Genomic DNA, 72,089 nt, shown 5'->3' on the forward strand with positions numbered 1-72,089 from the left:
TGATCCCTCTTATTGACCCAATTAGTAATGAAGCTCTTTTGTTTTCTAAACTCACTTCCTTCCTATTCTTTTTTAAAATATATTTTTATTTTGAAATTTTTAAGTATGTGGTACAATTTCATATAGACTGGGATTTCCCCCCAAACTCCCAACTCCTGACAGATTTTCCTCATTTTACTACACTGGTATAGTCCTTCATAAGAAATCATAATTCCAGCAGTCTCTTATTTAAGAGACTGATACAGACAATGTCAGACAGTCCAGCATCCCATTGTCTACACATGTCCGAGAGTTTCATTGGGAATCCATCTTTCATCTGGAAGCAGGGATGCATGTTGCATTCTACCCCCACATCTGGATATGGTAGACCCGGTACTTCATCACTATACATTTCCATAATTGAGAAGCCATGAAACAAGGTCAACAACTGGTATGAGTTAGAACAACAGCAACAAATTACAGCACCATGAATACACGTGCCACTGAGTAACCAACACATGGGTGACAAAAAGGAAACACAAAAGTCTCTTGGGAAAAATGGTGCCAACGTGTAACCCATGAGCCATTTCCTTCCTATTCTTAAAACTGGAAAAAGTATTCCTTCAAAGGCTTTCATGTTTCATGTACATTATTCATGTATCATAGAATTAATCCTTTTGCACTTCTCAGTTCTGATGAAAATTGTGCGGGTTGACTTTTCTGGCATTGTGTGCCCTACGGTGCTTTGCTTCCATTCTTCCCTGACTGCGCTGTCAGACCAGTCCTGCGGCCACTGAGGCCACTGCCTCCCACACCGAGGATCACACTTCCCAACCCGGCACTGGGGATGCCGACCCAAGGTCCTGAGGCCACTGTCTCCCACACTGAGGATCACACTTCCCAACCCGGCACTGGGGATGCCGACCCAAGGTCCTGAGGCCGCTGTCTCCCACACCGAGGATCACACTTCCCAACCCGGCACTGGGGATGCCGACCCAAGGTCCTGAGGCCACTGTCTCCCACACTGAGGATCACACTTCCCAACCCGGCACTGGGGATGCCGACCCAAGGTCCTGAATTTGCCCAGACAGTTCAAATACTACGTAGTTCGTTCTTTTCAAAACTAGGAGTTTTTAAATGAAACTGAATACTGTTTAATTACTATAGCATTCATCTCTGATTGGGGCTAAGATACTATATTATTTTTCTGATGTGTAAATTTATTCCTAGTAGAGTCTTACAGGGGTATAAAATTGGATAATGATTACTTGACACTTAATGTATCTCCCCTATTGAAAGGAATAAAACTACATAAAATCTGAACTGTCTGGGGCACAGAAAGTCTGGGGCACATGGTCATAATCACCATAGTAGTTTTTTGGGTTTTTTTCCCCCTTCGGGGATGACGAAGCAATCATTGTAACTCTCTTACATTAACTGAAGAAACTCATTGGGAGAGAAATTGCTGTATGACTGCATTGTGCAGGGAAGTTCCTCCCAGCAGACATCAACCAGAGATTAATCACAAAAGTGATCTAGGCTCAATGGTATGAGCATTTAAATCAATTAATCCCTCACTCAAATGACTCATAGCTCCTAAGAAGATTGCCTGCAGTAAAGGCTGCCCATAGCGCTCATTGTTTAAGGTGCTGGGTAATACAGATCAACAAAACTGTGAATCTAATAACATTGTGCACTCAAGACAGAAAGTGCTTTGAGGCTAAAAGTTTCAGAGGACGGGAACCTAGACGGACTCAGACTGGTTCAGAAACTTTGTGCTCCAACATCATCACTGGCTGTACTTCTGCCAAGAGTGAAGTTCAGGAGTCATCTCCTTTAGGGGGAGAATTTTTTTAATTATGTATTCACTTGGGAAGGCAGGGAGAGATAATGAGACACCAAGAAAGAAAGAGAGCTGCCAACCACTGGTGTAATCTCCGAATGCCCACAAGAGCTAGGCACCAAAGCCTGGAGTTGGGAATTCAACCAGATCTCCTATGTGGAGAAGGCAGGAATCCAATTACTTGTTGTCACTGCTATTCCACTCCTACCCCAGCGGGTACATTAGCAGGAAGCCGAGCCAGGAGCAGATACTGCACACGGGACATGTGCAGGCTTCCCAAGCAGCAAACAGGCTTTCTTCCACCATTCTCCTTTTCAATAAGCCCATGCTAAGTACCGTTTATTCTTTGTCAATCCATGCACACTGTTTGCCCAGGGACACTGTGTGTGCCGAATGCCAACACCTCTGAATTACTTTAGGCAGGCACTGTGTTCTGGTGCTTTCCATCCACAGCTGTTCTGGGAAGTGGTCTGGGTGAGGGATGATGCTCAATTGCCAATGCCTGACATGAAGATTTGCCCACCATCACCAACTTCAGGCAAGCAGCAGTTTAACCACTGACTGGATCTTAGCACACACTATTTCCAGCTTACCATAGTTGCATGATTTACTCCTTGAAATAACCGGTTGGGTGACTACTCATTCCCCCCTTTTTGTGGATGAAGAAATTAAGGCTTTGGGTAATGAATGAAATTGTTCCAAAATTCCACAGCTGCTACATAGCCAAGCTGGAATCAGAGTACAGATATGCCTAACTCAACTGTCTACTCAACAGATCATTGTAAGAGAAAAGCACTACCTTATACAGTAAAAGACAAACAAGAAATCCTTATACCACTTATAGGCTGCAGCCAATCAGTCTGTGTTCTCACACACTGAAATGGAGGACCTCCAGGGTCTGTGCAACGGAACAAACAGCCGTGCCCTGTGTTGCCAACTTTGTATTGCAAGGCTTCCTATGTTCTTTTCTTGTCTCTGGTGTCGCTGATTGGTGGCACATGGCCCGTGGGTTATATAGTAAAAATGCAAGTGGAACTCTTGTCCAGCTGAATATGTAACGATAGAAATTTCAGCCAACAGGTCAACTCATCACTGTATGGGTAAAACAATGGAGACCGAGGCCTCCTGCTCTGCCCAGTGGCATCACAGGTCAAACAGCTGGCAACCTCATCCAGGAGGCTTTTAAATCATCTTCATTGGCCCTACTGGGAAGATTCACCTGTGCTGGCTCCTCAGTTAGCTGCGCATCCTCCCTGCCACTCCTCCTCTCAGAACTTACACAAGAAATATCTCCCTGAGCCTTGTGTACCTGCCTCGTCTAACTTTCACCCTAAACCACACGGCAGCACTAATCCTAACCTAAACCTAATACTAACCCTGCAGAAATCCTTCTCCCATGTTTCCAGCTCATCTCTTTTCATGTCACAGTCCAACCTCCATTACCTTGTTGCTAGGCGGGTCCACTTCTCTAGGCTCCCAAAATACAGTCAGGTCAAGGCGCTGCCTGCTCTGTCTAGCTCTAGTGCAAATACTATGTGTGTCATGTTGGCTTTGGGAATGTCTGGATTACGAACATATTGGGGAAAAAAAGCATGTGGAAGAGTGACTTCAACTAAAATTGTCTGAATTACTTAACTGTGAAATGGGACCTTTAAAAACAAGTTGTAAGAGAATTTGCAAACAGTGTAAACCATTATTTATATTTTACAGGATAAGCTTGCTGTAGTTCTGTGGCCTAAATAGCTACGGAGAATGTGTGAGAGTATTTCAAACTGCTCATGGAAAAGGAAAGAAGTTTATTCTTTCGCAAAAATTATTTGAAATGCATGAACAGTGTTTTCATAATATTCATTTTCTATACACCTCCTAAAATTCCATATATGACTTTCATTTTTTTGCACCAAAATAATCATTTAGTTCTGTTTTCCATGAACTTTTTCAAGCACCTTCAGATTTCTAAACCACTTGCTAGTGGTTTGCTTTGTAACAATCACTTTCACAACACACAATTTATATCACATGCTTTACAATCCACATTCCCAATTGCATCTTGCTGGTATTTGCAAAGTAGAAATGATTTGAGTCACATTGAAATTCATTTTTTCTCATTTTTAATTATAAGACACCTTTTAAAACAAGTTGAAATTAATTTTTAATACCTTAAAACATTTAATCTTATCTAATGAAAATTTTTCCATTTTTCATAGAACTCAAGCTTTTAATATAGTGCAACCACATCTCCCCTTGCCCTGAAACAAAAATAATACATATAGGTTTCTCTCTTTCATAGTGCAGATAGTAGAAACTGTAGAAGATAGTTTCAATCAAAATGTCACACAAGGAACAACCCTCCAGAGATCGCAAAAGCTCCCACAGATTTCCATCAGAACAATGGCCATAACGACAAAACTTCATCCCCAGAGCATGCTATGTATTTACTGAGACAACAAGACATTGACTATCATCTGGGGACTCCTTTACGTTGTCACATCTCTGTTCATTTAGCTCAAGAAATAGAATGTAACACTGCATACTAGAGGTACCCAACAGGAGACACGGACCCCTCGAAACTATTCCTGTCATTTACTGACAAGGAAACTGAGAACAGAACAGGCAAAGCCAACGCAACAGAAACCCACTTTCTTTCTCCCCAAAGCCCTGCCACTGGCCAAAGCACGCTATTAGATAACTCAGTCACATTTTAATAATGAAATCACTGTAATTTCTTTATGTACAGTTATATCTTATGGTGAGCAACAGGTCATTTTTGTCCAAAAAATAAGTTACATACAAAAAATGCATCTAACCTATGTGCAGAAACATATGAAGCATCTATGCAAAGACTTCTGCGTGCACAACAATGTGGTGGTCAAGAGACACTGTTTTTAATTTAGTTTGAAATAAAACTTTTACAGTCTACACCAGACTTTTGATAACACTCTGGGATTAAATGAAGGCGCTTCTACCCCACCCTCTATTTCCATCCTTTAGAACATAAGAAGGACGGAAAACTGCTGCTCTGTGAGCTTCAAATTTAAAATACTCGCGAGGAATGAACCAAGACAGAGGGTTAGATAAAAATAGTGCTGGCAGAAGAAGTGAAAGCAAAGCACTGGGCCTAACCCGGTCAGGCCACGCTCCTGTTTGGGTCACTTTTCTTTCATGATTATAAAATGTGCGAGGCAGAGCCGACTGCCCTGGGATTCTCCCTGGTCATCTTTCTCCCCCGCCTCTCCACAGGCGATGAGGATTCTGACTTCAATGTTTGTTATACTCATAAGTATTTTCATCTCGCAGGTACTCACATGCAGTGTGCATTCATAAAACGCATAGAAATTTTTCCTGGTTTTTATAATTTTATAAGCCTTGTATAATATGTACGCATATATGTGCTGTGTTTACACGTGCTGCTACAACTTGCTTTATTCGCTCAAAATTATTTTTCTGAAATTTCCCCAGATGCACACATAGAGTTCTTTGAATGTGCTTAATGGGGCACAGCAGGATATCTTCTTTCTGAACTTGGCATTCCGTTTGCAGGCATTTAAGTTTTCCAGTTTTCACTGCGCTAAGAAAGAGTGCAGTGAGTATTTTTGTGTGCATGGGTGACACGTTATTCTTGACATACACCAGAGTGGAAATGCTGGCCCACTGGACACAGAAATGCACAATGTTACTGGATATTATCAAATTTGACCCTACATATATTTTCTGGTGCTGGTATCAAGCTTGTTATTAGTCACATTCTATAAATTTTTCTCATTTTCTCATGAATCAGGTGTTCCGTGATGACGTAAAGCTTACCTGTAAAAGCATCTGAGATGGTTTCTGCTTTGTATTTGCTATCTCTGTTGATGTGTCCTAAGGGCTAGTCCCTTGGCTTCATGTTCGGTGGCTCATTGGGGCTAACATCTATATGAATTCATAGTCCATCTTGAAGTAATATTATATTACTCTGTTTACTGGCATAAATTTTCAAATAGTACATTCGCATTTCTCTTCCCTTAAACTTATTTTCTACATTTTTCAAATGTGTTGCAAGTTTTATAACTAGTATAAAAGCTTTTCTATAGTAGCTTTTGTTATCATATGGTAGTCAATTGTACCTTTTTTCTAAATTCAACTGCAATGCAGTGACTGGAAGCCAGCAGTGTTAGGACATATACAGCTGGAAAAGAGAAACTGTCTGTGAGGTAAGACATTTCAACCTGAAAATCCAGTTATTTGCCGTTTACCAACAAATTATTTTATAAGCAAAAAATACATATTGTTATCATTTTTTCTTTAAGAAATTGTTGTGGTTTTGAAGGGGAAAAACAAAAGTTTCACGTTTACCCAAGTATTCACCGTGACTGGCACGCTTACTTCTTTCTACAGATCTTCGCACTTAGATTACTACTGTGAGTTTTTTGTGTTTTGAGGATCTACCTTCGCTCTTTGCAGCATACATCTGCTGTTGGCTCATTCTTTCAGTTTTGGACAAACTACAGGAGTCTTTATTTGGCTCTTGTTGTGTTTCCAAAAAATTTTTTTTGTTTATTACAGAGTTTTAGGTTTATAGGTTTTTTTCTTTCAGTAATTTAGACACGGTTCCACTCTCTTCTGGCTTGCGTTGTATCTGAAAAGAAATCTGTTGCCATTCTTATCAGTATTTTCTGCACATAATGCAACTTCTTCTTCTCTGGCTGCTTTCAAGGTTTTATTCTTGCTACTCCTTTCAAGCTGTTTAGTTACTATGTCTGGTTGTGGTTTTCTTCTCATGCTTTCTGTTGGGATTTCAGATCTACATGTATGTAGCCCTGTAGTGTTACCTGTTCAGCTTTGAAACTTCTTGGTCTTTAATGCTTCCGGTGTTTTCTGTTCCCCCTCATCTGGGCATGTCAGGTAAATTGCATATCTATCGTCAGGCTATCCATATCTCCATAGAACACTGTGTGCCTGCATTTAGTTTTTGCTTTGTGCTTCATTTTGGACAGTTTCTGTTGCTGAATATTTGAGCCTGATCTTTTCTCCTACGATGTTTGCTGTTAATCAAAAACAATATATATTTTCACTTCCAATATTGTAGTTTTCAAGAAATTCAGCTTGGCTCATTTTCATACCCAAAATACAGATTTTGACTTAACATGTTTAATCTTTGTTTTCTCAACCTTAATAACCCTACATAATATAATTATACAATTGTTTTGCTTTCTTTGTCTATTGATTGACTTTTCTCCCCAAATGGCCACAACAGTCAGGAACTTCTTCCAGGTATCTCACATAGGTTCCGGAATCTGGGGACTTTGGCCATCTTCTGCTGCCTTCTCAGGCACATTAGCATGGAGCTGGATCAGAAGTGGAGTAGCTGGGACATGTGTTAGCACCCACATGGGATGCAGCTTGCTCCATTACTCCACAATGCCAGTCCCAGAGAGTGTTCGTAAGCTAGTCCTCTGAGTACTCTGTCCAGTGCCCTGGGACCCTCACGTTTCTCGTTTGCTTCATAGGAACACCACCAGTTTTGACTGTGTGAGTTCTGAGGGTTGTGCTGCTGATCCCCTCTACAGAGGCCACTTCAATGTATCTCTCCAGGTGCCTTTCTGCTACCTAGCACTCCATCCTGCACGCTCTGTCTCGACCTCACAGGAGCCTGGGCTTCATTTCCTCAACACAGGGATTCTCTGCTGCTCCAGCAAGATCTCCTTTCCCAAGACCCTTGCTGGTAAACTCTAAAGACCTGAGTTGAAGCATAGGGTCGTTCTTGCTTGTTTCTGTTTCTCAGAAATCATCTTTCTGTGCTCCACAACATCTAATACAAGCAAGCCCATTGTCTCACATATTTGCTCCAATTTCTTGGTGTTTTATCAGGTTCATGGGAACAAGCACCCTCTTACTCCATATTGGAAAAAAGAAGAATTATAAGTATTGCTAGTGAGTAATTTAATTCTCCACTTTAAACTGGCCTTTGAATGTCACATTCGGTCTCATGGTTTGGTAACCTTTGAACTTGGTTTTTGTCTGCATGTCCACACGTCAGGTGGCTCCCAGTTTGTGATCTGGCCTGAGCCCACACAGTGCCTGACAAGTTCTGAGGGAGAAGAGTCCCTGTGGGAGGGGGGCAGATCACTCAGCTCAAGTCTGATTTCTATTTTGAATTTGTTCACAGAAGATGAACAAGTCATGTGCATGATTTAAAAATAAAACAGCTACAAGAACATATATAGCTTACAAACTGTTGTGTTTTACCAAATTCTGTGATTTAAAGTGCTAAAAATACTTGCTTACTCATCAAAAATTTAAAGCACAATAAGTAGCTATCCATAGCTGTACCAGTAAGAGAAACAATTTAATACTGAAAGTGACACAGCATGTTATTAGCAAAAACACAACACTATATGTTCCAAGAAGCACACATGTGTGCTCTAAATCACTTTCTTTTATATTTTCCATATTCAAATTGTCAGATGTCAACTACAGACTTCTGAAAAGGCAGAAATGTTAACTTTACTTCCTGTCCACTTCTTCAGAGTCTAGTTGCACTAATAAAAGTAAGAGACGCCTCTTCAAGAAACTGTTTGTTTAATTCACCGTTGTGGAGATGCTATCTTAGAGGGCATGAAATAGTTAAACATGGATCTATTTGGTTTCAAGGAACGTTGCCAAAATTTTTCATTTCTTCTTCTCAGCTGAAATGCCAGGGTAGGACCTATTTAAACTGGAATTTTTGACTACAAAAACACTAAACCAAATGATTTTACCTATTTGCTGCTTTCCTAGCTTGCTGGAAATAAGAGTGGTTTATATCTAGGAGATTGCACCCCTTTTTATTTATTTTTCAAAATGTATTCAGAAGTGAGAAAGGGGCCTCTCACTCACTGGCTCGCACCCTTAAATGCCTGTAATGGACAAGACAGAGTTGGGCTAGAGGCAGGAGCTGGGAACTCATTCCGGGTTGCTCATATGAAGGCATGAACTCCTCTGCTTGAGCCATCACCTCTTGCTTCCCGGATTTGGGGACTGAACCCATGCAGGTCTGCAGGCATCCTGACCGGCATCTTAGCCGTTAGCCTGACACCTACCTCCCTCACTGTTTAAGAATTGTCTCTGTCTGTTCAGAGCAGGTCAGTGCACTTCTTAGCCCTATTCAAGAACACTCTGATAATTGGAAGTTAAAGCAATGTGTTCCTGACAGTTTTAAAGTTACACATAACTGGGAAACACATACATGAAGAGTTAGTCTCAAAATTCATTAAAAAATCAGCAATGTCTCCAATCTCCATTTTTCCTATATCCTGGGACACTACCCTCTTTCAGTTTTTACCTCTATAACTCTAAATTCCATGGTTTTCCTAAATATTGATTCTGTTTATTTGAAGGATGAACTTACAAAGAGGGGAGACAGAGGCAGAGAAAGATCTTCCGTGTTCTGGTTTACTTCCCAGATGGCCACAATGGCTGCAGCTGGGCCAGGCCAGAACCAGGAGCAGAAGTCTCCTCTGCACCTCCCACATGAGTCCAGGGACCCAAGGACTCAGGCCGTTCTTTGCTGTTTTCCCAAGTGCATTCCCAGGGAGCTGGATTGAAAACAGAGCAGCCTGCATCCCAACAGTCGCCCACACAGGATGCTGCTGCTCCGCTGGCTCCTGAATTCCATACATGTTTTGCTTTGTCCTCACTCTCTCTGTGTGCTTGTCTACATTTTATTAATGTGATTTCCAACCACTCTGTTCCCCACTTCCACCGCACCACCAGCCAAGTGCATCACTCTGTAGTTTTTATGGAAAGATCCCCCGCAATCCCTTCTCTGAGGAATTCCCTCCCGTAGTAGCAGTGTTCTTTCCAGCATCTGCATGACACCCCACTCAGTGCCCCTTTACACATGTTTATCCGTCCTTCCAGGCCCATCCTACCCACTCAGATGCAGCCGCACCTGCTGGCTCATAGCGAAGCGGCTACATCTCGGTATCTATGCAAATGCTTGTCACCAGGTTAGTGTGTTGAATTGAATTTTGTTTCCTGTACATTGTTAAAATACTTGGATTAATAACTTTCTGGATCTTGTTATTTGTAATATTTTGACTCCAGAGTTTCTATTCATTTCAAAATATCTTCTTCTTATTTTTTTGTTTCTAAGAATGGAGCCCAGCATACTGGGAAGTAAAGATATGCTGAAGTGGGCCCGGCGGCGTGGCCTAGCGGCTAAAGTCCTCGCCTTGAAAGCCCTGGGATCCCATATGGGCGCCGGTTCTAATCCCGGCAGCTCCACTTCCCATCCAGCTCCCTGCTTGTGGCCTGGGAAAGCAGTCGAGGACGGCCCAATGCATTGGGACCCTGCACCCGCGTGGGAGACCCGGAAGAGGTTCCAGGTTCCCAGCTTTGGATCGGCGCGCACCGGCCCGTTGCGGCTCACTTGGGGAGTGAATCATCGGATGGAAGATCTTCCTCTCTGTCTCTCCTCCTCTCTGTATATCTGACTTTGTAATAAAAATAAATCTTTAAAAAAAAATAGATATGCTGAAGTATGCATCCCTACTCCTGAATAAAAGAAAGACGCCCAATGAAGTTGTAAAGTATACCCTGACAATAGGATACTAGACTCTCTACCAATGTCTAAACCCACAATGCCATGATACACTTAAAAACCTTAATGATAAAAAGAGAAGTTTAATGATGGATCTGTGGCTGTTCCTGAAGAATGATACATGATAACATGGGAAAAAAAACAATTGCGAGAAATGGAGAAGGGTGGAAGGATACCTATGGAACAGCATCATGAAAAATAAAAATAAAACAGGAAAAATCTCTTCTAAGTATATCTAGAGGCACCAGTTACTCACTGTGGCCCTCTTGAAGGGTCTTTCCCATCCCTGCTCCATGTCGGACTGACGACCACGTGACCATTGCACCTGTGCTGTGCTGTACTAAAGGCACCCGTGCCTTCATCCTCTCTGCCATAGTATTCACTGTTTCCTTTGTCCTAAGCCTGCCAACTTTCTGGTTTTTCGCTTGTTTTGATGGTATATATCCTTCAGGAACTTCTTGGGAAAGAGTGTATACAGAAGCTAAACCTTTTGAGAAATGCTTCAGTCCAGGTGTTGGCACAACAGTCCAGGTGTTGGCCACCCTGCTGGGGTATGAGAGTCCCGAACATAGAGATTCTCTCTACTGAAGCCATCCTGGACCAGCTGCCCCTAACAGACCCCTGGAAACCTGCATGAGTGAACCCAGCGGAAACTAGAAAAGCCACGATGCCAAGCTGTACTCAGCCATTAGCAGGATGGATGCTGTTTAATCCACGTGTGCACGTGGGTTGCTACATACAAAAGACTAATTGGCAACTTTGGAAGAATGTGACTTCCACTTTATTACGTCAGAAGTGCTCCTCACCCGGTCAGAAAGGCAGAGATCCATCCGAACTGGTAAATTTGCTGTTGATTCTGAATTTGAATACCCACATAAATAATGAATGTGTTGGCTTTGAACTTTATGTTGTTTTTATTACACAACTACACTCCCTAAAAGATAGCAAATCAATTTCATAGCCAGTGCTCACGCAGCAGTAGACAATTTATCCTGACATTTGATACCTGCTGGCTACTACTCCCAATTACTCCAGATGCTGGGGAGGGCCGCCGCAGAGCACAGGCAGCCTCATTAGGATTCCAGAAGTGTTTAACTGGGGTGCCGGTGAGCACCCAATCCCTACCACAAGCAAAATAATGACACCTCGTACTTCCAACTGCCTACCAGGCCTGAAACAACTCATTAATCCACTGCAAGTATGCCTTTGTTGAGACTTTAGATTTCCCCATAGTCTAAAAAATGTGTCCCAAGATGTGAGAAAGTGTGAATAAAAAGCAAAGCAAGCATTAGTGCCTGTGACACCGCAATCCTACCAGGGCACAGACCAAGGGAGGCCTTGAGGAATGACCATGTGTTCCACTGTGCAGTTTCCACGGAGCTCAAAGGAATGCTGAATGGGCACAGAGCAGAGGATCCCAGCCTGCCCCACGATTTTCCCACGCTGCCCCACGCTGCCCAACGCTGCCCCACTGCACTCTGAGCACTGAACCAGCAGTGTGGGCAGGACATTGTGTTCTCAGAGCAGGGGGAGCTTGCTTTCTCCACGAGACATCAGTTCTGGAAAAGGAAAAGCGGAAAAGTGAGACATAATGAAGCAGCCTTCTTTTCTGAAGCTCGGAGAGCTCTAGTTACCTTGCAAGGTAACGAGAACTCAGAAGTGGTGCAAGAGGCTGATTATCCAACCCTTGACATGTTGATTCTTTGAATTTTTTAAAATGTGTGTCATGATTTTCCCAAGTGAAATCTGGAACAGTATGTTATTTAGATGTCATTAACAATTAACTTCTCAAAGTTTCTAAAAGTACAATGGCAAAAGATTCTTCTCCTTCATTCTGCCTTTTAGATGTGTCCATCACTGAATTCATTTTGCAACCTACACAATGGACTTGAAGGTTTGGATCAGATCATCTACGTGAATTATTGGTGAGGACAGAAAAGAGATTTCAATGCAATGCATAAAGCAAAAAAGGATGAGTGACATGCCACCAACCATCAGAACTATCTCAAAGAATCAGAGAGCTCTCAGCAATGGTGTGCTTTGTTAGATGTGTCTCATAACTGTTACCTTTCATGCATCAGAAATGAAGGAACACTGAGAGCACATATGGAAAAATAGCACCTTGAAGGAAAATGGTCTTCATGACGTAAGCATTTAATGAGCTTTTGATGAAGAGTTATCGAACTGCAGTGCTGTGGACGCGAGTGTACAAACAGACACAGTCTCTGACTTCAGAGCTCAACCTGGTGAGGCGAACAAACAACGGGGGCTGTGTGAGCACACAGGAAAACCCCAGAACATCAACAAAGGTCTGGGCAGCTTCCGCAGAGGGGGCATGTCTAAGCTGGCCTGGCGAGAAGGAGGGGACAGCAGCCAGGAAGCAGATGGGGGAAGCCGGGAATGGCTGTTTGTGTCCATGTCCAGGGACAAACCTCAGGGCTCCAAAGGGATCACAGGTGGCCCACCTCTTTCAAGAGCTGACATCAAGTAAGATAAAAAGGTTGTGGAAGTAATCGGGGAACAAAACAAACAAATATTTATAAGCCAGGTTAAGGAATTTGAACTTAACTCCGATAACAACAAAAGAAGCCATTTATCTGTCATCAATCTATCTATCACCCATCCATCGTCTTGCAGCTTCTGCGAGAGCTTAGCCATCATCTTTCTGGCTTGCCAGTATATCCCTAAGGCTTAGAAAGTGCCTGATACTTCCTAGACACTCAATAAATCTTGGTTGGATGCAAGAGTTCTAGCTGTGCCCAACCACATTTGTGTTGCACAAAGATACTGCGGGTGCATGAAGTGGAGGCATGAGCCAAGCTGTGGAGGCTGGAACAGAGGCTAGTCTACATGGAGGCGAGGGGTGGTGCTGGGCATAGATCCACAGACATGGAGGCGAGGGGTGGTGCTGGGCATAGATCCACAGACATGGAGGCGAGGGGTGGTGCTGGGCATAGATCCACAGACATGGAGGCGAGGGGTGGTGCTGGGCATAGATCCACAGACATGGAGGCGAGGGGTGGTGCTGGGCATAGATCCACAGACATGGAGGCGAGGGGTGGTGCTGGGCATAGATCCACAGACATGGAGGCGAGGGGTGGTGCTGGGCATAGATCCACAGACATGGAGGCGAGGGGTGGTGCTGCGGATAGATCCACAGACATGTGAGAAGTTCCCCACACCTCTGTCTGTATCTAATACATAAGCAGACCAAACATCAGAGCAGTACGGATTTAAACACTCTGATTAGCAAGTTTGATTAGATGGCTGTCTAAGAGATTATTGTGTTCAACGACTGCAGAATGCATAAATACAAAGTTGGCGAAAATTAACCCTATCCTACCTCAAAAACTGGTCCTCAAAAATTTACAGGAACAAATTATACAAAACTGTAGGGACAAGGTGATTAAGTTAAACATCAGTGCAAAACAAAGCAAAACAAAACAAACAAACTTTTCAGCACTTCAGAACTTATTTATACTACAACTTGATCTTAGCCAAAAGGCCGAAGTGATTCAGAACTTATTTATTAGAAAGACAGACAGACTATGTACTGGCTTGCTTCCTAAATGCCCAAAATGGCTGCGGTTGGGCTAAAGCCAGGAGCTGGGAATGTAATCCAGGTTTTCCACGTGGGTGGCAGAAATACAAATGCAATCACTTTCACCATCACCTGCTATTAACAGGAACCTGGAGTCAAGGGCTGGAGCCAGGACTGAGACCCAGGGACGCTGACACGAGACAGTAGCAGTAAGGCTAAGCACTCATACCAGAAAACATCCTTTCACAAATTTAGAAAACTTCCAAATAACTCCTTGGTTTAGAGTTGGGCACTGTGGCTCAGCAGATGAAGCCACCACTTGAGGTGCTCGTATCCCATTTCAGAATGCCTGGTTCAAACCCCAGCTCTCCACTTGCAATCCAGCTTTATGCTAATGTACTGTGCAAGTTCAAGTCATCAGACACCCTCTACCCAAACAAAATCCTCTACAGAGTTATGGAATTCTGCTTAGCTCTGGCCCAGTCACCACTGCTGTGGGCAATTGGGTAGGAAACCAGTGGATGGAAACTTACTGTTTCTCTCTTCTCTCTCACTGTCCTTCTGTCTTTCCGTGTGTGTGTGTGTGCGCGGCGCACGTGTGTTAAAATATATTTAAAGAAAATGAAAAATAAATCATTTATTATTTAAAAATAAAATTTAAAATCATACTGAAAGAAAATATTACATCTGAAAACTTTCAGGATGCATGATCACACTTAGAGCAAAATTCCCAGCTGTGAGGGTCCAGGATCAGAAAAGAAAGAAGACTGCAAGACATCAGAGGACTAACAAGCCACTGGAAAGGAGTTAGAAAACACAAACCAGACAGAGAGAGAGAGGTGATGAGAGAAGTCAAACACAAACTGTGTGCTGACAGAGGGGATGGGAGGGCCTCACGCCAAGTCCGATGTCCAGGTCAGAGTTATGGTCACAAATAGGTTATATTACAACAACTTGTCATATTTATTTGTCCCTAAACTTTTGTTTTACATACTTTGTGTATGCTAGTTCTATTTCCATAACAAAAGAATTCAAACATTTCTGCCTTGCAAGAAAACAGAGATGACAGGTGTCCAAACTACAGCAGCAGAAAGGGAAACAGCAGAATTAAGCAGAATTGGTCTTGACTGACATGGACTGATCTTGGAGCAGATGCTGTCTTGGATTTCAGTGCTACCCTCAGAAGGAAATTCGAGGGAGAGCCCTGTGCCTGAGGGCTCCTGCGGGACGTCCTCCAAGTGGACGCTGGCACTGACTGATTCAGCGCCCATGTTTTGTTTGACTCTGCTGAGAGGAGTTGTCCCTAGGGCACCGGGAGGAGTCGCTTAGGAGTGAGACTGCGGAAGCAAGTGAGGAAAGCCCAGATGCAGGCACAGATGCACTCAGACGTCAGGCAGGGGACGAAGGGCTCACAGGCTCCTGCAGACATGCAGGAAGAAGACCAGGTGAGAGTGGCCTGGTGGAAGCTGACAAAGGGCTAGTAAATGAGCAACAGTGGCTAGCAAAGATGCGGGCGGAGAAGCGCCCATTGATGACAAATAAGGAGGCCGCAGCAGTGACCTTGCAGAGACCCATTTCAATGGAACTGGGGAAATCGTGCATGAGGCAAACAGATTTTGGCAGATAAAAATTCAACTCTGGTTGGCTGTGTGTTGCCAGGATGAAACAACAGAGGCGACCTTGCAAACGTCTCCCCATTTTGCTGTGAAGGGGGAAGGCTCCGTAGCAGGCTCCTGTCATTAGAGAGAATGAACATGAAGAGGCTTCAATGCTTCAGAAAAAATGGTGGACAAGAAAACACATATGTAATATTTAGTCAGCTATTACTAATTTTGACATTTCTTTCTTTGAGAATTTTACTTATTTGAAAGACAGATATAAAAGAAGAGAGAAAGATCTTTGATGAGCTGGCTCACTCTTCAGATGGCTGAAGTGGCCAAGGCAGTTACAAGCCAAGGCCAGAATGCAGGAACTTCATCTGGTCTTCTGCATGGGTGGCAGAGGTACAAGGCCCAGGTGCAGCTTCCCTGCCTTCCTGGACATATGACCAGGGGCCTGGACTTGAACCAGTGCTCACAGGGGATGTTGGCATCACAGGTGGTTCCTTCATCGTGCCACAATACAGGTCACTGAACTGTTGCATGTTGCTGTCTTTCCAGACAAAGTTTTTTCTGGCAGTAAACCATCATAAATTTCTTTTTTTTTTAATTTAAAATGTTCTAAAAACAGAAGTTCAAATTGTATGCTTTTGAAGGTTATTCTCAAAAATGCAGGTCATACATTTCTAAAACATACGAGACATGTGCTCCTGACTGTGAGGTAACTGAGCATTTAAATATGTCTGACTGGTCACAACACAAGCCAACTGAAGATGACCCAAGCTCTCAGAAGATGGAATATTCCAGAAGCCATGACATTTTCCCTGCAAATTCCAACCAACCAGAAACACCTGTATTTGTTCCATTTTGATGCGTTTCCATGAAACACCACTTGGCGAAATCACAGAGTCGTTCTTCCAGGGAGTCACACCCACACCCAAACGTGCTCTGTCCACTCCAGTATGGTCAGGCAAAGCCCCCTCCCTGAACCAGCACTTGCCTCGCTTTGAAATACAGAGCATGAAGGAGACAGGGATCCAAAGGAATGAACTCTTTTTGCTTCACATGTTCCATGGGGCATGAATGCTCATATTAACATGCACTTAAAGTATGATTGACAAATTCATGTATACAATGTCATACCATCATCAGATGGTATATTAGTATGATAATTCAAAAGAAATAGGCAGCTAATGAGATGTTTTGTAACATTAAAAGCTATTTCCATCAGTTAGAATTCCAATAGTTGTCTATTTCTATTAAAATAGAGTCTGTAGAATCCGGTCAGTGTAATTTCTAAGTGGAGCTTTGCTCCGGACCCTCAGACACTAAAGCATTTAATCCTCTCACCAAGGCGGTGGGACGGGAAATGGCATGATCAGGCTCATTTCCATAGGAGAAAACTGAAGCATGGGAGATCAAAAGTTTACATTTGTAAAAATTTATGAAATGTTGAGCACACAAAGATTAAAATGTCATCAGGATCAAATCCTGATGAGCCACTTCCACCAGCACTCTCACAAGGCGTGACTGTTCGGCAACAAGCACTCTGTACCTGACCCTTGCCGACAGCAGTCCCTGAGGACAGCAGGATAAATGTGGAGCGTGCGAAGAGGCAGCCAGTCCTCCTCTGCCTAAGCGGGCGGGGAAGCCAACATGGATGAAACAAGGGTGGGCAGGCACGTCTACCAGCCCCGGTGACCTACACTGCAAACAGGAGGACCACAGGCTCAGCTGGATAGCAGACGCTCCAAGACGGTGCCTTCAGCCCTGCCGTAAGGTGTGTTGTTGACGATCAGGTGTGAATGAGCCAGTTCTCCTCAGATGCAAATGGAGCAAAGGCTTCTCTCTCTCTTCCTCACTGCTTCTCAACTAAATAAAAACAGTGTTTATGTTCATGGCAAAACAGAATTATGATTATTAAAATAACTTGAAGAGGGCCCGGCGCGGTGGCTTAGTGGTTAAAGTCCTCACCTTGCACGCAGCAGGATCCCATGTGGGGTTCTAATCCCAGCAGCCCCACTTCCCATCCAGCTCCCTGCTTGTGGCCTAGGAAAGCGGTCGAGGACGGCCCAAAGCCCTGGGAACCTGCACTCATGTGGAAGAAGTTCCTGGCTCCTGGCTTCAGATTGGCGCAGCATCAGCCGCTGCTGTCATTTAGGGAGTGAATCATCAAACAGAAGATCTTCCTGTCTTGCCTCCTCTCTGTATATTTGACTTTGCGATAAAAATAAAATGAATCTTTTTAAAAAAAAGCTTGAAGAAAACTATCTGCTTCCAACCTACAAAATGATACACAATATATTATATTGGGGAAAAATCTTTGACAACTTTTATTTAAGTAAAAACATGAACCTAACCATAAAGATCCCTCTAGGATTTTACAACTCCAAATTTAGTTGCTACCTATGTACATATTCATATGTCTGTGCTTATCTAGGCATTGTATACACAAACCTAAGTTTTGAATCATTGTGCATGCCAGAAACAATGTAACCAATGTAAACACCCCATTGCTGGAGTCACTCAGTGGTGTGACAATTAAATAGACAGCTATGCAACCGGGTTGCTGATAGGGAGCACTCAAAACAAGACAACAGCCAAAGACAGCTGGGACAAAGAAATCATGCTTGCTTCTCCTTGACACAGAAAGGTTTCTTTGGTAATTTTTGCCAAATATTTCATCTGAGTCCTGCTTCTGGCTAAATGTTGCTCCATCCACTTCCTAAAAGATGTTTCTTTTTCCAGTTTCTCACATTACACAGAGCAACTCATCATCTTACCTGTGTGAAACCACCTTCAAGCATGCTGTGCACCTGTTGCTCTCAGGCCTCCTGTGGTGCTCCAGAGTCCGCTACACACTGCTGGTCCCTTCTTCACCTTCCTGTCACTCCCAGCGTCTGCATTTCTTCCTCCCCCAAAGGGTCTTGACTTTGAAAGGAAACAAAAGGTGAGAACCACGTTATGACACAGCAAGTTAAGCTGCTGCTGGTGGTCCCAGTCTAAGTTCTGGCTGCTCTGATTCCAATCCAGCTCCCCTCTAATAGCATGAGAAAAGCAGCAGAGGAGGGCCAAGGTACTTGGACCCTTGACACGCTTGGGACACACAATGGATGGAGTTCTTGGCACCTGGCTTCAGCCTAGTTCAGTCCTGGCCATTGTTGTCATTTGGGGAATGGCCCAGCAGGTAGAAGATCTCTCTCTACCTCTTCTCTTTCTCATCTCTATCTGTATATTTTTATGTCTCTCCCTTTCTCTTTTGGCTTCCAAACTAAATAAACAAAAAGTAATTTAAAAATAAAATAATGTGGCAGGTGATTGCTTTGAATTGTTTTGTAGAATAAGCTGGTGGGGTGGGCATTGTGGTACAGTGCGTTAGGTTGCCACCTGCAAAGTCCTCATTCCATGCCAGATTTCCAGGTCAAGGCCAAGCTATTCTGCTTCTGATCCAGCTCCCTGCTAATGTTTCTGGTAAAACAGTAGAAGATGGCCCAAGTACTCTGTCACTGCTACCCACGTGGAAGACCTAGAGGAGTTTCAGGCTCCTGGTTTTAGCCCAGCCCAGCCGTTGAGCATTGCAGCCCTTTGGAGAGTAAACCAGGAGATGGAAGATCTATCTCTCTCTCTCCCCTCCCTCTAACTCTGCCTTTAAAACAAATAAATAAACTTAAAAAAAAAAAGAAGTTGGTCTTCAGAGCCCCTGAGTTTTTATGGTTACAACAGGGTATCCCACTTTCCAGTGATGTGGATCACAATTCTCTCACCTGGTCTTGGTGCTTCTAAGCACAAGACCATTCGGTACAGAGAAGATGCTGAAGAGACCAATATCTGTCCAAGGGTGCTGCCTGGGCAATCTGCCAAGGGAACCTAGGGTCCTGTACAGTAATAGCAGTGTAAGTTACAGGTATTAACATCACAAGGATTTGGAGAGCGGTTACTTCAGACTCTGCTCGTGATCCCATCAGAAGTCCTGCCAATGCATCTCTCTCACCCTCTCCATGAGCACAGAGCAGGCTGATGCTTCACCACTAGACTGACTCCAGCCTCCAAAAGCATTAGCCCCAACATCCTTCCCGAGGCAGATCCCGTGAGTCGTCCTGGAGTCACAGTTCATGTGTCACCAGCGCTTTGTCTCTCCCGAGAGACCCTCAGACTGCTCTACACTGTGATCCTCTCCGGCCACATTCGTCTTTTACCTTCTTCTCTTGTGTCAAAACTCCAGGTCCAAGAGGAGGAATCTTCTTTTCTGTGATCTGTCCCTTGGCATGATGATAATTGCACAGGTCAATGTGACTGAGCTAAGGGATATCCAGAGAGCTGACACATTGTTGGGGGGCAGGGGTGTTTCAGGAAGAGGCTGGTGTTTGAATAGTGGGCTGAGTGAAGGGGGAGGTCCACCATTATCAATGTAAGTGACTGCCAACCAATCTGTGGGAGACCTAAGGGAGAACGCATTTCCTCTTGTTGAGCTGGGACATCTGTTTTCTCCTGTCCTTGGTCAGTAGAGCTCAGACTCGGTTCTGTGGACTCCAGGATTCACAGCACTAGCCTTTTTTATTCCCTACACCTTGGTCTTCAGGCCTTCTGCCCCAGAGTGAAATATACCCTTCGCAGTCCTAGGTCTCCAGCCTGTGGACAGCAGACCACAGGAACTCGTTGTCTCTAAAATCACATGAACCAGTTCCTACCATGAATCTCCTCTTAGTGGCCCATTTATCTGCCTCAACCTTTCTCCGCCTCTGCCCACCTAGACTACTGCTCGGGTGAGACACAGGTGTGGGCGCAGACCAAGTGCAGGCCCAGAGCAGAACCTGCTGTTTTACATCTTCCAGAATTTTACCCAAAAGCCAAAAGTCCTAGAGTCTTTCTCTGACCTCACCTCAGATGAGCGCATTTTTAATGATCAGCTGTACTTCTTTGATGTTTCTTTTTAGTGCTCAGTCCTCTGAGGTCTCCTGTGTCCAAAACCTATTTTTCATTTAACAACCTCAAATTCCATCAATACCCTACAGCCACAGAGCATTCTGCTGTTTACTAAACAAAAGAACAGCCACTGTGGAGCCTGGAGTCGGCTCTCACTCCCCTCCCTAGTGGGTCTTTGTGCGTTCTCTGATTGAAGTTTCAGGAGTTCACAGTGGATTTGGTTTAATCACCCTCATTTTTTCATATTGCAATAAACAATAGCTATTATTTACTGAGAGGCAAACATTACTCAAATCATTTTATATAAATTAACTCATTTAATGCCATGAGGATGCTGTGGAATAATTATAGTACATTCCCTGTGTTGCAGAGGAGGTAACTGAAGCATGGAGGAGTCTGAGTCCCTCCCTAAGCTGGCACAACCAGTAGATGACAAACCAGCATCCTCCCAGAACAGCAGTTATGCAGGGAGGAAATCCAGTCAAGAAGGAAATCAGGGGCTGGCGAGTGGCAATTACCCGCACGATGCATCCGGGAGAGCAAGGCCGTCACACAGAACCCAGCCTTGACCTGCTGCCTCCTGGGTTAGCTCGTCAGCTCCGGTCCTTCCTCAGCAGCTGGGTATCCTAGTGTTTCATAGGATGTGGAACCATCACAGGCATCAGCATCACGGGCACGCCCAGCTGCCAATGAAAAACATGGAGAAGTGGAAAATGGTGTCTTTGTAACACAAACACTAGCCAAAGAGCATAACAAGGCAGATATCTGACAAGTCTCTTGTCAAAAGCAGCAGGTGCAAGTGGCTCGATTCCGAAGTTGCTGCCCAGTGGTGGAGAGGGCTGTTGACCGTGGTGGTGAAGAGTTTAAGAATCGCCTGGCTCAGAGCAGCACCGCAGCAGGAGTAGAGGAAAGTGGCCCAGGGAAAGCTTGTACAAGGTTTTCAGAAGCATCCTCCACCCTGCTGCCCACCGGCAGTCCTGCCTCACAGATACCAGAGGAAGACAGAAGCTGCAGTGGCAGTGTGTCCCCTTCTGCCTCTCATACGGCAAGCAAAAGAAAGACTCCTGCACAGCATGGGCGTCGCAACCTCCCAGCGCCTGACTCTCTGTGCCATGGTCCCTCAGCAAATAATGGGCACAGCAAGCCACAACCAATCCAGACAAGACCACACCAGGGACACCAGCATGCACGCCTGCTGCAGGATGAAGTACCATCCCCTGGTAAGAACTGGGCAACAGATCTCATCCCAGCAGTCTGACTGATTCATGGGCGACATGAATTGTAGCTCAGCGTTGGGAGACTTGGTAGTTAACAAATGTCAGCACTTATTGGTGGGAATGAAATTACGGGGACAGGATGCAAGATGGAATCAGAAAGAAGAATTTAGTGTGAAACAGGAATTTAAGCAGTGCCGATAAATCAAAGAAATCAACTAAGAGGAAAACACTACAAAAAGTTCAAGCAACCCCATTAATAGGGAATGAAGTCCCAGAAGCTAGAATAATTGAGTTATCCCAGAGAGGAAGTCACATGGAAGGATGAATTTACAGCCTTGTCGTGCCTGATAGAGTGAAAGACACAACCAAGCTTTTAAGTGGGTGAGAAATATGGAGACAGAGCCAACAGAATGAGAAAGTGGTGATTTTCATAGCAAACCAGGCCTCACCTTATCAAAATCTCTCACTCCTGACGTCATTCATCAGAAACCAGGCAGTCTGGCTGCTGCGGGGCGACTGACAAGATGGCAGTCAGTTAACCAGGAACCCATCCTTCCAGCGATAGAGAACAATGTCCTATCACTGACTTTTCTCAGGGTCACAGATAAGTCCATGTAAAAATAGAAAGAATGAAAAAGTGCTGAGAAAACCGTCTGGCCCAGGCTGTCCTGCTTGACAGATCACTGAGTACCAAGGAGAAATTCCAGCTGAAGGCAACCGACAGCGGCACAGGCTGGTTCCAGTCCCTTGGCAGGTGTGGGAGCACACAGCCCGCCCAGAATCCTAGAGGCAGGGACTCCGCGGAAGCGCCGTGTTAAGACATGAGGCTGGCACTGGCATTTAGCATAGTTGCTAAGGCTCCTGAATGCCATGTCAGAGTGTTCAAGGTCAGTCCTCGGCTCCATCACTCACGCCTCCGGCTCCCACTAACAGAGACCTGGTGATGCCCTAGAGGAGACCTAAACTGAACTCCTGCTTCCTGCTTCGGCCTCTGGTCTGGAGTCACCGAGCACAGCTTTGGGAAGTAGTCTCTCTCTCTCTCTCTCTCTCTCTCTCTCTCTCTGTGTGTGTGTGTGTGTGTGTGTGTGTGTGTGTGTGTTCATCTCTCCAAAGAATACAAGATAGGAGGCATGAGGAAACTTTGTGGTCTAGACACACCCTGGCCAATAGCTTCATACCACTGCTGAGCACCCGACCTATGGATATCGGAGTTAAGATGTGCTACAAGTACAGCATAATTTCTGGAATTTAAAGACTTAGTAAAAAAAAGTTAAGGACATTCAATAAAATGTTATATTTATTGAGGATTTCACAGAGACTGTCTTAGGTATGTTGTGTATTAAGTGACAGGAGGCCTCCCATAGCTGCGTTTCATTTTCCATGGTTTCGTTCTCCAGGGTCAGCTGTACCCAGCAAGATTGTCTATTGGAAGAAACACAAAATCATCTTAGACCGCTTTTTAAGTCAGTCTACAAAGAGATGAGAAGAGCTGAAATTGTCCGTAAGACATGTGCAAGTAAACTTGTGTTACAGTTTTCAAGTTCAGCCAACTTTGTGTGAACCCTGGATGGTCTTTGGGTCTGTCTTGATGAGGTGTAAGGCTCAGTGGGCAGCCCTTACTTGCTAAAGGCTTGGCTAAGGCAACGAACCCTGTTTCCTGGGTTTGCCAGGATCCAGTGGGGGTTTTTTTGGCACCTGCATCATACAATGGAGTCTTACTCCAGTGTTGAGCCGGGCCTGAGATTTGATCCCCAAATCTGATCCCAAATGGCTTGGAGACAAGTGACATAGGACATCCTAGCCTAGCCCCCAATGTGCCACTATCATCTTCATCTTTTTTCACCTCTGAGTGCCAGCAGTTGCTTCTGCTTCATTTTTTAACACTTTCAGCTCTGGATGTTTCTCACATCGGATTTCTGTGCTGTGCAGAGAACATGAATCCCCAGGGCAGGCCACTGCCCTGACAATCTGCCACCCCTCTGCACATTGCTGCTGGCACAAGCTTGGCTGCCAGGGGAAGACTACCAACTTACTGTCCTCATGCTCCTCGACTGTCTCTCACCACTTCCCTGGGCTGCTCCATCTTTAAAGCCTTTTCTGAGCAGTTTCAGTTTCCTCCCCGGGTGCCCGTGAATGAACCATGGAGCAAGCCCATTTAAACAAGCAGTGCAAAGGTGAGCCTGGTCGTGTTGACATTGCACTTCACACTCATTCCAAGGGCTCCACGCCTAGCAGAATCAGGTTGCACCCCCATGCCCAACAGTTGCACTGTTGATCCACTGGGCTCGCCCCAATGCTGAGGTTGTTTGGGGAACAGCAGTAGGGACAGTGTACTCTCCCCAGGCTCGGATTCCTGTTAGTACCAGAAATCAGGATTTCAAAGGATGGTAAGTTGGCTTCAGTTCCTTCAGCTCCTCGGGTTTGTCTAGTAAGAGTGCTTAGCAAACCAAAGGGAAAGGCAACTGGGGACTGATGAAATATTCAGAATGACAAAATAGCTCTACAGGGAAAGCCAAAGCCATACATAGCAGGTGCCAGAGAACCACCTCTTTTCTGGGGTGCCTCAAGACAAACAGAGCTCCAGGAGGCAGAGCCCCCACGGTGGGAGCAGATAAACCGTGGCCGAGAACACCTCCCGTTGACTTCCTGCTGCACACTGCCCGCTCCGGGGAGCACCGGCTTCCCATTAAGATCCTGTTGATCTCTGGAGCCACACGCCATTTAGGCCGTGTGTATAACTAAATGAGGTTTTGGCTCCCGATGCCCCAGTCATGTTCTGTACTGAGCAGATACTGGGCCCAGCTCAGGGAAGAGCCCGGCCATAAATCATTAAGTGTCAGAGCCTTTTCAAGTCAAATCCCTCAGCATTCAGGCCCATCACTCACAGGCTGCTTGCGGAGCGTCAATTATGGAAATGCCTTGGAGTTAAGATTAGAGATGCATTTGCTTATTCATTTGCTTTCCATGCCTGAATTGCAATAATTCTATTTTAGGCATCATTTGGCACTACACTATTTGCTACAATTTTCTAATATAAAGGGATTTCTGCGAATAAATATAAGCTCTACCTGTGTTTTTTTTTTTTTTTTTTTTTTGGTGGAATTTTGCCCAGGATAAGTCCATTGAAAAGAAATGTTTAATTACTACTGATGACAAGTCTGGAAACAACCTGGTTTTAGCCAGAGTTACCACGGCACAGGCTGGAGAGATGCCGGGAGGGGCAGGAACCCCACAGAACTTGCTTGGCATCATCAAAAGCAGGCTTCCTGTCCCTAAACCCACGCAGCCGAGTCCTTGTGGCTTCTGCGTACCTCCTGAGCCCTCCCTGTAATGAGCATTGTATTTAAGCCATTTTTAGGATTAGAATGGAGTTCATTTCTTTCTGCTTTTCATTTGTGTTACTTTTAATCCCTTCATTCTATAAACTTAATTGGTATTTTGTTAGTCCCCAACCAGCGAACCTAAGCCTTCTTTAAGCATTTCTTAGTCATTTTCCTTTAGTTATTCACTACGTTTTCTCTTTAGTCAGCTAAAGGAGACGCACAGGCTCACTCTTTGCTGGAGAATACTTTTCCGATAAGGCGTTCACTTTGTTTTGTTTTGTTACAATGAATTTTTTGTTACAATTATTATGCATTTTCCCCTCTTCTAGGACGATTGATGCCAGTTGCTAGCAATGATTTCTTTTTTATCTTGGGCAAAACACTCAACATTTCATTTGGTGCAGAAACCAGTCAGCACTGCAGGCAACTGCCATGCACTCCACAACCTGGACAGATCTCAACTTCGATTAAAAGTTTGGGAACCCCCATGCGAAGTCTTCATGGGGGCTGTTACCCACTTAACCTCTTCGTCTTTAATTGCATTATGTCACAATTACTCCTGTTACAGTAGCACCATCAGGGAGAACCCCCTGAGCCCATCCATGTTTGGCCAACAAAATTCCAGCCACGAAGATCGTGTCAGAAGGCCGTTCACTTATCGATACATTTATTTGCGTTGATAAAAACCATAGCAAATGCGACAAGTAAAATCAGAATTTGTCAGACGGCCCAGGCAACATGTGCACACAGGCATCAGTAATCACTGTGTGGGTGTGTTTGTCTGTGAGATACGTATTATTAACTATAAAAAGATATGTATTATTAACTATAAAAAGAGAAGACATTATATTAAACTTCAGAAAGGGGGGACTAAGTAGCTTTGGCAGATAATACGGTGGCTGCTTAGGGAACAAGTCATATAGGCGCGAAGTGTCAGTAAGGGCCTAAAAACCAAGCATGCATGCCATCAGATCTTGAAGGACCGACAGCCTCCTGTGCCTGTTCGTACCTCTTGGTGCTGTAGTTACATCCCTGATAACCACCAAGGCTTCCCGTGGCGAGGATGGTCTTATCTTCCGCTCTCACAGGGAAGGAAGAAATGCAGTGCTCCCTCCAGATCTGCAGCTCCATACTCCTGAATTCATCCAAAAATCAAAACAAAATTTCGTCTGTAATCAACCTATTTATTCTCTTCTTTTTTTCTTTAAAGATTTATTTTTTTTATTGGAAAGGCAGATTTACAGACAGAAGGAGAACAGAAAGAAAGAGACTTCATCCATTGGTTCACTCTCCAAATGGCCACAACAGCCAGAGCTGAGCTGATCTGAAACCAGGGGCCTGAAGCTTCTTCCTGACCTGCCATGCAGGTGCAGGGTTCCTAGGCTTTAGACCATCCTCTGCTACTTCCCCAGGCCACAAGCAGGGAGCTACGTGGGAAGCAGAGCAGCCAGGACACAGATACCCATATGGGATCCTAGTGCTTGCAAGGGGAAGATTAGCCAATTAAATCATAACCTTGGGCGCTATCCTCTTTTTTCTACTTCCTCATTCCCTATATAATACAGCATGCCAATTATTCTCCATCGCACTAGATTGATCTCTAGAGTATATCAGAGGATATGTGTGGCTCCTATGCCATTTTGCACAAAAGACGAGCACTTGCAGATTGTGCTATGAGCATGCTGTTGTGAGGGGAGGGCTGGCTCCAAAACAACCTCCTGTCACGTATCATGCCGAGGTCCCAGGGCCTCCCTGTTCATTGCCGGCTAGCCTGTGCTACCGACATGGAGGCAAACATTCCTACCCCAGATCACCTTCTGTCAGCAGCAGCGTACACACCTACAGCCACAAGGGTTTGGATCTTCATGTTAAAAGAAAGGAAAAAAGGAAAGCAGGGCTTTCTGTTAGCTCTGATTTCAAACCCAAGATGCCACTGGCTTTTTTTTCTCACTTTGTGGTGGAGTCTATGAATTGGCACCAGGAAGTCAGGAATCTCCATCCGCGACTCAATGGGAATAGGTGAGACACCTGGCCAAGAAGGCACCGGAAGCTGGCAGCAGCTCAGCCTTTCATGCCTGCACTAACTCTTGGAAGTCTGCTTGTACAACTAAAAACTTTGTTAGGAGATCTAAACTGTCAACATACAAGATGAAGTGGCAGTTTGATGCAACAGTTACTTCAGAGCCCTCCTCACCGAAACCCTGCTCCTTCCTCTAGCCAGGCGCATCCAATCCACCGGGCGGGGAGCAAGGAGACCCGGGGCGGCGACGGGCTGTGTTCCTCATCCACCCTTCCTGCGGCTCTCACACTGCGTCTTTCTGTGTTTGTAAAGATCTATTTTTATTTATTTGAGAGAGAGAGACCTGCCGCATAGTGGTTCACTCTCGAATGACAGAAAACAGCCAGACTGGATTCAGGCCAAAGGCAGGAGCCTGGAGCTCTGGCCACGTCTCCACGTGCGCAGCAGGGACCCAGGCAGGTAGCCATCCTTTACTATAGGTCTTAAATCCTGCAGTCAAACTGAACTCGATGTTTCCAGATGTATCCTTCATGCTCACGAGATGTGAATGTCCCTTTAAAGCAGAAAATTGTGGTGATTTACCCAAACAGACAATCAAACAACAACAAGACCAAACAGATAAGTTCCATGGTTCAATTTTTTGTTGTTGTTGTTACAATGCAACTTCAAGGGCTGACGTTGTGGTAGAGTCTTAAGCCGCTCTTTGCAACCTGGCATCCTATATGGGCATGTTTGAGTCCTGCTGTTCCGTTTTCAACCCAGCTCCCTGCTGACGCCCCTGGGAACACAACAGATATGCCCACACAGATTTGGTCCACGTGCTTCGGCCCCTACCTGGGACACCTACGGGAGTTCTTTGTTTCTGGCTTCAGTCTTGCCTAACTCTAAGCATTGCAACCCTTTGGGGAGTGAAGCCACTTAAGAGAGATCTTTCCCTGTGTGTGTGTCTATCAGTGTGTCTTCCAAATATGTGAACAAATCTTTAAACAGCAAGTTCTCCCCTCCCCCCCTTTTTTTTCCAGAAAAAGCAGAGCCATGGCCTGTTCTTGCTTTTCTGGACTTTCACATCCATGGGAATGTTTGATTCAGTCAATGCAAGTCCACAGGGTAATAGCAATGTTGCAGTTCCATTGCTGCTGTAATTGATAACAATAACAAAATGTACCCAACGGCAGCTGCAGGAAGGGAAGGCTGAGGCCCACAGTGAGCAGTCATGGTGCAGCCGAACCTGGAGTCAGGCCTCCCCACGCGTGCTCCCTGGAGGCCCAACAGGAAGTGATGATAGTGAGAAAATGTGTCAGTTCCACTTGCATAATTTCATCCACCTCGCACATTGTCTAAAAATGTATTTATATGCAATGTGGACATAAAAATCGACGTGTAGCAAGGGCTCTAGTCACACCTTGAAAGAGTTTATAATGGAGAAGGCAGCAGTAAAATTAAAAATGTTGTTGACTTCCAAATGGTGCATTTTTGTTGTTTTGCGTTTGACATAACTGACCAAATGGGACATGTTCACTTTTAATGTGGTTTTATTTATTTTTCTTACACTATTTCTTCAGCACTTTTTCTTCTCACACGACACATTAATGCATAATTCAGGTTTTTATGTCTCCCTGCACTGTGGCCATGATTTCTTATGCTATTGAACTGTGCTATTTATGACTAAATGGCCAAAATGTCTTTTATTATTCATTTGTGGGGGCAGTTTTTTGAAAAAAAAATCAGCTGGGAATTTTAACCTCCTGAATCCCTGATTGCTTTTCTGTGCAATAACGAAAGGTCTAAATCCTGTCCACGGATCCCAGGGATCTCCCCCCGACGGGGAGGTCTTGCCTTTCACCAGACCCCTGCCCGTGTGCGCTGGTGGAAGGGCAGGCTGTGGTGTGGGCACAGCAGCCATCCGCTAGGCTCCCACTTTCACTCCAGCAGCAAGGCCATTCTTCCTCCTAGCACTCACCCACCGTAGCACACGGCCCAGGCGTGTGCGGCTCTGCTGTTTTCACAGAGTCTGTCATCTGTGGGATCGGATTCCCGGTGGCTGGAATGCATGAAGGTCCTGGGCAGGTAGCAGAGGCTGAGGCCCAAGCAGGCTGAAACAGGGACCTGTCCCCGCCACGCTGGGCAGGAGAAGCTCTCACCAGCCCCTGCCCGTGCCTCCCTCAGAGCTGCTGGGAAGGCGAAATCCTCCCAACAGAGCCATAACTCGTACAGACACCGTAATTACAAGGTGGAGGGTTCAGAGGGAGCCTCTAACACAATCGAACTTTTGCGCTTGGTGAGAAAACGAAGCGTCGAAGCAGGTGATCAGCCCACAGGGTTGAGGATTCCTAACCTGGAGTCCTGAACTGTGATCCCTTGTTTCCGGAATATATTCTTCCTACCACTGCCACCCAAGAAGTTTCATCCTACGTTGCGCTCAGAAACAGGCACCTACACTTGTTGTTTTTTTTTTAATTTCTTGGTTTTGATGTTTATTTAACTTGCAGATGTCCCATTGACTGCCTCAGCCTTCGAATGGCAGCAGCAGCCAGAGCAAAGCCAGGGCGAGGCCAGGCCAGGCCTGAAGTCAGGGACTCCCACTTGGGAAATAGGGATGCAAGTACCTGAGTCTGCTTTCTCCTAGAGACTAGACTAGCAGTAGCCTGGAGTCAGAAGTGGGACTGAAGTTAAATAGCAGACACTGCAATGCGACATGCAGATGTCCTAAGTGGCTTTTGAACCAGTGTATCAAACTCCCACCTTTATTTTGTTTTGTTTGTTTGAAAATCAGAGAGATTGAGACAGAGAAATACAAAGGCAGACACAGAGATCTCCCATCTACTGGTTCATTCCCCAAATACCCACAATAGGCAGGGTGAGCTTTATTGGACCCAAGTGCTGAAAATTCAACCCACAGCTCCCAAGAGAGTGGCAGGGATCCAAAAGCTTGAGCCGTGCCCTGCTGTTTACTAGAGTTTGTGCTAACAGGAAGCTGGGATCATTAGTGAAGGCAGGACTCAGACCATGTACTCTAATAAGGGATGCAGAGGTTCCAAGCAGCATCTTTGTTTAGGCCAAACCCACTCCCCAGTGTCTGTACCTTAAGTTCATGATTAAAAGGCTTGTGAACACCCTGAGCTCACACACATCACCAGGGCTATGTGGAGCTGCCCAGATGCCTCTTCCAGTGGGTCAGTCTCTTCCCATGATGACGAAAGCTCACGAGGGTAAGGACAGGGGAAGGACAAGCAAGCTCTTGGATGCCATGAGGAACTTTTCCCTCTGGCGTTCCTGCTCCTCCTGCCTTGGCTAATTAACTTTCTGCTGTGTGGATCCTGACACCTGTCAGTCACAGTTAGTTATCCTTGTCAGGAAGGTCTGGATGGAGCCGAACTCGGCACAGCACAGGGGCGTGGGAGAATGGGTGTCAAAGTGGGAAATAATTAATGAATTTGCTCACTTGGTTGAGAAGCCCATGGCTGTGAGGTATCTGGGGCAGCGACCAAAGCTCTGCCTTGTAGAAGAGCTGTGCCAGAGCCCTTTCTCCCTCCATCATTCCTTCCTGCTTAGCACCTCGCAGGATCTCTAAATAAAATATCAGTCATTGAATTAACTAACTCAAAAACTATTTGCTGAATGCTTACTGAATGCCCAGCCACTGGGATGGATACCAAGGCGAGAGAGGGGCAGGTTCTGCCCCTCACCTGACACTTGGTGCTTCTTGCTGCTGGTCTTCTTCAACCAGTGGCGTTCTCATCAAGTGAAGTGAGCAGACTCAGCTGGGACAAGCCTTACGCTGATGGCAGCCTCTATTCAGAATGTGCATGCTTAGAATCGGGAAAGCAGGTAGAAAATTCTGAAAGCAACATGAGACAAATGATTTGTCACATAAAAAGGAACCTTCATGACGCTAACAGCATATTTCTCAGCAAAAACTTGGCAGATTAGAAAGAAGGGGGGAAACATGATCAATATGTTATAAGAAAAAAAACTTGCCAATTAGAATACTAGACCAAGGAAAAGTACCATTCCCAAGTTAGGGGTCAATAAAGCGAAATAAGCCAATCCCCAAAGGACAATATCATATGTTCTCTCTGACATAAGGCAACATTCATGGAAAATAAAAGACAGATCTAATGGCAAACATGTGTTTATATATACATACCTTATATAATATATATATGCGCTATACTGCATATGTTGTATGAATACATATATTATCACATATAAGAGACTAGCATATGAGGAAATAAAGATCTGTAGCAGTATGAATCTCTACACCTGAATAAAGGGAAGATTCCCAATGAAACTGCTAAACAGACCTTGACAATATGATGCTAGCTCTTCTACCATTGCCTATTCCCACAATACCTTAAATCAGATAATGTTATACCTTGTGACTGTTGCTGAGGACTATACTATGGGGAAAGTGGTGGGGGGAAAGCTGAGTAAAGAAAAGCTCAAACCAGGGGGGGCACTCCAGAGTGGAGCAGGTGGAAAAGAGGAAGCTTGGATCCCAACCGTGAAGACTCCCAGATCTTCACCACAGACTATTAATACGAGCAACAAGGACTATACCCCAACTGCCTAGGAGGCCACAGGGAATTGGATGCCCTCGGAGGCCGAGAACTCTGAGGTCACCCACCCCCAACCGGAGCTTCCGCAGGGGATGGAAGAAGTCCAAACACTACCGTGCAGAAACCAACGTCATCGGAAAGACAACCAGAAGCCCTGAGCGGTCCGCAGAAACAGAAGAACAATAAACATCCTTTGGGACCAGGGAGGAAAGCTTTCTCTGGTCCGAGCCTGGCTCCACCTCTGGACCCCCACCCTCCCTCACAATGACCATCGGGATCGCTCCGAAAACCCCTCATAGCAAACAAACAATCATACAAACTAAAAAAACCTAAAATAAATAGACAAACAACAAAAAGTAGAGCTTGGAATCTGACAGGAAAGAGCTGGCGTGGATTGGCTCATGCCTCGCTGGGTGGGACACAAAGATTAGTCACTCCTCACCATGGTGTTGAGGATTTTCCTGCACACACCCCCCAAAAAAAATGTTCTGCACCTTAATTGTCGACAAATGTCTTGTTAGAGTTACAAGCCAGTCTAGATTATCCTAAAATTTGCCAAGATCAGCAAAATTATACTTCAACACAACAAACAGCTAAATACTAAAATGAAATACACACGAGACAGCTGAATAGTACCTTATAGCCATTTTAAGGTATATAGCAGCCGGTCCTGTATATAAACTAAAATTGAAATGTCAATGAGCTAATCATAGGATGTGGTTAAGAACTTGCATTTTTTTTTAACATACTGGTTACTCAAAACCATGTCAATTCCATAATGTTGTAAATTGCTGTTGATGTTATACTGGGACTCTTAATTGACCAGAAATAGTCTCCCCAAGAAACTGTTCAATCCATCTGGACAATAAGTAGCTGGACTCTATGCTTGGTATACGTTTGCAAAGAAAGAATCTTGATTGAATTTGAACTGTAATGCTGCAACAAGGTGGAGGAACCCACCGGGGGGAAGGGCGTGGGGAGGGGTGGGGGGATTCCCAGAGCCTATGAAACTGTCACATAATGCAAAATAATCAATAAAAAAAAAGAAAGAAAAGCTCAAAGAATTCACCTGTTCAACTTACCATACAAATGATACTTAAAGATGTTCTCTTGACAGAGAAAAGAAGTAGAACCAACAAAAACCAAAGGCAAATGTGGAGAAAGTTCCAATAAATAGCAAAATAAGACTAAATCAAACAATAAACACCCATTGCTAAAATGACAGGACCAAATAACCACCTATCAATATTAACCCTGAATACAAATGGCTTAAACTCATTAATCAAACATTATAGATTGTTTTTGATCCATTGTAGACTGGATCAAAAAACCAAATCCATGTATCTGTTGCCTACAGGAGACACGGCTCAACAACAAAGATAGGTAGAAACTGAAAATGAAAGGGTGGGAGAAGATATTCCAGGCTAATGGAAAGAAAAATTGAGCTGGTTTAGCCATGCTTGTATCAGATAATATAGACCTTGACATCAAAATATCAGGAGATGAAGAAGGACCACATAATGATCAAAGGATCCGTTTAACAAGAAGAAATAATCTTACTAGTTTCTTAGGATTTTTTTTTTCATCTCTAACTCTACTAAAAGTTTGTTTTGTTAATCTAAATAACTGGCCCTTTCTTCTTGAAATTTGTAGTTTTTAGTTTCAATTCATTTTTACTGTGATTTTCATTGTTTCTTACTTCCTGTTCATTTTTTCTTTTTTAATAAGTCCTTGAGATGCATTATTAGATCACTTGTCTGAGATATTTCTAATTTTTGTTGGTACCTGATGCTACAAACGTTCCTCCCAACACTGTTCCTGCTCTATCTCATGAGTTTTGATGTTTGTGGTTGTTGTTTATTTCTTCAAATTTGTTTTACTATTTTCTTCAATGATATGTATAAATCATACAGTAGCATCTTTTTCTTCAAGAAGTTTTTTTTTTAATATTCCTTTTCATTTCTTCAGCAACACATTGATCATTCAGTAACATGTTATTTAACTTCATGCTGTTGTAAATTTCCTGATTTTATGCCTGTTGTTGATCTTATTTTATGGCTTTTCATTCAAGGGGATGTATAGTCACTGTAATGGAGACTGTCCAATCCAGACGTGAAGATGCAATGCAGTGTGCGTCTCTACTTCCGCACGGAAGATGGACTCCCAGTGAGACTGCTGCGACATCCCATGGCTCTGTGATGCTGGATTCTCTGTTACTGTCCATATCTACAATGTCAGGGTACACTTGAAGAAAATGATGGAATTATGACTGTTCATGAAGGACCTCAGTATTGAAATAAGATAGGGGAAATCAATAACGAAGAAAGAACTTGAGAAGAAGGGAGGGGAAATCCCAGAGCCTATGGAACCATGTCATAAAATAAAATAACGTGAACACACACACACACACACACACACACACACACGATACAGAAAAAGCAAGTGGACTTCTTACAAAAGCAAGAGCTACTATTTACTGCCTATAAGAGACTCTCTTTAGATTTAGGGACACTAGTAGGCTGAAAGTGACATTACAGAAGATACCCAATGCAAATGTTATCTAGAGGAGGGAATATATGGCTATATCTGTATCAGACAAAAGAGGCTTTAATGTCAAAAAGTATCACAAGAAGCAAAGATGAGTATCTAATGATAAACAGTGCAATTCAGTAATAGGTAATAACAATTATAAACATATCTGCACGAAGTTCCTAAATATATAAATCAAACTTTAGAACTACTAGAGGCAAAAACACACAGCAATAGCAAAATAGTAGCAAATTTTAGGACACTACTTTCAGTAATAATTAGATATCCAGATAGAGATTTAATAAGGAAACAACTGACTTGAACATTAATATAGACCAAATGATCCTGTAGACACATACGTGACACTTCAGTCCAACAAAAAAGAATATCAAAATTTATCCTACACAAACAGTTTTAAGAGGAAAATTTTTAACAGTAAAGAACTATAAAAAAAGAATACTCTCCAAGGAAAAAAAATATCTTTACACTTCAGGAACTGATTGAAAAATAAGCCTGAAGTTAGTAAAAATAAGGAAATAATAGATCAATTCATAGGAAAATAAGCTAAAAATAATGGAAAGGTGAAGAAAGCCAACAGTTGTTTTCCTGAAAAGAAAAAAAAAATAAGCGTTTAGCTAGACTAATAATAAAAGAAACTCACATCAGATCAGAGGTGAAAGAGGTATCATTATAGTTGATGCCACAGAAACACACAGGATGGTAAGAATCTATCATGAAGAAATGAAAATAAAAACAAAAATATCAAAACACAAGAGTTGCAGCAAAAACAGTATTGAAAAAGCTATTGATCTTATAATTTGCATGAAGGTTGCCTTATATCAGAGAGAATATATGGTAATTGTCCTTCAGGGGTTGATCTATTTCACCAAGCATAATGGTCTCTAGTTGGGACCATTTGGGTGCAAATGGTGTCATAAATTTAAAAATGAAATAGAAAGAAAAAAGAACGTATTGTGAACAATTCTACACAAAGAAATTAGTTCATTTAGAAGAAATGTATAAAATCCTAGAAACCTACAAACTCTCAAGATAGATCATGAAAAACACAGACGTCTGAGCAAACTCCTAATGAATAAATCATCCCAACAAAGTCCAGGACCAAATGACTTCACAGTTAACACCAATCCTTCCCAAGCCCTCCCTCAAAATTGATGAGGCTAACATTACTTTTATATGAAAGACAGACAAGGGTACTACAATAATGGTCAGTGTTCTGATGAATAAAGATGCAAAAATTCTCTCCAAAACACTAGCCAGAACTCAACAGCACATTAAAAGGAAAGGCACAGGATCCAGTTAGGCTTGTCCCTGAGATTCAAGGATGGGTCAACAACACAAATCAACAAATGTAATTTTTCACAGTAATAAAATGAAGGATTAAAAAACCATGCAATTCTCTTCACAGTCTCAGAAGAAGATATTAAAAAAGATGTACTTTCAGGATAAAACCTCTCAATAAATTAAGTTTAGGAAAAATGTACCTCAAAATGATAAAAGCCATATGTAACAGGTCCACAGCTAAAACCCTATTGAATGGTTAAAAAGCTGAGATTTTGCTCTAAGTTAGAGTGTAAGACAGGGATACCTCCTCTTATCACTCTGTTGACCTGAGCAATAAGCTGAGAAAATGAAATGAAAGGCATTGCAGTTTGAAAGAAAGAAGTATGACTATATGTGTTTGTCAAAGGCATGATCTTACATGTAAAACATCTTACAACTCTGCCAAAAAAAAAAGCAATGGATGCAGTGGAGTTGCACAACACCAATCAACATACAATGAACAGAAACTGAATTACACAGGAAAGAAACTTAAAAAGAAACTATTCTACCTATATAGCCTCAGATAGTGAAGCACCCACATGCTAAAAATAATAGCACACAACTGAAAAAACTGAAGTTGAAGAAATGAGATTGTAGACACTAAGAAACAAAAAGGTATCCTATGTTCACAAGTGAGAAAATTAACATTTGTGATGTATATATGTATATATATACTATCCAAAATTATATCATAATTGTATCCCTATCAAAATTCCAATGCCATTTTACAAAAGTAGAAAGCACAGTTCTCAAATTCATACAGAACTACACAAGACTCCAATTATTCAAACAAATCTCGAGTGAGAAGAAAGCTTGAAGTACCACATCTCCTGATTTCAAAACACATCACAAACAATCAAAACAAATGGTACCAGCCTAAAACCAGACATATAGACCAATGGGGAAAAAAGCAAGAACCCCCAAATAAAGCAATGCACAAATGTTCAACTAATTTTCAACGAGAGTGATAAAAAATGCACAATTAAGAAAGGACAACTTCATCCATTAATGGTTTGAAAGACTGGAAAATGCAAATGAGTGAAACTGGATGCTTCTTTCTCACCATTCACAAATTAAGTGAAAACTGATTAAACCTTCTAACCTAAGAGCAAAAACAGTAAAAGAGAACCCAGGGAAAGTTCTTGACTTCAGAGTGGGCACAGAAAACAAAAGCAAAAATAATAAACAAGTGGGATTATATCAACCTAAATTTTATGCATAACTAATCGGTCAGTCAACAAAATTAACACACAGCCTATAAAATGGGAGAAAAATCTTTGCAAGCGTTGTAGCTGGTGTTACTATTCAAAATATACAAAGAATTCGTGCAACTGATTACCAAAAATAAACAACACAATTTAAATATGGGCAAAAATACGAACTGATGTTTTTCCAAACAGTACATACAAATGGCTAACCAGACTCTGAAAATGTGCTCAAGGCTATTAATTATTGAAGAAATATGAGTCAAACTGTAGGGAGAGGGATGTCATCTCACACCTGGTAGAGTAGCTATTCAAAAGAGCATGGCAAAAGTTAGGAAAGGTGTGGAGCAACAGAAACACTGGCACACTGTTAGTAGAAATGCCCGTTGGTACAACCATTATAGAAAATCCTCGCCGGTGCTGCGAGAAATTCAAAGTGCAGCTACTGTCTGATCTATCCAACCCACACCAAGGAAGCAAAATTGTTACCATGTGTCTAAGATACAGCTGCACTCCCAGTTTCAATGCAGCATGAATCACAATAACCAGCGGATGGAAACAGTTTTAAGGTCAGTTGACTGAAAATGGACAAGGAAAATGTGACATGATTCTAAAACAGAGCACTACTCTGCCTCATACAGAAAGAAATCCTGACATACTCATTATAGAATTGATTGGCCTTAGTCACGGAAAGATAAATGCTGTACCAGCTCATGTACCACGAAGTATGTCACAGCAGCAGAGAAGTCTGGTTGATGGGGACTTCAAGACAGTGGAAATGGAGTTGTGGAGCTGGATTCTAAGCATGGTGCCTACAACAGACAATGAGATACTGTCCACTGTGTTTCAGACTTGCCCACATTAGATCTAATTAAAAAAAAAAAAAAAAACAAGAAAGAATAATTAAAGGAGCTAGAGGAAAGTTCAGGAAGCAAGGATATGTTTGTACAGCTTTGCATATGAAAATCGTGCCTAGACAAATGTCTTAACATCCAGAGTGGGCATTTGAACTGTCAGTTAAGGTGCCAGCTACAACACCCACATCACATACTAGATTACCTGGATTCCATACACAGCTCCAAATGTGTTTTTAGTGATTTTCCAATATAGTCATGTAAGAATCTCTTTCTTTCCGTTCTTTTTTTTTTTCATTTTTTATTATTATTTTACGATACAGTTTCATAGGTCCTGGGATTTCCCCTACCCCCTCCCCAATTCCCTTCCCCCATCACTGAGTTCCCCTATAAAATTGTATCATTCTTCATAAACAATCCATCATTGCAAGTATGGACAATAGCAGAGATCAGCATCCTATTATCAAGAACTATTCAACAGTTTCATTGGAAGTCCATCTTTGATCTGAAAGTAGAGATGCATACTGCATTGTATCCTCACATCTAGATATGATAGTCTCCATTACACAGTTACTATACATGTCCTTAAATGAAAAACTGCAAAAACAAAATCAGCAACAGGAAGAAAAATAGAGATATACAACTCTATGAAGTTAAATAACATGCTATTAAATACCTAACATGTTGCTGAAGAAATGAAAATGAAAATCAAGAACCTTCTTGAAGAAAATGATACCACTGCATGACCCCTGAGTCAGTGAAGAAATTAATATGAGAAAAAAACTGTTCGGAAAAAATGAAAATAAAAACAAAAACATCAAAATCCATAAGATAGAATTTCCACTGATCTTTGTTTGTGAGATGTGTCTCCTGTAGGCCACAAATAGATGGGTTTTGTGTTTTTAATCCAGTCTACTAATCCATGACATTTGATTACTGAGTTTGAGCCATTTACAACCAGGATTAATACAAATAGGTAGTAATTTAGTCCTGTCGTTTTAGCAATGGTTTGTTCATTGACTTAGTCTTCAGTTGTTACTTTGCTCGGATGTTCTTCCCATTTGCCTTTGGTTTTAGTGGGTGCTATTCCTCTTCTCTGTCAAAAGAACATCTTTAAGTATCATTTGTAGGGCAGGTTTGGAAGAGGCATGTTCTTTTCACTTATCTTTACTATGGAACAATTTCCTTTTTAAGGCAGGAAAGCTTTGCTGGGTATTTTTTCTGGGCTGACAATTTTTTGCTTTTAGAATCTAGAATATGTCACACCATTCTCTTCTTGCCTACAGAGTTTCCTGCGAGAGGTCAGCTGTGAGTTTGATTGGCATTCCTCTATATGTACATTGATTTTTTTATATGCATATATATGTTCAACTGAAGAGAGCTTGATTACCATGTGTTACTGTGAAGACTGATTTTAGTCAACCCTATTGGGAGTTCTGTGCCCCTCTTGGATCTTGTTTCCAAATTCTTTCTCCAGATTAGGGAAGTTTTCATTTATTATTTCATTGAAAACATTTTTAAAACTGGCTTCTCTTTTTGCACCTTCTGGAACTCCCATAACTTTTATATTTGGCCTTTTAATAGCGTCTCTTAATTCTTGAATACTTTTTTTTTAACTTGACCCAGCTCTGCTCCCAGCTTTTTGATTGTTTCCCACTGTGCAAGAAATGTCTTCTGAGATTCTTTCTTTTGCTTCCTTGATTCTATTATGGAGACTTTCCCCTGAATTTTTAATTTGCTCTGTTGTGTCCTTCATGTCCAATAATTCAGCTTGATCATGTTTCAGTGTTGCTATTTCCTGCGTGACACCCTCCTTAAATTTCTTGAACTCCTGTATGTACTTCTCATTGTTGGTAAGAAGCTTTATAATGAGTTTTCTGAATTCTGTGTCCCTCATTTTCTCGATGTCTTCCTCAGCTAACTCTGAGGTTGGCAAGGGCTTTTGCTCCTTTTCAAGGCAAGTCTTCAGTAATATTCATTGTACCACTGTCTGTTTTTTTGTTTTTTGTTTTTTGTCATTGTATTATAATTTGCAGATCCTTCTCCTTGGGGCAGGTTTCTATGCTGTGTCACACACAGGTCTACAATTCGATTTTCTTTTTGCAGTTGGTACCCAGTTAGTTCACTCCCAGCCCAGGGCGTCTGCAGTGCTGTCCCATAGACTTTGCCTCCATGCACAAAATGGCACCCTATTCACTCTGGTGGGTGTCTGAGCTGTGAAATCCACCCTGTTCCCACACCACCAGTTTGGAATCTGCTGCTCTGTATCTTCTCCTGACCAAATCAAACAACCCAGCAGAATGGGCAGTTCTTTGTTCAGGTTTACCTCCTGAGTTCCTGGTGAACATCGTTCCTACCTGGTTGTTTGTGGAGTTCCGGCCACTGGTGCAGTTCACATCACCACTGACGGACTTCCATTGATGTATCTGGTCACTGTAACACCATACTGTTGGTTTCCACTGCTTTCCCATGCCCGTCAGTCTCCAGGTGCCCCTCTGCCATCAATCTGTCCTCTCCTGTTTTGTGGAATGTACCCTCTCTGATTCACCCTGGCTAATGTTTCTCCATCTGTTCAAATGTGTCCTTACCTTATTTCACCATCTCGATTCTCAGCTCCAACTTCTAATGCCAGCTTCCTGCTAATGCAGACCCTAGGAGGTAGTGGTGATGGCTCAAGTGGTTAAATCCCTGGCATCCCATGGGAGATACATGGGTGCTGGAGGGTAGCTGCAGGCATTTGGGAAAGGAGCCAGCCGACAGACGCTTTCTCGTTCTCACTCTGCTTCTTAGTCTCTTTATCTCTCCTCTGTCTTTCTGCCTCTCAAGTTTAAAGCTAGGGTTTACAATAGTAAAAACCAGAATGAGTGAAGGCTAGTCAGGAAAGGCCATTGTTCCTGCTAGAACAGTAGGTGGTCTAAGTAGGGCTGGCCCATGGACCCTACCAGTGTGTGCAAGATCTAGCATTGGGAGAGGTTCTGATGGAGGAGCTTGGGAAATTCCCCTGCAGAAACACAATAGGGAGCAGCCCAGACCAGGAACTGTGAAATCAAAGCCTGCATCCACCTAGCAGAAATCCTGGTCCAAAGGAAAGGCACTTCCACTGGTAGGGTGGGCATGGCCAGTGCATCTACGCCACAAGAGAATACTGGAAGTGTATATGGGGAGCCAATAAAATGAAAGGACACAAGTCCCCCAAAACCTCCCCATGATGCCAAATTGAAAGCTTTACCAACTAAGGCTTAAGATTTTTTCTGTTTTGTTGTGAACTCCTTGCACACAGGATTGGCCAACCATAATCAAAAGTGAAAAGTCTGTGCTGCTTGGTGCAAGGGCTCAAGTCCAAGACGGTAAGATTCTGGGGCCAGCAGAACATCAGGTGCCTCCTACTCTTCAGCAAATGTCGTGCTCTGGGCTCCCAAGCAGCTGTTCACAATGTAAAGTAAAAGCAAATACACGATTTTTTTTAGCTCCTGGCCTTGAATATGTATTTGCCAAATAATGCTGCATCTCTGAGGACTTGGAAACTGTGGGATTATATAAAGTCACATTTTTTCAGTCTGGTCTTGCACAGAGGAAGCAAGGAGAATTTCATCTTCCCATCACTATGGGGGACAAAGACAAATCCTCGTGATCTGAGCACATTTAAGAGCAGCATGAGCTTCTGTCCACTCTGTCTTACTCGGCACTCTGCGTACAGCTCCACTAAGAAGATGGCACAATTCACTGCTCACAACCTGGGAGATTAATTCAGCGACACCTGCCAGTATCTCAAAGGTGCGAGCTCTGTTAGGTGGCCTAGGTTGCACATCCAGGCACTCTCCAATGCACTTCCTGATAGTGCCTCGTCAGCTACCTTCTTCTCCCTGGAGTTTTCTTCTCAGTTCACGCTCATGCTGCAAACTTCCTCAAGAATCCCTGTTCTGCAGTCATTAAACTTTAGGAAACACCTTCATTAGAAGTGCCTGTGTCTGAAGGTTTATAATCATGCCATAAAATTTTGCCTGAGATTAAGACAGCAAGAGGTGTTTTCTACACTACCACATGATTTGAAAACATCCTGAAAGAGAGTACTCAGTTTTGTGAGCTCCTTGAGTGACTTGGAGACTGGGCCTCCACACAGTCATCTTCCACGAATAAGCTTTATTTCGACCTTGCCTATCTGTGTGACTTAGACAACTTGCTGGAGAACACAGGCTTCCAACAGTATCTTGAAACTGTGTCAACATGTGCTAGCGTGGGAGATAACAGGAACTGAAGAAGCATCCATTTTCTTGCTGATAAACAATACCCACAGGATGCTGGGTCAGCAGCTTGAGGAAACCAGCATAGGCTCGTGTCCATACGAGAGGCTCAGACATTCGGATGACCCACTGCCACTGAATAGGAATAGGCATAGCACCTTGGAAGGAGTTACTAGCACCCACCAGTTACTAATATGGGCAACAGAACAGGAATGGGTGGGGGGCAGAGGCCTTGGGCACCAGAAGCATCTGCTCTGTGGGGACAGTGACTTGAAGGCCCAGGGGCTGATTGTGTCATGGCATTGAACAAAGTCACAGACAGAGGGTGGGCCAGGGAGTCATCCAGTCTGGCTGGAGCCATGAGTTTGTGGCGGGAAGTAGTGGAAACCAAAATAAATAAGCAGAGAAGAATAGAGGGCTGTGAGCACCAGGGGATGACGTCTACTGCTTTCTTCCTCTGAATAATCCCCCCAGATGTTTTTACACGTGCACCTGGGAGAAACAGCCCATCCTCATTTAGCCAACAGGGGACTTGTTCAGAGTTGCTTGGGTGGTGCACTTTGGATGAGAATGTAGCACTGGGGGAACACAGTGGTCAGGGTAGGGAACCCTAACCCTGGTCCCATGGGCGTGGGCAGATCAGGAGAGTGCCACACGGCTGCTCTGAAGGACACAGGCTGGGGATGTCTGTGTTTCTCATCCTGGTTCTGCGACTGTGGACAGGATGATCAGGAGGAAATTGTGATGCCAGGAGCTGAGCACCAGGCAAACAGGAAATACTTCCCACTCTAAGCCGATCAAGCTGGGAGGAAACACAGGGACCCAACTTCTTTAGTGAGCTCACTGGATTTTTCACATCTGGGGAACATGTTCTGGAGCTGGAGTGAGGCTGAGCAAGGCTGCTTCCTGCCCCGGGACAGGGGATAGGGTTCACCATGTCCTGGACACCCTTGCCCCACCTGTGCCTCCTGCTGTCAACCGCAGCATCAGTGGATGGGGTCTTCCCATGTGAGTCTTCTTGTAGCAGGGCTTTTCTGCAGAGTCAGAAACTTGGTAAATTTCTGTAGAACAGCTTATGAGATTTAAATTTCAGTCTCAAAATTGCTCCTAGGACTTGGGAAGTCCTACTTAAAACTGCTGGTTAAACAGAAGTGTTTCTGTCCATCCGTCTTGCCAGAGGCTGAGACTTGGTAAAACACTTAAAAATTAATCACTTGTTACAGAAATGGAAAAATACATTTTGGAGGGATGAGAACACATTTCAGTTACTGGTTTAATCTTACTCACATCTGTACATGAATACTATGACTCAGAATCCATTGTCCAATTTGGAGTGGCATTGCACTCGGCAATCCCCAGACTGTCCTGTCTGGGCTGAGCCATGCTTCTCCCAGTAGGAAACCAGCCCACCTCCACTCTGACTAGGGGGCACTAACTTCAGGAGCCACAGGAATATGTGTGTGACAGTCTCACTGCCCAAAACTACACACCAAGAGGTTGAGCCATTGCCTGGGCGTCTCATGTGAATCCACATAAGGTTAGTTTTTTCTCTCTTTCTCACTTGCTGCTGCTGCAGAGGACCCAGCTTGGTCTGTTGTGGCTCTGAGGAGTCCCCTTCATTTCTGTAAACAACTGAGTTTTCTCTCCTCTCCCAGAAACCCTGCAGGCTCCTTTCCTTGCTCAAGTTAGCTCTACTGCAGTTAGCTCAGAACCAAAAATCTCAGCAGCCAATCCAATGCTGCATTCTCATTTTCTCTTAGAACTCTATTAACTAAGCAGTGGGGCTTTAACTTCAATGGCATTGCAAAGAGAGAAGATGTCCAATCCGTGATAGATAGAATATGAGCCAAGAAGCTAAATATGGAAAGTCTAGACAGGTTAAACGCAAATGAAGTCAATCAGGCAGTGAGAAAGTCTGGATACTAATGACCCACTTAGGTGACATGCAGGCATGTGATGTGGGCTCGTAGAAAGTGGACGAAAAGTGCACAGACACTAGGATCAAGACAGGGTCATGGAAACTTGATTCCCATGTGGCATTTTCTACTTTCGACTTTCTCAACTGAAGGAAAAGATTTTCTATGATATGACGTAGAGGGATTTGTGGGGGAGCCATCTCTGACTTCATGAAGATGAGGTTTCAGATAGCTTCATTGGTTGTGGAGAGAGAAGCTCCTGCTCATAGCTGCTCAGACATTTATTGCCTTCCTCACTCAACATCTCCTCCTGACCGGCCAAATTCCTGTCAATTTCGATGAGCTAAAAACTGGTGACTCTACTGTTTTCTAAGTAAATAAATTCTTCTAAAATCCTTGGGGCACTTAGAAACAGTTTGGCTGAACATTCAGAGAGGATCACCTCTCTTTATAAGACAGTTCTGATCACCAAGGGCCTTAGCAATGGCCCTGTGTGGGAGGCCAGAGGGATGTCCAGGCGATGAGCTGGGAGCGGCAGCTCTATGGCCCTTAGAGTCAGCATGCAATGGCTCAAAGGTATGTGCAACCCCTCTAAAAATATGTGACTGTGGAGATATATGATTGCGGTAACCTCAAAGATGTGTGGCCTATCAGTGGTTTAAAGAAAAACCAGCATTGCTTGTGTAAATATTTTCCCTAGTAGAATAATCCCTGAACAATATAAGATAGAATTTGCTTCCCAAGTTAATTATATGCCTTCTGAAGTCACCGATCTTAAGAGCCCCTTCTGAATTTTGCATCTTTCTAAGGGAAGCTCCAGTTTTAGCTGGAGTCCCTCTGATACTCTCCAATGGTGCCCACACCCAGCCAGGTCCTAGTTCGACTTATAACTTAGACACTTGACCAGGCTGGCGAGAGATGCCTCTGTGTGTTTAGATCTAATATTAGAGGCTGTGTCACATTCTATTTTAAAGAGCTTTGTCGTGCACATGAAAGAAATGTACCTTCCCTCTAGAACCTAAAAGTAGATAGATAATACGTAAGATCTGAGTCTATCAGGATTTCAAAAAAGCCTAACGGATTGGGTCTGCTTGAATCATGTACACTCAAGCTGATTCATAAGGTGGTTCTGTGAACTTCAACCAAACCCCCTGCTGTATGCCAGCTCATCAAAGCCCAGGCTGCTGCTGCTGGAGGCAGAAAAGTTTGACAAAGCAGTCTTGTGCAATCAGACCCTAAGGTGACTCAAAGGCCAGAGCGCATCGATCTTGGACCAGCAGTGACGACATCACTGGAGGGCTTGTTCGAAATGCAGACCCCCCAAAATCCCACAGAAGCAGATTGTGCCTGTTGGTCTGCATGCCTGCTTACATCTTGGAAGCCTCAGATAGAAAGGAGACAATCATAAGAGGATAGATAGTGGTTTACCAAGGGGCACTTTAGATTCAAGCTGATCTTCCTGCAGGATGGAGCTGTATGTGATCCAGTGCAAAAGATGACAGGAAGAAGGAGGGCCCATTGCGAACTAAGTCATCACTTCTTTGTTGTAAAAGCAACAGTAAGACACAACACTTCTTAACACTTCTTTTTTCTTGGCAGGGCACATTTGAGGCACATTATCTTTATTGACTGATGACCACAGCTCTAGTAGAAAATAACAAACAATTACTTTTTTAATCATGATCAATTACTGGATTTTCTGTCTTCCACCAATCAATGCTGTTTCTCTGTTCTCTGAACTGGCCACTCGCCCTGGGATTTGCTGCTTCACCTGGCTGCCGCATCTGCGGTCAGAAAGCACTGTCAGTCCTGTGGGACTCATTGAACTGGCTGCTTCCTGCATAAGAGGGGCGACAAAAGTTCCCCAAGGGAACCAGGGATCCCTTAGAATTTACCTAATTACATATCCCACCATTTACATGTTGCGTATTCAAGTGGCCACCTGCCTTCCAGGGGTTTGACCTTGAGAAAGTGCATATTTGGCAAAAAAAAAAGTCTGAAAGCTCCTTCCTTTTGGGGTTCACAGCCATCTCTTGACTTTGCCTCTAATATCAGTGCGCCAGCCTTTTCTACACACTCAGTGGGAAATATTGCAGATGAAAATAAGCAACATTTTTGTTATCTTTCTCTTGTACCTATTTATTTATCATTGTATATAGCCAAACGGTCACCAAAAACAACAAAAATGGAGCACATGCATGAGGCTGTTATAAATGGCTGCTTCGGCCAAAGTGTAAGTCTGGGATATTATGTCATCTCCTCCGCCACATGGCGGCTACATTAGTCTTTCTTTAAGGAAAAAAAAAAAGAGCTCCACATATTTGAGACAAATTTTGCTGCACTCAGAATGATATGTGTGCTTTTTATGTTTATGAAACTACCATCCAGCGAAAAATAGCAGCCTAATATTTTGACATGAAGGTCATTTGAAAGTTTTACTGCCTGCAAGACTGATCCATTTTGTTGACAAAAAGCTCTCCCAGGGCTCTTTAAGATGCCCCAGGCTGCTCAACTTTCTCCAGTCTGGCATTTCCGTTCCCCACCCTCTTCACCTCCTCCCACCAAACTAATTATCAGCTCATTAAGACTGTCCTAATGAATTATGTTACAGCATTAAGGAAGGGATTGGGACCAGTGTTGGTGTGGATGGAAGGGGCCGAGGCATCACACACTCCATTCACGCTGCTGCAGAAGCCTGTGTGGGCCCCGAGCAAGCTCCGCGCACACGCGCCAAAAATCAGAGAGATTTCAGCTGCAATGAAGCTCACATTGATATAAATGGGCTCCAGGGAGGGCTGACTTCCTAATCTTCCTGGCTTTGCACAGGCAAAAATGTCACTGAGCTAGATGCAGGGCATACGTGGGCCTGAATGGGTACCTAAGACCAGCTGGACAAGGTGGCAGGAAAGAACATCCCACTGAGGCTCTGGCAGGCTGGAGAAGGGGGTCATGGATTTTCTGCAGGGCTGACCAAATGTCAAAACAGAGGAAGGAAGATAAAAATGCCAGCCCAGTCTGTCTCTCTGTTTAAAAAAACACACACGTACAATTATGCTCTTACTACTGCTTATTTTATTCTTTTGGGTGCTGGAGCACCACCTCCGTTTGTCTTCAACATTAAGGACACAGAAATCATTGCTGCCCCAAGAACAAAGATGGCCTTTTACGCTTCGCTTGTCCCTGGCATAACATTAACAATAACAAAATGATACAGACAGAAGCTCCAAACTAAATCAGATCCTACAACCAAGCCTAAGGAGCGAATCACCAAAGAGCAAAGAAAAGCATTGCATTCTGAAACACCACATGTATTTTAAAGGGCTTGGCTTTTCTTTCTCTCCTGCATTCAGGGTTGTGTCACTAATATCGATCACAAAGGCATTATTTTCTTATTTCGACAGTAGCCTGCATCTCAAGTCCTCCAATTACTAACTCCCAAGAAAAGAAACACTAGCCGTAGAAAAATCACATGGCCAGCATATTTTTTTTCCTGGTAATTACACTGCATTGCCTTTCTGTACGCGGGCCTCCCAGAGCACCAGGCAACCATGGAGCAACCACATGGGGCCCTCTCCAGCTTCTAATGAGAGACAATTACTCGTGAGTTGGAAGCACGGAGCTAATTAATTATCATATTTGGCAAAAAAAAAATCCTTTGTAACTAAACAGATACTAGAGATGATAAATATCACTCTGTGCATGGGCTTCTGAAACTTTTTGTCACTGTCAAATGATGCTTTTCCCAGACAGCATCACGGCGAAAATTCACATTAGACAGAAGTTGGTTAATCTCACCAGTGATGTCCACGTTAACAGCTTTGTTGTCTCTGAGCCGGAGTGCATTGACACAGAGCAGCGAGCTGATGTTGCCACACAGATCCACAAAACCTGGACTCCACACAGATTAATTTTCATACTGTTTCTAAAACAGAATCCAGGAATGATTCCAGGAGGACGAGCCTCTGAGAAGGCCCATCCAGGTGGGCCAGCTCAGTGCCATGGCCACAGTCTTCCACGTCTGCTGGAACACACCACACAGAGGGTCCCTCCACAGTGCCTGGGAGCTGTTCATGCTTCCTGCTCCTTTTTTCCGTTTGTAACACTGTACACAGCAAAACTTACCTTCTGATGGTAGATGACACAGACAGTCAGTGCCAGGGAGGAAAAAGCCACATGTTGGGGTGACTGCGGATGAGGCTGGGACAGCATTTAGCCTAGTAGTTAAGCCAAATTCCCACATCTCCCCTCAGACCATCACAGTCCTATCCCCGGCTCTGGCTCTTGACCACAGCTTCCTGCACAAGGAAGCAGTAGGTGCCAATGGGTCCCTGCCACCAACAGGGGATCCTAGGCTGAGTTCCCTACTGTTGGATTTGGTCTGCCTCATCCCAGCCATTGCAAGCATTTAGGGAGTGAACCAATCCAATGCATGGGAGGGTGCTGCGTTTCTCGATGTGCCTCTCAAATAAATAAACTTTTTTTAATAAAGAGAGATGACAGCAAATAAAGGTGCGCATGAGATTTTGTAATTTAACAATACATTAATTAGTTCATCCGTTAAGTACTACAAAGACTCCCTTTCCTGACCTTACCAAATGATAAGCAGCCATCCAACCAAACACTTCAAAGAGCTTTGGTGTGGCTCAGCACCCCCAAACCCCAAAGCTGAAGTGCTCCAATATCTGAACCTTTAGGAAAGCCAAAACAATACCAAAATCAGAAAAATACCATACCATTAAACTTCAGTTCACTTACAATATTACCCTAAAAACTATATTACCTCTAGTCTATATGCAAGATTTAAATAAATTTTGTGTTCAGTTTGGTCCTATTCCTGTCATATCTCATGATACATAAGCAAAAATCTGAGAGCAACTGAAATCTGAAAACCTGTACATATCTCCTACAAAAAAAATAATAATAGGAATTAAGCCTTAGCCACAGTTGGAGACCACTTTGTGCCACATTCCAAGTAAGAATTCTTTTAATTCTCACAAGTATCTAAAGATGTGGGCAGTGTTAGCAGTTTACAGATAAAGACAGTGAGCCTAGTTAGTGCTCCATGGGAAGGAGTAGACAAAAGTTGTGTGAGAAGCACCTGGCGCTAGAGTCCTTCTGATTGGCCACTCTGTCTACCTGCTCATCACAATCAGTGTGGGAACACTTACCTGTCCTCAGGGTTCCACACCAGCTCCCTGGAGCCATTCTCCTCACTTGCCTGAGCCCTTCTGCCCACTAACTAGTCACTCCCCATCTCGCCTCCCCCAGACCCTAGCAGTCACTGCTCACATTTTGATTGTGAGAATTTGACCACTTTAGATGCCTCACATAAGGAAACGTGCCAGACACATCATTTTGAACGTGGCTTGTTTTCTTCTGCATAATATCCTCAAGTGTCGTCCACATTGTTGCACATTTCAGAGTTCTCTTCTTTTTAGGGCTGCATTATATTCCCTTGTAGAAATGCATCCACTCATCTGCTGACAGATACTCATCCACCCTGTGTCTACAACAAATAGTGTAGAACAAAATCCTCCTGGAGGTTTTGACTTCTGCATCTCTGCATGAATCCTGGCAATGGGACTTCTGGATCATATGGGAGTTCTCCATACCACTTTTTCGCAGAAGCTGTGGCATTTCATGTCTCCCCAGCCAAGCACAGCAGACCCAGCCTCTCTAGTACTCGCCAAGGCGTCCTTCTTTTCTGCAACAGAGTGCGGTGAGAGCACAGAGTCCATGCTGTTGTTCTTCAGTTCATGCCAGAAAACCCCAAGGAGGGTCTTGCAGGTCTTGGGTAGCTGAAAGGACAGACTGATGCTTTCCTTGGGACCATGGTGATACACTTGACTGTGCTAGGCATGGGACGAGGCAGCTGCACTGCACAGGCACACGCTGGACCAAGGCTAGAATACAGGGTCCATCCTGTCGGATTGGAGTACAGACTTCATTTTGGTGTTTCTGAAGTACACAAGAAAAGCTGGAGCCCCAACACGCACTGGCTGACCTGCCAGGGTTGCTCTTGGCCCCGTAGGCAGCAGTGCTGAGAAATGCCCTACAAACGAGGGACAGCACAAGAAACAAGAAGAAGAAGCAGGGCTTGGGAGGAGACTCCCACTGCTCACTAAGTGGAACTTCCCATTCCTGTATGGCTCAGAGCTTCCTTTTGCCCTCCAGAGACTGGCTCTGTGCCCAGATCTCACAGCCAGGCTGCTATAGTGCTTTGTTCCTTCCCTCGCTCCTTCCCTTGGCCAGCAGTATTTCTGAGGCCCCAGTCTCAGATCCACAGGCTGCCACTTGCAGCCCCCAACCCACCCTACTCCCACGGGAGGAAGAGGAGCAGGAAGTGGGAAGCAAGGCCCAAGAAACTGGGGGCTCAGGTGAACACTCGATGTTAGGCAGTGTCAGGCAGTGTCAGAGATGCTGAGGTGCCAGAGCAGGCTCTCTCTGTGCAAGGAAGCACCTTTCAATTCCTTTAAGGGATGAGGAGGGAAGAGAGTCATGAACACCAGCCAAAGGGCCAGCCCTGAAGTCCTCAACCTCTTCTGTCTGGGGGCGCCTGTAAGTCCATTGGCGGCCATGGCTTCCATCCACAGAGATAGTCCCACAAATGCAAATTCCCCAGGAAAGAACTGTGTCCGAGAGCAACAGCTTCTGCAGTCATATTTTGTTTTGCTTTGTCTTCATGAGTGTTTTGCATGTGGGCAGAACTCAGGTGATATGTTTCAGAGACACTGTGGGAATGGTTGTTCTCTGTTGAATGCCCGCTCACCACCCGCTTATGTTAGCTCCCAGCTTAACGCGTTTTCTCGTGAAATGAGAGCCTCCAAGGAGAAAACTGATAATGTGCATTATTATTCTGCTCTTAATAGCCACCGGTGCATAATAAAACACAGTCTCTATTCTGGTCCACGGTACTTAAAATAGCTGTTCCGGAGCAAAAACAAGAGTAAGACATCAGAAAAACTACTTTGGAAGATTTCTATATTAGCCGTTTCAGTCCATTCTCAATTCAAAAAGGACAGAGCAGAACACCAAGCAAATTGGAATATAAAGCATTCCAAAGCTTTTGTAAGCACAAGTTGCAATGCAAACATTGAGCATAACAGTGGCTTCCCAAAATACTCAAACCCTAATCCTCAAAACTTGTGACTGTGTTAGGCTGCTTGGTAAGGAGAGAGGAAGGCCGTGGGAGCAGCTAAGATTGCTAGTCAGCTGGCTTCAGCTGGAGACATCATGTTGGCTTATCCAAAGCAGGTGAAGTCACCGGCTCCTAAAACGGAAAACTGAGGCAGATCTGTGGATGGGGAAGATTCAACCTGTTGCGGATTGTGAGGCCAGAGAAGCTCCAGGTGACCCCAAGAATCAGGAAAGTAAAGGCATTCTCCTTATGCACCCTCAGAAGGAGCACACCCCCACCCACACAGGCAGTGCACCCCTGAAACTCACACCAGACTTCTCCTTCAGGGTCTGTGACATACACCAGAGCCAAGTGCACTGTCTTACACCATGTCAGAGATTGCCTAGATGAGTTTGTGGTGTATTCCTGGTGAATTTTTCCAAGAGCCCTTTATGGCTGAACCCAATCTGACATTTATGATAGCCTGGGGAACACCTCTCCCTAGTGACAGCACATCACCCCATGTCACAGTCACTGCAGGTGACATGTGTATGAGACAAGCTGTCATGGGAATGGAGGTGACTCCTTCCTGGAGCCTGAGCAGCAAGAGCACAAGAAACCAAAGTTGTAGGCCTCGACAGGCAAATGGCAGGTTGTGCCCATGCAGCTGGCCTTTGGGGGATGAAAAGGAAGGTCCTACAAGATTTCACCTTTTTACAGATGTATGTTTTTCAAAACCTTGCAGGGAAAAAAGTCACAAACACACATGACTAGAACATTAAATTTTCTAACAACAGCAACTCACAGCCCATGGACCACCGTCCAACCTAGACATGTGCTTCAGTCCCACAATAAGTGAGCACCACATTCTCTGGTTCCTCTTGTACCTAGACTGGAAACCAACTCTTCGTAAAGACTGTTGGCAGAAGTCATGTGTATCTTTTCTAGGCTGAGCTAAGAGGCCAGGATGCCTTCACCACTCTTCTCCTTTTAAGCATGTGTGAAAGACAGAAGGAAGATAATGGAGCCACAGTGAGGGTGTGGGGTTTGGGTCCCTGAGTATGTGGAAGACCAAGCACTGAACACACTTGTTGAACTATTCTACAATTGATCAGTTGAATCATGTTAAGCCAGTCAACTCTCAGGGTGTATCTCCTACAGCTGGTGGCCTTCCTGTAATTAAAACGCACAGGCAAAAGATAAAGAGGCATATGATCATGCTGTGTTTGTTTGCTTCAGCAGCAATAAACCTAAGTATGTAGGAGGCAAAAGCAGAGGTCATTGCTGTGAGTAGGAGGTAATAACGACTCCTCTGCAATAGTTTCTCACAAGGTCTTTTGCCAAAGCGATGAAGGTGAGCAATCTTGGAAGCTCAAAGTCATGTCTGTTGGCCTGGAAATGATTCTGACATGGAAGGCTGCGAGGTGCACATTACACGCCTCGCCCTAAGAGCCCATATTGACTCTGTAGGATTTTTTTCAGGAGAAGAACATCTTGCTCATAGATAATGGTGTCTAAAAACGGCTCAAAAGGCTTCCAAATTCAACTCAGAAAAGCATAGTTTTATTTGCAGCACGTAAATTGGGAGAAAATAATCATTCACCAGCAAGCTTTTATTTCTGTGCACATCAGCTGAACTTCAGACTATTGTATGGGGCTCACAGGGGATTGTTTGGGGAATCAAAATACCCTCAAGCAGCTAGCAATATTTAAAAGATAATGTAGAGAATTGAGGAGACCTTGGAGCACCATGCAAAAGAGAATTGCCTCTCTTTAAATGCCTACAGTTGGTGAATGAGTGAAACTCCGCCCTCCCTTGGCCCCAGATACACGCCCCATTGCACTTCCCAGCAGCCAAGCACGGCTGGCCTCTTTAACCTTGGGAGGACTATTCACACTTTGTGTATGAGGCAGCTCTTGGTCGCTGCAATGAAACACCTGAGAAAAGCTGCTTATGAAGGAAAGAGATTTGCTTAGCTTGTAATTTCAGGTTGGAAGTCCAGTGGTGAACAAGCCAAAGCAAATGGCTGAAGTGTTATGCGGAAGGAGGATCCCAGGACAGCGCAGGAAGCAGAGGCAGTCGCGGCGGGTCACATGCAGACTTCTGTAACTGTGAGACGCCTTCTGAGCACCTGGCATTGTCACATGGGGATCTTTCCCTAGGCCCAGCCCCGAAAGAGTGTCACAGCAGGGACCATGCCTTTGTTACACAGGCACTCCTCAGACACTGAACATCCAAACTGAGCAGTCCGCACCAGCAGTAACTCCAGGGAGGAATGTCAGACGCAGTGTCTGCCACCCACAGAACATGGGATGGGCTCGCCCAGCTATGTCGTCTCCCTGAGGTTCCCAGGTCCTTGTGGGCTACACAGGACGCACGAAGAAGTCAAGAAGCTCCTGAGGAAGGATTCCCAGGTGCACAGTGAGCTCCATACTTTCCAGTGAGACCACTAGGCCAGTCCCCACCTCAGGCAACTCACCATCAGGGTTGCTACAGACCTGTTGGCATGTTACTCCCGCCGTGATCTGTGCGCCCTATGCACACATCGCCCTCACTGTGGCCTGTAATGGGCAGGGTGAACTCTGTGAAGCTGCTACTGCCAGACAACAAAAACAGGCCAACAGGAACAATTTGATGTGAATTCACTCAACACAATGCATGGCAACTACAAACTAGGATAGCAAACGCAACATCAACATCATAGCAGTTACAGCTCCTGCAGTTCCCGCTACATCACAGGCACAGTTCTACTGACAGCCTTCATCACTGAGTGGCCGAGCTACCTCTTCACTAACCCCCACTTCCCACTGAAGGGTGGATAGTTACATACAAGAGTGCATCAGGCATTTTGAAGAGGAAGCAAAGTAAAAATGATGTGCTTTAAAACTGAAATTATTCTCCCCTAAACACTAGTGGAGAAATAGAGACATGTAGAATGACATCCTGATGTGTCTGAGGAATAACTCAATTGCAAGTCACACTTTGTGCAATTGACCTTGCCAGATGCCCAGGAAGGCTCATGGCTGTTCTTTAGCAAGTTGAAGGCCAATGAAATTCCCAACCCTAACACCCAGTGGAGCTCCTGGAAGGCTCACAATCCTGGTGAACAAAATGGAATTACAATTATGTCTCTTGAACTGTTAAACTTCTAAAGGAATGTTCTACCTAAAAGGTAACTGCTGAAAATGTGTTGATTTCACCCCACCTCAGTACATGATATTTTCCTTCCTCAATAACTTTAAAAATTCTAGCAATGAATCCATGGAAAAGCTGAAAAAAAAAACCAGCAAAGAACAAAGAAGGCATTTGCAGTTGTAGCAGGCAGCGTGAATTGGAGCCAAAGCCACCTGTCGGTAGGAGCAAGCCTCATCCTACCAGGAGTTCCCATCCACTTTTTACACATGGCCTAGAACAAGTTTGAATCCATAAATCTCTGAATTGCAGGGGCAAAGCCCATTGTCATCCTCACCAGCAATTCCTGGGCTTAGAACTGGACGATCCATCATACTCTGCAAAGAGCTTTGCTTTCTGAGGGAAACCACCTTGACTTCTTTTTAATAGCAACAGTCCAACGATCTATCTGCATTTACAGTTGGTGGTTCTAGAATGAGCAAGGAGAGGCCTTTGTATTTCCATCGTTGGCTTCTATAATCACACCCAGCTGCCCTGGGGAACTGAATATTAAATTTCATTGACTGTCAAGTCCCTCGAAAGTGCTCTCCGGTGGTGCTGCACCCTGTGCCTTGTGAAACCCACAGAAACCTCCTTCTTTCTTTTTTCAAACATTCCCCCGGGAACAATGTCAGGTGGTTTCAGGAAAAGAAGATGCTTTTTTCTACTCATCGCAAACACTGACCAGACATCGCCAGCAAACCCATAGTGGCTACTGATGCAAAACACGAGCAGGGACCTCCGCAGGTTCTGCAGTCAGCATCAGCCCAGGGCCGGCAGATCCTGCGAAAGGTTCCCTAAGCTGAGTGACTGTGCCCTTCCTGTTTGGAGGAAGCTTCGAGAAAGAAGAAAAATCTGTGTTATTCAGATCAAGTCACAATTAATTTTTATCATGGGGTAGGAAAGAACAAAAACCTAAAGATCTCTTTAAAGTCTCCTTCCTCAAAGAAAATTTGGTATGTCGGCTTCCACAATCACACTGTGCTGCTCTGAAAATGCCCTTTCAGCCCACAGTGAGGTGAATCCCACGGTAAATCCCTGCTTCAAGCAACTTCCGGCCAGTCATCAGAGAAATCACTGGACCAGGCTTGAATTCTGGATGTAACAGAGACACATCCTGCGTGGAGCACATGTGCCTGTTTTCAGAAATGCCTCCCAGTGTTGAGGTGCTGCTGCACTGCACCTCCGTCCACCTGTCCTCCGGCTTCCAGTCGCCCCACGGCCTGCCCACTGTGCAGCAGGAAGCAAGGAAGTCCCTAGGACCCAGGAGTTCACTCTGTCAGGGACTTGGTATGCCTCCCATTTGGAGAACAGAGGCAGCATCAGTATTGTAAGTTAGAGGAGGCCTGGCCCTGTTGGGGGACCTCAGCTCTGTTCTCTCGCGCGCACGTGCAATCTCTCTCTCTCTCTCTCTCTGTCTCTCTCTCTCTCTCACACACACACACACACAGAGAGGCAGAGTGTGCTGAGCAGGCATCTTTTTAAGCTGATCACAGTTTTGCATCCAAGGATTATCTCAGTGTTAAATGGACCATCACACAGACATCATGAAAGCACTTACGTGTAATGTAATGAAGGAATATCTTATAGTCTGACCTGCCACACACTAAGTTGGTGATTTTACAGAGGATATTGAAAAAATCTGAGCTTTGTTTCAAGTAGGGAAAAGTAATGCTCGCGTCAGCATCAGGAGTGGCTTCGGTGGCACCACACAATTTCCAGCAGATTATTTGCCCCCACTTCCCACCCATTTCCTTGCCTGGGGAAGATGGGATTAATAATCTAATGATTATACTTACCTTGTGGAGACATTATGTGAATTAATTGAGGTAATTCATGTAAAACGTTTTGCATAGCATTTGGAGGACAGGAGGCATTTATGAAACATTAGACAATATTTTTTTCCAGCATACATTAGACAATATTAATATGATCATTAGTCACCCATTCCTCCATTCACTTAACAAAGAGGTGAGGAATGGTTAAGACAGGATGTATCAGCGCATGACTTTATCGTCCTTTTCTTTTCCACAAATGAGGAACATGAGACACAGAGACCAGGAGATTCCTCCCAGCACACTGAATTGGTGCTGCTCAGATGTCTGCATGAAGCAGCTCTCCTGCAGGAAGAATTGGAAAGACAGAAAGGACGGGAGAGAAACGTGAGACTCTTTTAGTGGCTTCAATTGATTTACTGGGGTCACACTCCAGAAGCGGTGACATAATTGGAGTCCACTTGGCTGACCTGGGAAGTTCTGCTTTTGACCTCTGACAGCAAAGCTCCATAAACTCCACTGGGTTTCTAATTGTGTGGCCAGAAAGAAAAATTTTTCAGCTGCTTTTTCATGCCTTCAAAATGAATTAATTTTCTAAATGGAAAATTGAAGTAATTAGGTTATAGATTGAATGACATTTACTAAGGTGAAAAGCAGGGAAATTTTTATATCCTTTATTAAACACTTATTAGGCATATTAAGCAATACAGAGTAATTACTTTTATTCCCCCAAATGTGATTGTTCTTTTCATGCCAAGACAAACTGAACCCACAAGGATCCAATAGACAATGCCTGCTCAAAAAAAAAAGCACCAGATTTCTTTCCAGGCCAACTGAGGGGTCGGGCCAGGTATAGGGGGCAGCAACCCAGGCAGAGCAGCGAAGGAATCCAATACTAACTTGCCATTCAGCCTCAACAGTCCTTTGGGCGTGCCTATCCCTGTAGGTTTCATCTAACCCAACCAAACTGTCCAGCCAGGAAATTTATGTATTGATTTGAAACTATTTTGAATACTACTTGCTAATTCCAGACACTGTTCCAAGGTGTCTGAGCCCATAGCAGTGAGGGTAACAGACTAAGGTTCTTCATAAAGCGGACATTTTAGAAGGAAAAGCCCAGGGTCAATGTGGTGACCTAGCAAACTAATTCTCTGCTGTGTCAGTATCACACGCATGAGTTTGGTTGGTGTCCTGGCTGCTCCACTTCTGATCAAACTCCCTGCTTATGACTTGGGAAAGCAGTGGAAGATGGTCCAAGCCCTTGGACCCCTGAGCACACCTGGGAGAACCAAAGGACAGTGCAGGCTTCTGGCTCCTAGGTCTTGTCCTGGCTGCAGGCCGGCTCAACTCCAGCTGTTGCAGCCATTTGGGGAGACAACTAACACATGGAAGATATCTCTCTTCTCTTTGTAAATCGATCTTTCAAATAAAAATAAGCAAATCTTTAAAAAAATTAAAGGAAATAGAAGGAAAATCCAAACAAAAAGCAAAATGAATAAACTATGTTAGTAAGTTGGGAGGTCACTGTTACAGAGAAGAGAGAAAAAGTCTTACTTGAGAGCAGCTGTGGTAAATAACGTTCAAGAGAGATGTGGAAACTGCCCAAACAGCCACGGAGGAAGAGCAACGAAGACACAAGAATCAATGTGTACAAAAGCCTAAGACAGTCCAAAGGATTTCAGAATCACTCCTTGGGTGTTGGTAAGAGATACACAGCCGACTAGGTAGATACACAGCAGCCGCCCCCTCCCTCTACATACACACCATCAGGAAAGAAATCGCCGAAGACCTATACGAACTTAATCAGCCAGGGAGGGATACTAGGAGGGATACTGTGTGTGCCAGCTAGTCTGTAACCAAGGTTTTTCCATGCTGTTGCAATGGGTCTAGGGAAGCAGAATTCCGTGTGTTTGCTATTTGTGGGGACTTCCTGTTTTATGGTCCATAAAATCCCCTAGATAGTAACCCTTGTAAAGGAACCCTTCCTTGTATAGTCAAGAACTTTTTCTTTCACTTTCTTTGCATTCTTTCAATGAAATACTTCTGCTTTGCACACTCTTATATATCCTTGATCCTTATTCTTCATAAATGTGAGACATGAAGCCAGCAAAGGAGGAGGCAGAAGAATTATAATAGTCATAGATTTATGACCAATGTCACTAACTTAGGCAACCTGTTTTTTTCTAGCAGAATACAGTGGATTGAGCAGCTCAAACATTAGGAGTTCATTTTGCACAATTGTGGGTGTTGGAAAGCCCAGGAGCAGGTGGAGATGCCTGCCTGTCTATTTCCTGATGAGAGCTCCCTGTCTGGTTTGTTCTTGATTGTGCTTCACCCAGAGGTTGAGACAGAAACCCCGGTTTCATCCTCTTCTAGAAGGATACTAAACTCATCATTGCCATGACCTCACCTAGTCCTAATTGCCACCACAAAATTACACCTATAAATATCATCACATTGGGGCTCAGAGTTTCAGCCAATGACCTGAAAGAGAGGGGAGAGGAAGGTGCAAGCCTTCAGGCTCCTGCAGCTCCTGCAACTTGATTGATAAAAAAAATCATCAGAAAAGGCTGTTTTCCAAAAGTATAGAAACAGGGCAGTCATCATCTCAGACTTCTGCCACCACCTTCTAGAAGCTTCTGGCTTGTTCCTGGTTTGTTTTCTCTGTCCAGCTCTTTCTCAGCCTTCTTCACTCGCAGCTCTTCCTCCTCAAGCCTCAATCTCCTTATCTATCGAAAGGATGACAACAATGCCAACAGCACCAGGGGTGGTTGCCATGAGGGCTTGTCACATGGTAGGCACTTGATCAATGTTCATTTGCCTTTACAGTGTTTGAAAGCTTCCTTTCATCTCTGCCCAAATAAAACTGTCATTTTCTTAGTGCATTAAATCTTGACTAAATGTTGGGAGGAAAGCCCTTTGAACAAATGTGAATTCACGTGTTCCTGATTAATAAATTATTAACCCTTCAAGAGGCATCTGCCATTATTTTTAGGATCCATGTTAATTGAAATAGTTTAACAATTTGTAGGCATGTAGATTTCAAAGAGGATGATGCAATAAAATGGAAGAATCCAAGCTAACGCAGAGTCAGAATGCTCCTCCAGCGCCAGCCACACCAGCTGGGGTTCTTATATTTCCCAGCCTCACCCTCTGTGCTGCCCAGGACTCAGGAGCCTGGGAGAGGCTTGCATGTGTCCCTCCCCAACTGGCAGCACTGCTGGCCAACTCTGTTCATCTCAGCCCCATTTCCCTCAGGCCACACTCTGCCCTATGCAGCCAAGCACCTTGTCCTGCAGGGGCCCTCCCATCTGCACACAGGGCTGGTTGATGAGGTTGCCATGCGTTTGTGCACAGCTACTTAACCCTTTGAAGGCCCCATACACACTGAGTTAATTTGACTTCTAAAGCATCATTCAGGTAACTGTCTCTTACGATGCCAAGCACAGAACACCACTGCTTTTCAATCATGTGGCCCAAGACACTTCCCATGGTAATGTATTTACATGGACTCCTTACTAGACCTGGATTTAAATATCAGCTCCATCATTTAACACCTTTGCCATCTTGGCTGTGCTATTTACCCATTACAATCTTAAATGTGTGTTCCGTCCAATGGAGTAATAGTGACTTCATCTTTAGTGAGTGAGAGCTCAAGTGGGTGACATGGGAGCCAGAGATTCTGAAAGTGTTGGGAGATGTGAGTTGGCATCGTTAGCAGCAATGGCCATGGAGCTGGTATCATTGGTTCTGGCCCTGGTCAGACGTGTCGATGCTAATGGGGCCACTGGGCATGACACTCCAGAGTCAGGTGAGCCCCTCCCCCATCATACATCACTCAACATACACACTTACACACAGTCTGGGTAGCTGGATTTTGATGGATATGTTTTCGTATGTTTGCATGCACTGCACTGTCTGTCCCTTATTGTTTGATAGTCTTCCTAAGAGAAATGAAATAGATGTTTTCAGAGTTGATCAGCCTGATAGGATGGATGAGTGACCCAAAAACAACATGTGTCTGCATCCAGAAGTTCTTTGAGAATTGTCTGGTTTTGCCAGCATTTAGAATAATAAAGCTGGTGACTGTCTCCTTCCCTCCTGGCAAGGGGCTAACCACCGCCCCCAAACCCCAGGCTTCCTCTCTGAGTGTCTTTACAAACCAGGCTGTAAGCGAAGCAGGAGGCTGTCAGAGGTTCAAAATACATCCTACAGATTGTGTACCTGGAGAGAAGGCTATGGGAACCTTCAGATGGAGACTGAATGGAGGAAGATGGTTTTATCACTGGCGTCATGGTAGCAGACATAATTATATTGTTAGAAAGTTGACAATCTAGTTGTGGGAAAGGAAATTAGCAGAGGGAAATGATCCCATTTCTAATTGATGATGTCTTCTTCAGAGGGTGGATTTAGGAGCAGCGGCCTGTGCGCAGGCGAAATGCAGTTCTACTGCGCCCATCACCGGTTTCAGGACCGGGCAGTGGGTAGCATAAGGTTTTGGGGTAAGCCTTTGGGAAGCTCTGGGAGAGGCTGGAGTGCTTCCCTCCCCTCTGCCACTGCCTGCCCATCTATTCTGCACTCCACTGGGGGCCTTAAGGAGGAAAACTGCACCCCTGCGATGCGTCCTTCGCCGTGGGCTCTGCCAGTCGAGTTTCTGCCTGCGGGCATTCCCTTCAAGCTGAGCTGAGTGTCAGTCAGTGTTGTTGGAAACGCAGCACAGACACCCGGCGGAGATGTCACCAGCCACTGCAGCTCAGAGATGTCAGACGCCAGCAGCCCAATCCGTCAGGAAACCAGAAGGTGATAGCCCTGGGATCAACACCGAGACAGGCAGAGCCCAAGTGGGTATAGCAAACTCAGAAAAATAAGAGCTGCAGGACCATTGCCACCGAGCTGGCCAGAGAGCTCAGCTCTGGGGTTGGACAGAGATCTGATTGGTAGTACACCCCAGACTGCCTCGCTACCCCATCCCACATCACTTGCCATGGACATCTATGGAGCATCTATGCGAAGGCTGGATTATGCTGCACACTAGAAACCAGATCATAGCAAAATCCATGGGGCATTTTTATTAGGTCTTAATGTGTACAACTCTAGGAAATGGATTCACTTAAGCAAATGTTCATAGACTCCCCCCATCCCACCCCACCCCTACATGCCTCTGACCAAGCTGGGAGCTATGGAAGAAACAGGGTTAAAGAGACACACCATTCTCATCTTTAAGTCCCTTCCACTGGAAAACTTGGATCATCCAAGTAAAACCACTGTGGAATATGTAACAGAAAAGCTTATATCCATGAGAATCACGAGGTGCTCTTGGGGTTCAGAGAGGAGTTCACCCCATGGCATAGGCTTGCAATTGGTCCTCAAAGTTTAGAAGCTTAGAGATTACCTCAAAAAGCAAAACTGATGATTGATTGAATTGTAGCCTGAAGCAAAAAAAATGGATTTTGCTGAGCAAGTGTGCAGGAAGTCCATGAATCCTTTCACTGGCTAAGCCCACACTCACGGTAGAGACGTGAAGGGCCAGCCTGTCCTACAGAGTTAGCTGGCTTTTAAATGCATCTGTGAGGCCACAGTCAGAGCCCGGTGATGGCAGAGCAGGGTTCAGCACCTTCTCCGGAAGGTGGAGGGGTACTCAGGGAGTGCCATGCAGCCTGAGATCCCACAGCCAGCGCCAGCCAGGGAGAACTAGTGCAGGCCCCGAGGTGGGCATGACTGTCCGGGGTACAGGTCAGCATGGCTGGGGTGCAGGGCAGGAGGGCAGCAGGACTCAAGGTAAAGGCCCAGACCAGGCAGCAACATTGAGCTGTGGAAGCCAAGGTGTGGAGGTGACTATGGGTGGGTGGGGGCCAGTGGGCGTGCTCAGCAGGAGGTGACGGGCGGTGGCTGACATGTCTGAAGGTGACGTTGATTGCTGGGTGACCAGCAGGAGAGCTGCCACTCCGGGAGACAGCCTGCTCCACAGCTGGGGGACAGATGGCGTGCGCAGGCCAGGTGGTGCTGGGAGTGGACAGACGGCACTGTGTCTGAGGAGGCTCTGAGAGCTGGAATCTGCTGACATGGTGAAGGGAGCCCTTGAGCCACGAAGACCAAAAATGCTCCCAGGTTTTTTGCTCGAAGCACTTGCAGGGAAGTGTTTTTGAGACGGAGAATCCTGTGCAAAGGTAAGTTTAGGGAGAAATTTTTATTTTAGTCAAAATAAGTTTGAGATTGCCTCTAAGTATTCACAGCAATATATCCAGAAAGGACAGATACACACACACACACACACACACACACACACACACACACTTCCTTCTGAAAGCGAAATAAAAAAAATTAGACAGTAACTGGAAGAGGTTGTGGAGTAAACTTTTGTCTTTAGAGTGGAAATACTCGTGCAATTTCAAAAATCACCTCAGCAGTTTCACTTCTCACGGGCCTCCCGGAGTCTCCTTTGAGGCACCGCTAAGGCATAAGTGAATGGTGTTGAGAGGGTAGAAATTTAAGCCAATTCTGTTCAGGAAAAGGGCTCAGCGGGACGTCCTTGGAAGCATGTTCTCACATGGCAGTTCCCATGGGCAGGGTGTTAGGAAAGCCTGAGCGATGCCCAGCCTGTCTCCACCTCCCCAGGGACCCAAACCCTAACTCCTGCTCCTCTATGCCCTCCACTCTCTTCCTCAGAGGCTGAACCAGTGGGACTAGCCAATCCTGGGCTTGAACGAAAGCCTCCAAAACAGAGTGTTAGATAAACCTGTACAAAGTCTGTTGTCTCGGGTGTTTCACTGTGCTGATGAAAATACGACTAAGCCAACACTTGAGAAAGCTCAGGGCATGGGCACAAGGCAGGACAGAGCAGTGTGGGCTGGGAGGATGCCCCCTTCACACACTGACCCATGGAGCCAGCTCCTGAGGAAGGGGCCGGAGCAACATTGCTTTAACATGTTGTAGACCCTCACATACACTAAGTGCATGGGTAGTTGCAAGACTGATAAAAGGTTTATCTAAGACCCATGACCACTTTATTTATAATAGGCAATGTTCTCCAGAAACTTGTCATTCAATGTAACACAACAGTTCCATTAATCAAGTTCAAATATAACACGGAATATTTTGAAGCATACAGCGTGCTGCCTTGGAGAAGGCTGAATGGCACGGGCAATGCTTACAAGCTGCAAATGTCTTCACAAGACACAGTCCCTGTTTGGCACACAGTAACATTGGCAGAAATTCATCCCAAAAGTAAATTTTCTTAATTCAATCTTTCTATAATTTCTTCTTCAGTTAGCACACATTCCTTTTATGATCAGAATATTTTAATAAGTGGGGAAATGTGAAATTAGCATCCCTACATGTTGCAAAACACATCAGGTTTTATCTTTTCGTCTAACTTGAATAGCCCCTGAAGATAACTCAGCTATCGAGAAAATTGCCTCAATACAGCCGTTACAGTTCCCACACCCATTACTGCCCACCCCCCATGCATTCCCACTCATTTCACCCACGCAGAGATGCATTAATGATCGGGGCCCTCACGGTCCCTCCCTGGTACCTGGGAGCCACAGGAGCTGCTGTTCAGGCAGCACCTAGAAGTACAGGAGAAGCTCATTCTTCAGCAGAAATTGAAATGGATGTTATTTACTCTAACAAACACTGATTGCCACACAGGCTTATCAATCACTGCACGCATGCGGAACCAAAGGCCACATCTGCCTTTAGCCCAAGTCCCACAAGCCAGGGCAGGTTTCAGCACAAGTCGTCCATTCCAAGTACAAACTACACCAGCTCCCATCAATGCATCCCAGACCATGGGAGCAGCGTGTCACTTGGGTGCCCACAGATGCTGCAGACATTGCATTGGACAGTCTTCAGTCAGCACAGACTCCGAGACAACCAACTGAGATAAGCTCAGGCCGGTCTGCCCCTTCTCTGAAGAGGCCTGGGCTGCGGTCAGGTGAGCAATCCAGGGGGATTCTTCTGCCCTGAGCTCTGACTTGTGAGTTTTGCTGAGAGTCAGCTGATCAGTTCATATGAAAGAAGGAAACTGAGCAACCAACACTGATTACATAAGTCCATCATTACTATACCCTTGGGAGACAGGGAACTTCCATTATCCCTGTTTTATAGGTAAGGCGGTGAGACGCAGAGTTCAGAAACTTGCCCAAGGACACACAGCTCATTTCAAGGAAAATCCCACTTGCCTGTTCCAAGCCCTCATGTATACATGTTGCTGGAAGTACCTTCTGGATTTTGGCACTGCCAGTACAGAGCGCCGAGAGACATCGGTGTACACTGTACATTCCTGGTGGTGCACACTGCAGGCTTGGCTGTTAGAGAACAAGACGTCAGGGAGACACTGAGACGGACAGTGCTTCCCAGCAGCTTCTACTTCCGTCCACTCCCAGTCCCTTCATGGGGCCTGCATGGCTCTGAGCCTCGTCAGGCTCCAGCAGCTGCCAGGGCGGGAGGCAGCAGTAGCGGTGACTGTGCGTGGCTAGGGCGTGGAGAGCCTCCGGTTGTCAAGTGGGATAAAAATTCCTGCTCCTTTTGTCTTCACGCGCTTCTCCGAATTAATTGGGGAAAATGGTTCTGAACTCTGGGTCGCTTGCACATTAATGCCTAATTACGATGTGTCATCTGCTTAGCCCAAGACCTTGGACGTTAGAGAAGGCCCTGCTGCACATACCTGAACAAGGCTACTGTCTCAGACTCGTGCCCAGCAGCTTCCTCCCGAAAACACAGGAGAAACAGTGAGTGGTGATTTTATTCCACTCTCTCGCTTTTTAATCAAATGCCTTAAAGAGAAAAACAAAGAGCCAATTTAAAATTATGAAATCTGCTTTCTGGTTTTTTGGGGGGATTGTTTATATCAGAGAACAGATGCTGCATAATCTGGGCATATACCTTGAATCCACTGTGCCTTCTGCTCTTTCACAAGTATCATTTGATGCTTAGTGACAAACTTGTTACATGTCACAGAAGCCCCACGCTGCCAAAGCATCTCCCAGCCTGAGCAGCGGGACAAAGCAGCAGCCGCTGGCACTCCGCCTCCGCCCCTCACCCGGTCGGATGTGGGGTTTCCTGGCAGCCCTCTCCTTGCTGCAGCTGCGGTGTGACTTCTTTACAGCCTGCAGCAGAACAAAATGATTGCAGGACACCCCTGGCAAACACCCAGGACTTCACACAAGGAAATCCAGTCATGATGCACGTGGCTGATCTCGGCTATCTGAACCTATGCACCTGGACTTTGACCACTAACAACCCTTCTAGAAATGGTCTGTGTATTCCTCACGGCCTTCGCTGTCTACCCGACTTCCCTCTTAGGACAAAGGAAGCTGCTATCCTATCAAGGCCTTAAAATGCATATGTCTTCCACATCTCTAAGCTGTTACAAAAGCCATACAATTAATCACTTGGCAAACACCCAAGACCTAAACTCGGGAAGCTTTTCAGAGCTTGCCATCCTGCAAGAAGCCTTCCAGGCATCACCTAATGAACAGCTCCTGGCCTCTGCCATCACCCTCGACTCTGCTGCCAAGGCATGGCCCCTTCCAACCTCTCCCCACCCCAGGCTATCTGACCCCTTGTCCATGTGTAGTTTCCAGGAAGTTGCTGAAGGCTGGACTTCCACAAACTACTCAAGATTCAAGGGCGCCTGAAGGGCAGAGCATCAAAGGCATCCCCTTTGCAGATGAAAGAGTCATGCAGAAGTAAGAAGAACTATCCGCGGGAAACCGGGATGAGTCAGAGGAGGTTCCAGGAATAGACTCTGACTTCCGTCTCCCATTTCCATCCGACGTTACCACCAACAGCCTCCTGAGAGGGCAAAGTGACCTTACGCATGTTCTGACTCCTGAAATATTTGTCTTGAATGCCCTTCCAACTCCTTTCAAGCTGCAATAAATCAAACTGTAAGTCATCTTCTTTTTTAATTTGACAACAGGAAGCTAATGTTAAATTCCTACTTGTAAATGTGTGTTTATGAATGCATCACTTTCCTCACAGCCACCAGGCATCAATCCAGAGGACGAAAGGCCCGAGCGCCGGCAGGACCAGGGAGAACAAGAAAGGCGTTCTGCAAGGGGCAGGTTTGTTGGCAACTGGAGAAGCTGCTGAAGTCTGAGCTACAGGATGGGGACAACAGGCGCTGCTGGGAAAGCAAGCGAACAAGAGGAAAAGGAAGGAAGGGATGACGGGTGAATGCCTGCCTGGCTAGTTACAGGGCAGTCACCTGAAAGTTGGACACGGGATGAAGCATGGGACTGTTTTCTAAATAAGGATTCCTTTGCAAATGCCAGTGAAAACATGATTTAAAGCAAGGGACGAAATTCTGCCAGATCCATTCGATCTCTTTCCCTGACAGTGACATACCTCAAAGATTTGGGAGAAGCTCAGGGCACTGTCCATGTGTCAGCAGGAATATTACCTTGGAAAGCAGAGGAGAAAGGCTGAGATGAAGACACTCTGGGGGAAGTGTGACCAGCGGCTGCCACCTGGCGTAACAGACACGGGCTCCAAGGATTGAGAAACTCACCCCAAGGTACACTCTCGCGGATCCCCAGGGAGGCTAGGGAAGACGGTACACTAGGGCTGAGAGTGCAGTGGAAGGCCAAGGAGCCCGGTGAAAAGGAGGGATCTCAAGCGGGCCACCTCCCTTGCTCACACTAACAAGGAAGATCACACGCTGGGTGCCTTTAGTTTGAAATACGCAAAATAAAATACACCAATCAAACGTTGCCAGGAAAGAGACTTGGGTGGTTCTCTTTGGTGCCGTTGGTCCATGAGAACTTCTGGAACAAACAATGCACACTTCCAAAGTGTGTCCTGAAGGCCACCCACACAGAATCCTACGTAATTCCTGAGGTTTGCCCACAGTGGTTTCTAACAATTAGCACTGTTGCAGAAAGAATAAATACCAGAACAGCTCCTGGTGACCATGCTGTAAGTCAGGAATCTCTCTAACATACAAAGATGTCAACCTTTCCAGAAAGTATATTCCATAGAGGGCAACTCTATTCCTAAGACATTTGTTGGAAAGTGTATCAAAAGCATACACAGTGATGCTAAGAATGTATGGGCTGTGACTGTGGTACAGCAGGCTCGGTTGCCACTTGGGGCACCATCAGCCCATAGGAGTGTTCATTCCCAGCGGCTCTGTTTTGGATCTTGCTCCCTAATAATGTGATGGGAAGGTAGCAGAAGATGAACCCTTGCAACATGCATGGAAAACCCATATAGATTTCCTGGCTCCTGACATTAGCTTGGCCCAGACTTGGCAAAGACTTGTGGAGTGAACCAACAGATCAGAGATCTCTCTCTTTCTGTCTGTCATTCTGTCTTTCAAATGAACTAACCACCTAAAAATAGAGGGTAATGACAATAGTTTGAAAATCAGCAGCCATGTGGCCATCACTGTGCCAGAAGAGGGGAAGCCACCACGTGCATTGTCAGAATCCCACACGGGTGGCAGTTCATGTCCCAAGCACTTTTGATCCACTAATGGCCTAGCAAAAGCAATGCAAGATGGTACTAATGTTTGGGCTCCTACTACCCATGTTGGAGACCTAGATGAAGTTCCTGGCTCCTGACTTCAAGCTGGCCCAGGGCTGACCATTCTCTCTCTCTCTCTCTCTCTCTCTCTCTCTCTCTCTCTCTCTCTCTCTCTCTCTCTTCCCCCTTCACACACACACATACACACATATACACACACGCATACACACACATTCCTACTTTCTCCCCATCTTCTCCCTCCCTCTATTACTCTAATTTTAAATAAATAATATTTTTTAAAAATCAATAACCACATGTAAATTATTCTACACCAAGTGTTTGTCAAACAGAACCAAAGTGATGTACATGTGTAGAAACATAACAGGTAGTTTATGGTGAGTCTTGGTTCCAGCAGTTCTGTCGGTACAGAAGTGCCACACGAAAGCACCTGCAAGCTGGAGGTTTAGGAACGTGGTGACGTCATTCAGTGTCCAGCTGCAGGCAGGAGCCCAGCTCTGCCAAGCCCTCACAGAGCAGACAATGTTTACCCCAGTGGGGAGTTTGCTCCGCTTTAGTCAGTCTGTTGGTTCTCTTCCAGAAACACTTCACAGACTCACCCAAATGTAATATTTGGCCTGCTGTCTGGGTATCTTATAGCCCAGTCCAGTGGACACAAAAGTTGTCATCACACGTAGTGCAAAAAAACAAAATATATTCAAGGACAGCAACTTCCATGAAACTCCGTATCCTTTTATTTCTGCATGGCACACACTGACACTCTAGACTCTGACAGATCCTGCAGCCAAGGCATTTGTCTACCATCTTGTGTGACACAGCATAACTCAAATTAACTTGACAGTGGAGCCCTAATTCTGCACAACATTGAAACAATTATGAAATATTGAAGTATATTCATTTTGCCATTCTACAAATATACATTGGATATTGATTCTTGCCAAGCAATAAACTAAGCAATTATTAAAAAGACAGAAGAGAAAGCAAGAAAGCAATAGAGAACTAAAAACTCAAGTGAGGTCACAAAAGCCATACACTACAGCAGCCAGTGGAGTCCAGCGGACAGCTACAGTCCTCTCACCAGGCCGTACCAGCAGGCTGGCTGAAGAATTTTTTCTTATTATTATTTTTCTTCTTTTTATGAATATCATTTTATGATACAGTTCCATATGCCCTGGGATTTCCCCCATCCCCTCCCCAATTCCCTGACCCATCACTGAGTTCCCCCATATCAGAACTATAGTATAGTTCTTTATACACAGTCATAAACCCATCATTGTTGGCATGGACAAAGGCAAAGAGTCCAGCAAACTACTGTCAAGAACTATTCAACAGTTTCATTAGGAGTCCATCTTTGTCTGAAAGTATAGACGCATACTACATTGTATTCTCATATCTGAATATGATAGTCTCCATTACACAGTTACTATGCATCCCCTTAAATGAAAAGCCACAATACAAAATCAACAACAGGAAGAAAAAAAGAAATTAACAACACCATGAAGTTAAATAACATGCTACTGAATAACGTGTCGCTGCAGAAATGAAAAGGAAAATCAAGAACCTTCTTGAAGAAAATGATGTTTCTGTATGATCTATGAATCATAGAATGATTTAATCAGAAGAAAATGTTTTGAAGAGATGAAATTAATAAAAAAAAATCCATGAGATACAGTTTCCGCTGCTCTTTTTTGGTAAAATGTGTCTCCTGTAGGCAACAAATAGATGGGTGTTGTTTTTTAATCCATTCTACTCATCTATGACATTTGATTAACGAGTTAAAGTCATTTATATGCAGGGTTAATACAAATAGGTGGTAATTTGGTCCTGTCATTTTAGCAATGGGTTGTTCATTGATTTAATCTTGTATTGTTAATTTACTGGGATGTTTTTCGCATTTGCCTTTGGTTTTAGTGGGTGCTTTTCCTTTTCTCTGTCAAGAGAACATCTTTAAGTATCATTTGTAGAGCAGATTTGGGAGAGGCAGGTCTTTTGAACTTATCTTTATTGTGGGAGGATTTTATTGTATTTTCAAAGACAAAGGAAAGATTTCCTGGGTAAGTTATCCTGGCCAACAATATTTTGCTTTTAGAATCTGGAATATGTTGCTCCATTCTCTCCTTGCCTATAGAGTTTCCTGTGAGAGGTCTCCTGTGAGTTTAATTGGCATTCCAATATATGTCCATTGATCTAAGAATTTTTAAGAATATTTTCTTTATGTTTGATTAAAGAGAGCTTGATTATCATGTGTCGTGGTGAAGACTGCTTTTGGTCAATCACTTTAGGAGTTCTGTGCCCCTCCTGGATGTTGTTTCTTAATTCTTTCTCTAGATTAAGGAAAGTTTCCCTTATTATTCCATTAAATACATTTGTAAACACAGCTTTTTTTTCTGCACCTTCTATGACCCCATAACTCTTATATTTGGCCTTTTAATAGTATCTTTCAATTCTTGAACACTTTTTTTTTTTGGCCTGGTTCAGCTCTGCTTCCAGATTTTTGTTTGTTTCCCCCTGGTGACAGAAAATATTGTCTACTTTTGAGACTTTCTGTTCTGCCTCCTTCATTCTATTTTGGAGAATTTCCACTGTACTTTTCAATTGCTCCGCTGTATTTTTCATTTCTGATATATCAGTTTTCATTTGATTTATTTCCAGTGTGACATATTCCTTAAATTCTTTGAATGCCTGCTTTATGTACTTCTTATTGTTGATAAGAAGTTTTATAACAAGTGTTTCGAATTCTGTGTCCCTCATTTTCTCGATGTCTTCCTCAGTAAACTCTGAGTTTGGCAAAGGGTTTTGCTCCTTTGCAGGGGAGTCTTCAGTAATATTCATTGTGCCTTTGTCTCTTCTTTTGCTCTTGGTCATTGTACTTCTGGTTAGCAGATTCTTCTCCATAGGGCAGGTTTTTAAAGCTGTGTCACCTACACGTCTACAGTTTGATTTTATTTATTGCAGTTGGTACATGGTTCTTTGTTTGCAGACACTTGTGCCACTCCCTTCAGTGAGTTCCAAGTCTGGGTTGTAATGTTAGATTTCCACCATGGTCTCCATAGCCCCAGCTCCTGGCCCACCACTTGCCACCTCCTGTGATGCCATGCTGAGGCTGCACCATTGTCTCTACAACCTTTCTCCCACTTCCAGTTGGAGCAGGTCCCAGGGTTAGGGAGACACGAGGTGCCTATATAGCTAGGTTGTTGGTGGTGCTGATCTTGTTGGAACCTGTTGGCTGTTAGGCCTGAGGGCCACACGGACCTATCTTGACCCATACAATGCCATAGTCGGTATTATTTTCCTGTGGGACCAGTGCACTGAGCTAAGTGAGTTCTCGCCAAGCTCAGCACATGCGCAGCTCACTGTTGTCCCCTGCAGTCTTAAATTCTTTGCCACAGTGTACAAAATGGCGCCTGTTGTGCCACTACTAGAGTCCTTGATCTGCTGACCATCAGGTCTGAGGGCTACCCAGACCTGTCTTGGGTGGAACCTGTAGCATGCCACATTGTTGCAGTCACTGAGTCAGAAATGAGTTCACTACCAGCTCCATGCATGTGCACTCCTGTCCCATAGCCCTTGCCTCCTTAAACAAAATGGCAACTAATTCAGCTCTAGGAGGCGGACTGGGCTGTGAATCCACCCTGTTCTCACACTGCCCATAGGGGATCTGTTGCTCTGTCTCTGCTCCTGGTTAAATCAAATGGGCCAGCAGGACAAGTTGTTCTTTGTCTGGGTTCACTTCCTGACCTCCCAGTAAACATCCCTTCCCACCTGGTTGCTGGTGGAGTTCTGGCTGCCAGGGGAGTTCAGATCACCATTCACTGAATGCCGCTGGGGTATCAGTCACTGCAATACCACATTGTCGTCTTTTCGCTGCTTTCCTGTGTCTGTCAGTCTCCAGGTACCCCTCCACTGTTGTTCTGTCCTCTCTTATTTCCTGTAATGTACCCTCTCTTCTTCACACTGGCTAATGTTTCTCCATCTGTTTAAATGTGTCCTTACCCCATTCTGCCATCTTGATTCTCGGCTGAAGAATTTTGAGAACTGCTATCCCTCAAAAGAAGAAACACTTTATTCACCTTTAAATGAAGGCTTGAGAGAATGCGAACATGCATCATATACAAGAAAGTTTGTTCAGCTGAATGAAAAAGTGTCTTGTCCAAATGATTAAATACTAGCAAAGACCAGAACAGAGAGAAGGCAGAGCCCTTGAAATCTCCACCAGCAGAATTCGGTGGCATCTTCACAAAGTGGCTAGCTGGCATGGCCTGCGGCTGAAGCATGAACTACATGACCTCTGGAAAGTTGCTCAACAGCCTCAGCTGTGTCTGTGAGGGACTGAGGAGTCAAGAAAAGAGTGTGTGTGTGTGCATGTGTGCATGGAGTGTGCATGGAGTGTGCATAGCTACAAGAAAGAAAACAGCCTCAGAGGAGCGGCTGATGCTTGATATCAGAGTCAGGAGGCAACTCTTTGCTTCAGCAAAGGCAGAGGACAGGACAGAGGAGGTGCAGCCTATAATTGCCTTAAGGACTTTGTTTACATATTAGTTAAAACTTGCACACTCTATCGTATCTACTGCCGCCTATTACAGCCATTTGCATTTCCCTGAAGCCATAATTGAGAAAGTTAGAATTTATAGCAGAGACCTAAATGTCAGAGTAGCCATTCTCTAAAATGATGTCAAAGGCTTTAGCTTTTCAATTAAAATCCTTTCTCTTGCTGAAACTCCAGCAACTGAGGCCACCCTATGGGTGCTGCTATGCCGCTTTGAACACTGTGTTCTGGGTTGCACTCCACCTTGCGGATCTGACCCCAGAGCAGGGGGACCTGGAAAACAACATGCTGGGAAGTGACTGTTTAGCTTAGCACTTGGACACCACATCCCTCAGTG

This window comes from Ochotona princeps, chromosome 1 (assembly GCF_030435755.1).
Source record: "Ochotona princeps isolate mOchPri1 chromosome 1, mOchPri1.hap1, whole genome shotgun sequence".
Lineage (NCBI taxonomy): Eukaryota > Metazoa > Chordata > Mammalia > Lagomorpha > Ochotonidae > Ochotona > Ochotona princeps.